The following is a 71,549-nucleotide window of genomic DNA, read 5'->3' on the forward strand; positions in this document are numbered from 1 at the left end:
AAGGAGGGAGGTCTGCGTCCGTGCATTAATTATAGAGGTCTAAATGTCATCACGGTGGGGTTTAGTTACCGCTATGGCGGTGGAATCATTTCACGGAGCACGTTTTTTTCACAAAACTGGACCTCAGGAGCGCGTATAATCTGGTGCGTATTCGGGATGGAGAGGAGTGGAAAACCGTGTTTAGTACCACATCGGGTGGTACTTATGAGTACCTCGTCATGCCATATGGGTTAAAGAATGCTCCAGCTGTCTTTCAATCCTTTGTAGCCGAGATTCTCAGAGACCTGCAAGGGCAGGGAGTGGTTGTCTGTATTGATGATATTCTGATCTATTCCGCCACCCGAGCCGCGCATGTGTCTCTGGTGCGCAGGGTGCTTGGTAGACTGCTGGAGCATAACCTATATGTCAAGGCTGAGAAGTGTGTGTTCTCCAAACGAGCCATCTCCTTCCTGGGTTATTGCATTTCCACCTCGGGGGTGGTGATTGAGTGTGACCGTGTTAAGGCCGTGCGTAATTTCATACTCCAACCACGGTGAAGGAAGTGCAGCGGTTCTTAAGGTTTGCCAATTACTACCAGAGGTTTATCCAGGGTTGGCCAGGTAGAGGCCCCCATTACCTCACTGCTGAAGCGGGAGCCGGTGCATTTGCGGTGGTCGGCAGAGGTTGACAGAGCCTTCAATAGGTTGAAGGCGCTATTCACCGATGCACCCGTGTTGGCGCACCCGGATTCCTCTTATCATTCATAGTGGAGGTGGACACGTCCGAGGCTGGGGTGGGTGCCGTGCTATCACAGCGCTCGGGAGTTGTTAGCGGTGGTAAAGGCCCTGAAGGTGTGGAGACACTGGCTTGAGGGGGCTAGGCACCCTTTTCTCATCTGGACCGACCACCAGAGTGTGGTCGGTCTGGACCACACTCTGGAGTATATCTGGGAAGCTAGGAGACTGAATCTGCGTCAGGCACGGTGTGCCATGTTCTTCACCCGAGTCAGGTTCACCATTTCTTATAGACCAGGCTCCCTGAACACGAAGGCCGACGCGCTGTCCCGTCTCTATGACACGGAGGATCGGCCCATCGATCCTACTCCCATCCTTCCAGCTTCGAGGCTGGTGGCACAGGTGGTATGGGAGGTAGACTCAGACATCGAGCGTGCGTTACGGGTGGAACCTGCGCCTCCTCAGTGTCCGACAGGTCGCAAGTACGTGCCGCTTGGTGTTCGTGATCAATTGATTCGGTGGGCTCACACACTACCCTCTTCCGGTCATCCTGGTGTGGCGAGGACAGTGCGGGGGCCCACCTTGGCTAGGGACGTTAGGTTCTATGTCTCTTCCTAGGCACCTTCCGAGAGGGAAGTTTACAGCCCCTCCCCTTTCCACAACGGCCATGGTCTCACCTGTCGGTGGATTTCCTGACCGATCTCCCCCTGTCTCAGGGGAACACTACGGTCCTGGTTGTTGTGGATCGGTTTTCTAAGTCCTGCCGTCTCCTCCCGTTGCCCGTTCTCCCTACATACAGCCCTACAGACTGCTAAGGTGCGATTTACCCACGTCTTCCGGCACTACGGGGTGCCGGAGGACATTGTCTCTGATCGAGGTTTCCAGTTCACGTCCCGGGTTTGGAGGGCAATTATGGAGCGTTTGGGGATCTTGGTCAGCTTGACCTCCGGTTATCACCCCGAGAGTAATGGGCAGGTGGAGAGAGTGAACCAGGAGGTGGGTAGGTTTCTGCGGTCTAATTGCCAGGTCCGGCCAGGGGAGTGGTCTAGGTACGTCCCATGGGCGGAGTTGCCCCAGAACTCACTCCATCACTCCTTTACAAACCTATCACCATTTCAGTGTGTGTTGGGCTACCAGCCGGTCCTGGCACCATGGCATCAGAGCACCATGGCACCATGGCATGCTTGCCTGAATAATCGACCGGAAAATGCTACCACTACAATGCCAAATTAGCTCCATAATATTGACAGAAACACGGCAAACGTTGTTTAGGATCAATCCTCAAGGTGTTTTTAACATATATATTCGATAATATATCCGTCGAGGCAATTGGTTTCTCATAAGAAGCGATTGGAAAAATGGCTACCTCAGTATTTTACGCAAGATTTTCTGCGGGAGACACCATGTGACCACTTGCTAAATATGGTCCCTTACGGCTATTCGTCAACGGAAATGCGTACAATGATGTAGACACCTTGGGGAATACGTAGAAAATGTAAGCTCATTCGTAGCTCATTCACAGCCATATAAGGAGTCATTGGCATGAGGCGTTTTCAAAAAATGCGGCACTTCCTGATTGGATTTTATCTGGGTTTCGCCCGTAACATCAGTTCTGTTGCACTCACAGACAATATCTTTGCAGTTTTGGAAACGTCAGAGTGTTTTCTATCCAAAGCTGTCAATTATATGCATAGTCGAGCATCTTTTCGTGAGCGCCCCCTATATCCAAGAAGTTAAGAAGGAAGTTAAGAAGGAAAGAAATTCCACAAATTCACTTTTAACAAGGCACAACTGTTAATTGAAATGCATTCCAGGTGACTACCTCATGAAGCTGGTTGAGAGAATACAAAGAGTGTGCATAGTTGTCATCAATGCAAAGGGTGGCTACTTTAAAGAATGTCAAATATAAAATATATTTTTTGGTTGCAACATGATTCCATATGTGTTATTTCAGAGTTTTGACATCTTCACCATTATTCTGCAATGTTGAAAATAGTACAAATAAATAAAAACCCGTGAATGAGTAGGTGTGTCCACACCTTTGACTGGTACTGTGTATATATAATTATTTGTTTTATACCTACAGGGGTCCTAAAATTCTAAATCAAATAGCTAAATGATACTTGGTATGACCATCTTAAAATAATTCCATATGTTAGCTTAGTAAAAACCCAGCCCTGGACCCTTAGACACTATTAACACAGAAAAACCTCAGCAGACATGTTTTGTGTGAACACAGCAAAGCAAAACAGTAGATGAACTAATGTGTACGTGATAGGGCTATGTGATGGTAGAGGCGGACCAGTAGCCGGAAGGGTGCTGGTACAAGTCTCAGGCCTGGCAATAAAGTGGAAACTGAACTGTCAACCGTAAGGGCTGCTGGTCTCTACCCCACTTGCCATTTCCTGTCATTGTAGCCTAGCCTTGAGAAAGGCACTTAAACCCTGCAATTGCTCCAGCAGTGCTGTTCTACCGCTGTTCTCTCTGTCTGTCTGTGTGTGTCTCTCTCTCTCTGTGTGTGTGTGTCTCTCTCTCTCTGTGTGTGTGTGTCTCTCTCTCTGTGTGTGTGTGTGTGTGTGTGTGTGTGTGTGTGTGTGTGTGTGTGTGTGTGTGTGTGTGGTCCACATTTCTGTTGAAATGGGGACTATAAAGGATCTGTTTTATTTCTATGCACTATGTATACTGTACATGCATTTATCATGACTTCTTTGTTTACCTTGTGTGACTTCTCCTGCACAGCAATGCATGGTGTCCAACTTGTCAAAAACAGTTCACACAAACCCACAGCGAAAGCCAGACAGAAGATGGGGACATAGACAGTCGGTGGAGTCGGTAGCACCCACAGGCGCATGTCTGAGTGCTGGAAGGCACTGTAGCTGCACCATCTCTACATGGGGTTCATTCATCAGTTGAACATGCATCCAATCAATTCGGCTGAGTGGTATATTTCATTGTCTTACAATGTAATGGGCTGGTAGACAAACAATGGCTGTCGTTTGATGTAGATAATATAACCTTGTGCTACAAGATTAAATTATGGTACAACCACTGCACCTTTTACGCTTGGTTTTGACCACATGAGTACCAAAAGTAGAGGTCCCCACCAGGGTTGTGCTCAATTAAGAATTTTGGATTGAATCCCATTCAACTCATGAGTTGAAATTTGAATTGAATTGGCCACAACCTACATGATGTAGAATTTGAGTTTGAGTGAAAGGAAGTAGAATTTTAGTCAGTGCAATTCAAATAAATTCCACTGTCATAGAAATATGACACTTTCATTGAATCAGATACCAAAGGATATATGATTTTTCTCTGGAAACAACCTTCATATACTCTTTGACCTTAGTTGTCACGCCCTGACCTTAGTTATCTTTGTTTTCTTTATTATTTTGGTTAGGTCAGGGTGTGACGAGGGTGGTTTGTTTAGTTTTTATATTGTCTAGGGGTTTTTGTATTGTCTAGTTTTTTTTGTATGTCTAGCTTTTTTGTATGTCTAGGGTTTTTTGTATGTCTAGGGGTTTTGTAAGTCTAGGTGTTTATATGTCTATGGTGGCCTTGATTGGTTCTCAGAGGCAGCTGTTTATCATTGTCTCTGATTGGGGACCATATTTCGGTAGCCATATTCCTTGGGTAGTTTGTGGGTTCTTATTCGATGTTAAGTTGCCTGTCTACACTAGCCATATTAGTGTCATGGTTTGTGTAGTTTGTTCAGTATTCTTTCTTTCATTAAAAAGAAGTATGTACGCTTACCACACTGCGCCTTGCTCTCCTCCATATGACGACTGTGACATTAGTGCTTAGAATAGCCCTTTTATTTGTTTGGTTTCTTTTTGAAGGCTTTAGGATCAACTTGATATTAAACTAACCTAATTAAAATTTGATTTAATAGATTTTTTTCAATCATCTACACAAAATACTCTGTCCACAAGTGGAAGAAAAATTATAATATTTGTAAAACATTTATGAAAAATAAAACTAATATATCTTGATTAGATTACATGTTAGAATAACCTTTGGCAGCGATTACAGCTGTGAGTCTTTCTGGGTAAGTCTTTACGAGCTTTCCACATCTGGATTGTGCAACATTTGCCCATTATTATTTTCAAAATTCTTCAAGCTCTGTCAAATTGGTTGTTGATTAATTGCTAGACAACCATTTTCAGGTCATGCCATAGATTTTCAAGCAGATTTAACTAAAAACTGTAACTCGGCCACTCAGGAACATTCACTGTCTTCTTGGTAAGCAACTCCAGTGTAGATTTGGCCTTGTGTTTCAGGTTATTATCCTGCTGAAAGGTGAAATTATCTTCCAGTGTCTTGTGGAAAGCAAACTGAACCAGGTCTTCCTCTATGATTTTGCCTATGCTGAGCTTCATTCTGTATCTTTTATATCTTGAAAACCTCCCCAGTCCTTAACGATTACAAGCATACCCATAATATGATGCAGCCAGCGCTATGGTTGAAAATATGGAGGATTGTACTTAGTTATGTATTGGATTTGCCGCAAACATAACACATAGTAAGGAAAAAATGTGAATTGCTTTGCCATATTTTTTGCAGTATTACTTTATTGCCTTGTTGCAAATAGGATGCAAGTTTTGAAATATTTGTTATTATGTACAGGCTTCCTTCTTTTCACTCTGTCAAAGAGGTTAGTATTGGGGAGTAACTACAATGTTGTTGATCCCATCCTCAGTTTTCTGCTATCACAGCCATTAAACTCTGTGACTGTTTTAGTCACCATAACTTCACCATACTCAACGAGATATTCAATGTCTGCTTTTTTCATTTTTAACCATCTACAAATAGGTGCCTTTCTCGAGGCATTTTACCGCCCTAGTCTTTGTGTTTGAATATGTGTCTGAAATTCACTGCTCGACTGAGGGACCTTGTATGTGTGGTGTGTAAACATCATGTTAAACACTATTACTGCACACAGTGTTCTTTCTTTTTTCATTTCACTGAATAATACAAAATGTTCTGGGCTAAGTGTAAGAAATAACACACATAAAATACTGCAATGTTGCTTAGGAGCTAGAAGCAGAGCTGCTATGTATGTCGGCACCATCTTACTACCATCAGGAAAGTGAGTCCGCAACTTATGTGACTTGTTAAGCAGATTTTTACTCCTGAACTTATTTAGGCTTGCCCTAAGAAAGGTGTTGAATACTTATTGACTCAAGACGTTTCAGCTTTTCATTTTTTAAATAATTTTAAAAAATTATGTACAAAAAACCTAATTCCACTTTGACAATATGGGTTATTGGGTGTAGGGCAGTAACACATCTCAATTTAATCCATTTTAAATTCAGGCTGTAACACATCAAAATGGCGAAAAAGGGATGTCAATACTTTTTGAAGGCACTGTATACAATGACATGTTTGATGTTTTATGTACAAGATGTATATTTGTATAGACTATACCGAATATACTGTAAAATAGAAGAGGCATTTTAATTTCACTGAATTCAATTCTATTTCCTTTCATTCAAATTCAAATTATAATTCTGTATCCTGTTCACCATTTCAATTCAAATTCAATTCAAGTATTGAATGGAATTTATGAGGCATTGTCAATTAATTTCTGAATTAAGCACAACCATGTTGACCAAAAATCATGGACGTTGATCATAAACATCTATGTTTGGTTCAGATTTGGTCAGGTTCGAACCGGCCTTGATTTGTACAGTACATTACAATAAAGTAGAGCACAGTAGAGTAGAGTACAGTAAATCATAGTTCAGTACAGTACAGCGCAGTAAGTATAATACAGTGTAATGTACTGTAGTGTACCCTACTTAACTCTAATGTACTCTACACTGCTGAACTAAACGGTTTTGTACTCTAATGAGTTAAACTCTAGTGAACTGTACTGTACACTACTGTACTGAATTCAAATCTACTGTACTGTACTGTACTAAATAAAACTTGGCTGTACCATACTCTGCTCTACTGTACTGAATTGTGCCATACTGTACTGTGCTGTTCAAACTTGTGAACGATAGCCTAGATGTCTATGATTCGTTCAGATTTGGTTTGGTCCAGACCTACCAAATGTGTATTTGTTTGGAGGCGGGCTCATTAGAATAATACCCAGCATGCTTGGCAAGTGTTTCTTTTAACATTTATAATTTGATCATTCAGCCAACGGTCTTATCCAGATCGACCTACACCGCATTCAACTAAGGTAGATAAACAACAACTTATCACAGTCATAGCAAGTGAATCCAGGTGAAAGCTATGATCCCTTATTGATGTCACTTGTTAAATCAACTTCAATCAGCATAGATGTAGGAGTAGGAGACAGGTTAAAGAAGGTTGTTTAAGCATTAAGACATGGATTGTGTATGTGTGCCATTTAGAGGGTGAATGGTCAAGACAAAATATTTAAGTGCCTTTGAACAGGGTATGGTAGTAGATGCCAGGCACACTGGTTTGTGTCAAGAACAGCAACTCTTTTTATTCCCCCCCTCTTTTCATGGTATGCAATTGTCCCATCGCTGCAACTCCTGTATGGACTTGGGAGAGGTGATGTTCGAGAGCCATGCGTCCTCTAAAACACAACCTCGCCAAGCCGCACTGCTTCTTGACACAATGGCCGCTTAACCCGGAAGCCAGCCGCACCAATGTGTAGGAGGAAACACAGTGCATGCGCCCAGCCTGCCACAGGAGTCGCTAGAGTGAGATGGGACAAGGACATTCCTGCCGGCCAAAAACCACTTATGGGAAATTGGTTCAGCTACTTGGAAGCTAGCTATCATTATTTATTACTTCCAATAAAGCAAAAATTATGTAGGCCTACTAAAATGAAAGTGCAATTGTAAACTATAATGTATAAACCCACCATATCTTAATTTATGAATGAGCTCCCATACAGAGTGTTGCTGGTTGAATGGCATCAACCATCTACTTAAAGTCAGTTTCCGCAGAATTGTGGCTTTTGAATCCATAAAAAAATTATAATGGGTAAAAGCTTATACAGACCCTACATTACCTGATATTGTCTGTGATTTTATCTTTAAATTGGTCCCCATTTGTCCTGTCAAATTAAATAACATGACATACCATCATTGGATCCAGGAGCACAAGAGGAGCATGTCAATACATTATGTTAATTAGACAGGACAGATTTGGAGGCATGTTAGCAGACTGTAATATTGAAAGGGAGCATGCTCTACTCTTTGCGAAAATATTTGCCATTCAAGTGCGGTTTCTGTTCTCACAGTTTTAGTTTTCATGGTTTGACTGCCAGAAGCCTAGGGTGGCGATAATTATTTTCTCCAGCAGAGCAATAAGTTTGTAGGAGTTGCTTCAACCGTGAAATCAGTCACAGGTTGCACTGTTTTGCAACGCCTAGAGCGAGGATCTTTGGAAAGAGAGGCGCGCCACTGTCGCTGTAGGACCGGCTAACATTGTGCGTTGACGTCACGTCGTCAGAAACGTAGACATAATAATAGAGCTTGAGTGCCTGAATTTCAATTATTCTTGACTGACTGTACATGCAGATTGTGTTTAGTGTTCCATAGTCACGAAATAGTCATGAAGGTTGCAGAGACCAGGGGAGCACATAAGTGCGCTGAAAAAATGGAGAGAGAAGCGACATCTTTGAAGCTGCGATATTGCTGCACAACAGTCATGAACATTATCTCGTCTTTATTATCTGTGGCGTCCCTTGCCTTTTGTATATTATTAAGTCTGCAAACATCCGAGATCAAGGACAGGGTCCTGGATTTGGAAACTGGACATGGCGAGCACGTCTTTCACCAGATCCCCGGCTTTTCAGGGAATCAGTTTAATTCATTGATTCAAGAGAGAGAGGATGAGCTCCTGTCACAAGTAAGCATCACGAGCACTTGACGAAACGATTGTATATTTATATATTTAACAATATGAGTGTATTCTCTTATCAGTTTTAATCATGTTGAATGAAAAACATTAGTTTTGAATTTACAGCGCTCGTATGAACATTTTGCCAAGATACGGATTGCCCGACAAGTTAGCCCTAGTCCTGATTGCAACTGTCCCCCAGGTAAGAACGCATTTAATAATGCACTTACCCGTCACAATGTTTTATTGACTTTGTATAACAATACTGATAAAGTAACCTATCGCAAGGCTATCCTATTGGCCTATCTAAATATTGTTTAGAACATTGTGCTCACCAAATCGCTTTAGGCTAGGCCTAATGTTTTCAACTGCATTGATATAACATGAATATCCAATTGCCGTGGCCCTTGAGGTAACAATGTGGTGGTTTACAAAGTCTATTGGTGTAATGACAATGAATTAGTTAGACTAATATGAAGCTCCCAACGATGTTATTTTGTGATAGGCTACAATTGCCTTTGCCAAATCTATGTAAGTGCTATGCATTTCAATGATGGGATGTGCAAAATTAGTAGAAGTCAAGTCAATATGCAGTATATTTCCAGTGCACAAAGGAGAGACTGGTTACTAGCCCAATGTGACACTATTACTATCTTTCTGTTGAGGGGGAGTATAAAGGATGTGGATATCTGTATCACCACTAAACCAAACATAAAGAGGGGTATTTAACAGCTATAGAAGTGCTGAGTAGTTGAATGAAGAGTGGGTGGTGTCTCAAACGCTGCATAGGCTATATAGCCTAGGGTAATGCACATGTGCTGATAGTACATGAGCACAGAGCAAGGATGCAGACAACAAACTATCTTCATGTGTACCATTACTATCCTGACTCATTATAGCAGTTTGTGTTAGATCTATACAGGCATATGCAGTTAAAATACAGAAGTACAACATATTCTAAAACCCTCACATATTCCTCAAAATTACCTACTTTAACTATGGTATACCCCACTAAACTCTGTTTTTTTGGATAGTTTTTTCAAGGTATTTAATACACTGTAGGCTGTAAGCCTGCTTGATAAATCCACTGAAATTCCCAGTTTTCAACAGCAGATGGAAACACTTAAACTTGTAATGAGTAATCTTATTTAACAAAGCAGTTAACAATTAAAAACAAATCCTTATTTATAATGATGGCCTATCAGGGAACAGTGGGTTAACTGCCTTGTTCAGAATGACAGATTTTTACCTGGTTACTGGCCCAATGGTCTAACCACTAAGCTACCTGCCGCCCCGTTTTTTTGCAATTATGTTCGTCTCTGTTCTAAATCCCAAACATCTGCATGCCATTCATTTTTGCCCGCTGTGTTTCTGTTATGAGCAACAATTTTTTTTTAAATCCAATTTTTTTTTTGCCTCTCTCTGCCTCTGAGGGCATACGAGTATGTATAGAGGAAAACAAACAGTGTCGTCATTATAATATAAAGACATCAGTGGATATATTTTAATGGGTTGTTAGAGTATGGTATGGTGCATTCCATAGCAAGTCCAGCTTTCACCACACTATTGCCAATGCTTGCTTGGAAAGCCTCATTTTTAGGCCAAGTGTAGCTAATTTCTCTCTCTGAACAGATTCACTCAATGCAATCCTTGCTGTGGTCACAGCCTGTGGCTCAGGCACAGGCTTCTTCAGGGCGACCGTAATGTCTTTTTCATAGTCTTAATTTTATTACCACCAGAATTGATGGAGCAGAAGCTAAGACGGAGAGATGGGCCATAGCTTCAGGGTATTCTCCAGGTCGGCATCCCAGTAAGGTGTTCAACAGCCAGCCCATTGATGTGCCATGAAACCCCTTGTAATCAGGATAGCTTTGCTTTTCAGTAGGCCTAATCTTTCCTTTTTTTCTTAAAAAGAAAAGTGAGTGTAAATCCAGTCTGCTTTCATATTTTTTTCCATTACTGGATAGATTCAGAGAGGAATGAGATTGTGAGACAGAGGCAAAATTGCCAGGGTGGATTTGAACCCATGCCTAGAGGGGCAATGTGTGGTTTGGAGTTGGCAGTGCTACCACTAGGCAGGCAGGCTGGCTGGCTGGCTGGCTAAAAATTAGTAGGCTGCTCCAGCCGGAGACAATATTACATACAGTGCCTTGCGAAAGTATTCGGCCCCTGGACCTCTGAGACTATCACAGTGCAGGTGCATTTATACGGAGACTTGATTACACACAGGTGGATTGTATTTATCATCATTAGTCATTTAGGCCAACATTGGATCATTCAGAGATCCTCACTGAACTTCTGGAGAGAGTTTGCTGCACTGAAAGTAAAGGGGCTGAATAATCTGTTTTTGATTTGTTAATTTTTTTTTAAATATCCAATAAATGTCGTTCCACTTCATGATTGTGTCCCACTTGTTGTTGATTCTTCACAAAAAAATACAGTTTTATATCTTTATGTTTGAAGCCTGAAATGTGGCAAAAGGTCGCAAAGTTCAAGGGGGCTGAATACTTTCGCAAGGCACTGTATGTTAAAAAGCATTACTTTGCTAACCAAATTGCGCAACAAATATATATGAACTGGTTGAATGGCTTTGATGATTCTCTCAGCATCTTTATGGTAATTCCTTTGCTATTTGTCTAGCACTTGTTAGCCTCTGTGACCAAGTCACGTTCTGGTTAGTGTGCCTTACTGCGAAGTGCCTCCCCTGCAATGGGCTTACATTTTTTCAGGATTGGCAGCTTCTTTCTTTTTGTGTGCATTCCCCTCCCAGAATCTGCATTCCAAATGAGGCCTGTTGTTTAATGGGAGCTTAAATAAAACGTGCAGTCCACAATGCTCTTGCATTCTGTATTCACCCCCCCATCTCCTTGACAACACGGGCAGTGCACCGCAGTGTGGAAGAAGGGCCAGGAGAAGTGTGATGGATTCTGGGACCACTGTGTTGGGTTGTGTGTGCTTGTTTATGTGTACGCGCGCCCACGAAATAGAGGGACATTAGTTTCAGTAAATACAACAGTTCTCCGACTCATCCAAGGACAACATGGAGTGGGAGACGGTTCAAAGTGAAAAAGTGAAGGGAACCAATTAGTTTTGCTCAGCCATTGGCCTAGAGATGTGTGCTCCCAGACTCCTCTGAGGTGCTGTGAGGTTGACCTCAATGGGAAGATGTTGAATCAGACCGTTGGCCTTTCCTGCCATCGGTCCACACATCATTAGACAGGCAGTGTGTTTGTCAGTGTAGAGGACCTCCACTGAAATTATACAGTGTATCTAAAGTCGTGCTTACACCTTGCATAACATGCAGTTGTCGCCATCCGATCAAGACGATCCGATCACAATCAGATTTTTTGCATCTACACATGGTAATAAAATGTGTCTCTTATCTGCCCCCATTGTCCATATTGTGACCAGATTTCCTGGTTCTTCCCTGTGTGCATATTATACCTGACTTGGACGCAGTGTTGCCAACTAATTTTCAGGGGAAGTTGCTAGCGGCAGGTTGATTTGTTGCTAAATTACTTTGTCATTGCGTGATGACGTCATTGCGCAATAACGTAAAACTGCGTCATTACGTAGAATACACAATGACATTTCTCAAATTGATTGTCCATCTCGGCGAAAAATATGATTTGACATTTGTTAGTTTAGATTTGTTTGTTTATCACATTTTAATTTCTAAAAGTAATTTTAACACGATTGAACACATTGAATTTTTGAACAATTACACATTATTGAACAATTACATTTAATTTATTTTATTTTTAACTAGTAAACTACACATTCTGAACAATTCTAGTTTTAAGCAGTGTATTGGTAGTTAACATGCTACCTAAACTGATCAACAATTATAGGTTCAAGCTAATAACAAGGTACTATATATGCTATCTTATTGAACAAGCAACTTAACTCAAATAATGATGTGTGTGCTAGGCATCTCTCTCCAGCACTCTCCAAGTTGTTGTGCTGCTTGGCTGGATAGCTGCTTACTGGTTTCCCCCAGATATTGCCACTGTTCTCGCTCACACTGTAGTGCACACTGCCACCATCAGCTGCGTCTCCGCCAGTTCCAGAAAGTCCACTCCTTGCATACGTACTGTAAATATGATGAATCATGGATTGGCAAGGAAATCCACTTCATATTCACTGTCCAACTGCATTGTCACAGAGCTGGAACCAGCAGAAGAGAATAGAGTGGCCTTAAAGCTGTATACTGCTGGTGCCAAACTGCTGCAGGACTTGGTAGTTTATGCTGGAAACAGGTATCACCAGCCAGCTTCAGTCTATACCGCACCAGGAGTATGGAGTTGAGAGTGTGCAGTGACATTATGTTTCTTAACTTTGACATGACCACTATGGATGCCACCTGGAGTCCGACCTGGGCGCATACCTGGCTGATCGGGGTGACTGAGGTGGAAATCGGCAATGAGGGCCGGGTCCAAGATGTCTTTAGAAGGGACTCAGGACCTTTTCTCCGGGTCATAACCCTCCCAGTCAACCAGGTACTGGAAACCCCTGCCCCGTATTCGAACCTTCAGGAGGCATCTCACCGTATACGCTGGCTGGCCATCGATAACCTGGGGGAGGGATGGGCCTGGAGACAGAAGACAAAGGACAGTGAGACACTGGCTTAATTCTGGATACATGGAAATTAGGGTGGGTACGGGGTAACACAAGATGGACAGGCTAGTGTACGATGGGACCCTGGATGACAGGTCAACCTGGAGGAATGAGTCCATTCCAGGACCTGGGAATTAGGACAGGACTGGATTAGGGACAAACAGTCGGTTAGCCGGGCCCCATTTAGGTCCAGGGTGGGAGCAAGGTGTGCCTCGGGAACCAAGGTCTCAATACCCCAATCCACAGTGGCAGCAAGGCATGAGGTAGGGAGAATGGTTTCAGAGGTCGAGGGTGTGGCAGAGGAACTGTATAGGCGGGAGAGGGCGTCAGGTTTCACATTCTTTGACATGGGGCGGAAGGAAATGGTGAAGTTAAATCTGGTGAACAGGAGAGCCCACCAGGCCTGCCTGGAGTTGAGGCGCTTGGCTGTACGGAGATATTGCAGGTTTTTATGATCGGTCCAGACCAGGAATGGCTGTTCTGCTCCTTCCAGCAGGTGCCTCCACTCTTCCAATGCCATCTTCACCGCCAGGAGTCGTCGGTTGCCAACATCGTAGTTCCTTTCAGCAGGATTGAGACGATGGGACAGGAAGGCACAGGAATGAAGCTTCTGGTCCTGGGCAGATCACTGGGACAGGATGCCCCCTCCCCCTGAGGGGAATGACATATCCCAGAAAGGTGATTGTAGAGCGGTGGAACTCACACTTCTCGGCTTTCACAAACAGTTGGTTCTCCAGGAGGTGCTGAAGGACCTGTCTGACATGAAGAACATGTTCTTGTGCAGATCAGAAAAAAAACTGGATGTCTTTAAGGTACACAAACACAAACCGGTTTAGCATGTCCTGAAGCACATCATTTACCACAGCCTGGAAAACCACAGGCTGAGTCCAAATGGCATGACCTGGCTCTCATAATGTCCACTGGCTGTCCACTCATCCCCTCGCGTATCCGAACCAGGCGGTAGGCATTTTGAAGGACCAACTTGTAAAATATGGTGGCCCCTGGAGAGTTTCAAACGCAGAGTAGAGGTAAGGGGCAACGAGGAGTATCCAACTCAACCGTCGTAGATTCCCGAGAGGCTCGTGTGGCTTCGAATCCTCTCGGAAGAGCTGCCTTCTGAAACTTTCAGATTCCCGTGGTGGTGAACGCACTATAGCAGGTGCACGAGTTCTCACTCTTGCGTTCCCTTATGCGTCCATCAATTTGAATGGTTAGGGCAATAAGGGAGTCAAGATCCATCGGCAATTCCCGAGCAGCTACCTAATCCTTTACCTCCTCAGATAATCCATGCAGAAAAGTATCAAAAAGAGACTCCGGATTCCAGGCACTCTCAGTGGCCAATGTGCGAAAATCAACCTCATAGTCTGCCACACTACGGGAACTACACTCAGTTTTTTTTCTCACAATTCCTGACATTTAATCCTAGTAACAATTCCCTGTTTTAGGATCACCACTTTATTTTAAGAATGTGAAATGTCAAAATAATAGTAGAGAATTACTTTTATTTCTTTCATCACATTCCCAGCGGATCAGAACTTTACATACACTCAATTATTATTTGGTAGCATTGCCTTTAAATTGTTTAACTTGGTTCAAACGTTTCGGGTAGCCTTCCACAAGCTTCCCACAATAAGTTGGGTGAATTTTGGCCCATTCCTCCTGACAGAGCTGGTGTAACTGAGTCAGGTTTGTAGGCCTCCTTGCTCACACATGCTTTTTCAGTTCTGCCCACACATTTTCTATGGGATTGAGGTGAGGGCTTTGTGATGGCCACTCCAATACTTTGACTTTGTTGTCCTTAAGCCATTTTGCCATAACTTTGGAAGTATGCTAAGGGTCATTGTCAATTTGGAAGACCCATTTGTGAGCATGCTTTAACTTCCTGACCTATGTCTTGAGATGTTGCTTCATGTAATTGTCTTTCCTCATGAAGCCATCTATTTTGTGAAGTGCCCCAGTCCCTCCTGCAGCAAAGCACCCCTGCAACATGATGCTGCCACCCCCTGCAACCCTTTTTTCTCCAAACATAATGATGATCATTATGACCAAACATTTCTATTTTTGTTTCATCAGACCAGAGGACATTTCTCCAAAAAGTAAGAGATTTTTCCCCATTTGCAGTTGCAAGCAGCCTTTCAGGTTATGTCGATATAGGACTCGTTTTACTGTGGAAATAGATACTTTTGTAATGGTTTCCTCCAGCACACTCCTTTGCTGTTGTTCTGGGATTGATTAGCATTTTTTGCACCAAAGTACGTTCATCTCTAGGAGACAGAACGTGTCTCCTTCATGAGGAGTATGACAGCTGTGTGGTACCATGGTGTTTATATTTGCGTATTATTGTTTGTACAGATGAACGTGGCACCTTTTAGGCGTTTGGAAATTGCTCCCAAGGGTGAACCAGACTTATGGAGGTCTACAATTTTTGTTTCTGTGGTCTTGGCTGATTTCTTTTGATTTTCCCATGATGTCAAGCAAAAGGGCACTGATTTTGAAGGTAGGCCTTGAAAGAAATCCACAGGTACACCTCCAATTGACTCAAATGATGTCAATTAACCTATCAGAAGCTTCTAAAGCCATTATATAATTTTCTGGAATTTTCCAAGCTTTTTAAAGGCACAGTCAACATAGTGTATGTAAACTTCTGACCCGCTGGAATTGTGATACAGTGAAATAATCTGTAAACAATTGTTGGAAAAACTGCTTGTCATGCACAAAGTACATGTCCTAACTTAGTTGCCAAAACTATACTTTATTACCAAGAAATGTGTTGATTGGTTGAAAAATGAGTTTGAATAACTCCAACCTAAATCCAACTTCAACTGTATCTTTGATCGGTCTGAAGGAAACGTAGATGGCTGTAGCTCAAAAATAAGCAAGCCCTGGGAAAGAAAACCCCGGCAGGTACCAGGATTCCCCGAATATCGCTTCGTACTATCTTGGCACAAGGTGAGACCCAAAATCAGACACAGGTGGCAGATGGTTGGAGTTGTACAATGTTTATTAATCTAAAGGGGTAGGCAAGAAAATGGTCGTGGACAGGCAAAAAGGTCCAAATCAGATCAGAGTCCAATAGGTACCGAAGGGCAGGCAGGATGATCAGGCAGTCAGGAAAGTATTCCAGAGTCAGTCAGGACCGGAAAGACAATAAAAAGAGAATCGAAAAGGAGTACGGGAAACACACACTGGTTGACCTGACTAAACATGGCAGGGGAGAGGCCAGGTGCGTAATTCCGCAACAGATCAATGAAGACAGATGGCCCGAGATGTAGCATATAGCCTAAATTAGAAGCGTATGCATATTAGCCCATAATTCATTAACTCAATTTGAGGCTTAATACTGCAGTGAATATATCCAGTCAATTTACACAGCGAAAAAACAAAAACTTGATCAGATAATTAAATGATAGGTAGCCTACACTATGTATGCTTCCATTCCTTTGGCAGTCAGCTCGAAAAGCTACCCTATTGATTCAATTTTTTAGGGACAGTAAATGTATCCTACAACAAGACAATGTAATGAAGAATATTATTATTGTTTTCAAGTGAGTAAAAACTCTAGTCTTGGCTGTTAACGGCAGTGAATAGCCTATGTCATTTGAATATCTGCTCAAAAGCCTGCGGTTTTGAAAGCATATTTATTTTGAAATAACTGCTTCTAGCCTGCCTGATTGGGCAACTATATGGATCAGTCATGAGTCTTCTCTCACCAGTTTAGCCGACAATGTCCAGGGACATTAGCAGGCCAGTAATAGTGTGTATTTTGTCAGGATGTATTGGCTAACAGAAACATGCTAATGCAGGGATTTCTAGTGGCTCGCATATGAATTATGATAATGCATGAGTGCGGAAGAAGTTGTATCCATAGTTTCCCCTTTTTGGCTTCCGTGTTTTAAACCCTTTCGAAAATGAGGTGGATAGCTTGTAAGGTAAAATTAAATAAAATTCTAAGTTTGAGTTTACATGTATTCTTGTCTGTGCAGTGTACAGAATTTCATTGTGTGCTCTCCAAATCGCCTCTTTCATTGATACATTTTTATGTAGCCCTTCCTGCAGTCAAATGACCAAATCACCCTCTACTGTAGTGACGTCATGAGTGGAGTGTTGATATTTATCATAATTTCATAATGAATCATTATTTACATTTTTTACTCTGAAAATCCAGTGTTTCGATGTCAAACGATTTTGTTATATTTCAATCTTCTGTGATCTATATAAAGTGTATATAAAGTGTAGAATTAGGATGTAAACTCAAAATTGAGTGCATTTCAACTCTATATCCGACATGGTATCCAACTCTATATCCTTAAGCCCATACCGTGCTTGTGAGGTGTATACTTTTGTTTCAAAGTAGATTTGTTTAAGACTACCAAGAAACACTCTGTGTCCTGATTTTAGCCCACTGCAGCAAAATGTTAATGCTTCAGTGTATCTACCATATGATATGCAAGTACAGTGACTTTGTTATTTGTGAGTAGGCCTATGAGAGATGTAAAGATGCTATCACTTGTCACCGGGGTTACCTCAAAGATGTCTGACGTTGGGTTGCAAATGTGGCAAATTACTCAGTCTAATGCAAGTGTCCTGCAACCCTCCTTTGTCAGTGTCAGACAAGGTTCAACGGTTGTGACCCCATGACCATAGAGGTGTCTCATGGTCCATGGTAGCGTGAGAGCTGCTCATGGGCCCTGCACTTGTATCTGATGGAGTAGAGGGCAAAAACAGCCGTGTAAGCTGCAGCTGGGCCAGGAAAACCCACGGCGGGAGTGACAACCCTTCGCTTTAATTTCATTGGACGGTCATTTGATATGGGCTGAGCTGGCTAGACTGCTGGTAAAATTACATTTTGATGGCTTGATAAATGTTCCAATGTTCCGTATGGTGGCCCGAAAATAGTGTCTAATTTCCAGTCTTGTATATTATGAATAATGTCACTCTAGCACTGCTTTTTATATTTTATAACAGTCAAGAAATATAAATTCATGCTTTGCTTAGAGTATCAGTGTGTGTTATATTATGGTGGTTGATGTATGGCGGTGTGATGGGTATAAAAGAGGGAGCAGACATACAAGATTATGTCAATTAATGAAGCAATCCATCTGGAAAGAAGTTTGTAGGCTATATTGTAGATACCATGGAAACATGCCATTTATTGATGCATGGTTGTAATTAATGTATTTTTCTCCCTAAGAAACATCCCATGGTATGTAAAGCTGAACAGCTCATGAATATTTTAATGTTTTGAACATTTTCCCAGCAAACATGATGAAAGGGCAAAATACATTTCAGATGGATTTTCTCAAATACATTTCAAATTGATTTTTTCCTTTTATTTTGACACGGCGTCATGTTGAGACGACGGTCTCTTTTACATCAGTATACATCAATAGACTAAAATATTAAACAAAATTCAATAAAGAGGGCAGCACAGTGCTTCCTCCTATCCATATCAGTCTAACGCAAGGCATCTAGCACATCACAAGTAGAACACTTGAAATGAAAACAAAAGATTCACTAGAAGTTAATCTTCCATCGAGCCAACTGGAGGCTGAGTCAATTAAACTACATTTTTTTTTCAAATAAAAGCCTGCCTGAGAGAGAGAATAAAGTAGATGTCACGGGTCAAAATTTTGATTGATGACCCTATGTGAACCTATGTGAACTCTATGTGAACCCTATGTAGTGATGACGTGTGCATGTCTTCTGGTCAGGCAAGCCTGGTTAGGTGGGGGCTATGGGGTGAGTAAGGGTCCATTTGACAGGCCGTTAATGATTGATGACCCAAGCCTGATTTATGACCCTATGTAATGATTTATGACCCTATGTCATGTAGAAGGGTGCATGCCCTGGGTTGAGTAAGTGACCATGTGTCAGGTCAACCTGTTACTGTTTCTCACGGTTTGGGTTGGTTAAGGCCCCTTATAAAGCCGCTGAACAATACCTGTTTAAGACTGTACATGATAACCCCCCTGAATATTAAACAAAAATGACACCTATGCCAATTTTAGGGATGTTATGCTCGGCTTGTCATGAACCCAGTGACCAAAGCCTTGAAGAAGTTCTGTGTGAAGCTCCAGAATGTTTTAAAGGATTTTTGGGTACGAGTGAGGGCCACATGTCTTACATATTCCACCCGGAGGATTCTACGGTAAAGATATTCACAGACCGTGGACCCAAACCCCTTTATCCTGCAAAACCTGGGAGTTTTCCCCCGGCTCTGGGGATGAGAGAATGGCTAAACATCAGGCTGGCTCTTTGTAAAATTGAACAGGTCCTAAGTGTTACAAATGTGCCAGGATATGCGTTGGAAGAACAGGTCTGCGGCCGCAGTGATCTCAAGGCTCTAAGAATTGCTTCAATGGACTATAGCCCTGACAACAAAGTGACAATTTTAGCCTGTGACCTTTATGATAAGGCTAATGCTACAAAGTCTGTCAATTATTTCAAAGCAAGGGCACATATTTCAGCCTTTTGGGAAAAACGGAAAGATTTGACGAAAAGCTTACAGCACTGGTATTTCCCAGGCAGTCTCCCATCCAGTACTAACCATCCCGCCCCTGCTTAGCTTACGAGATCAACGAGATCATGCGTACTCAGGACGGTGTGGTCGTAAGCGAGAAACTATCTCTTGGTGCACTATGTTAGTGAAAGTGAGTCTGATTACAGCTGTTGCATTTCACCATTTAGATAAGCATCTTTGTGTCACTCAAAAAGTGGAACAAATTGCATATACTGTAGAAATAATTTGTAGCACAGATTTTTGGATTGAAATACACACTAACCTTGCTTACTATTTCAAAGCAAGGGCACATATTTCAGCCTTGTGGGAAAAACGGACAAAGATTTGACGAAAAGCTTACAGCACCCTGGTATTCCCAGGCAGTCCCCATCCAAGTACTAACCAGGCCCGACCCTGCTTAGCTTCCGAATCAGACAGATCAGGCGTACTCAGGCCGGTGTGGTCGTAGCGAGAAACTATCTCTTGGTGCACTATGTTAAGTGAAAGTGAGTCTGATTAACAGCTGTTGCATTTTCACCATTTAGATAAGCATCTTTGGTGTCACTCAAAAAGTGGAACAAATTGCATATACTGTAGAAATAATTTGTAGCACAGATTGTTTGATGAATACAAACTAACCTTGCTTACTTATTTCAAAGCAAGGGCACATATTTCACCTTGTGGGAAAAAACGGACAAAGAGTTGACGAAAGCTTACAGCACCTGGTATTCCCAGGCGGTCTCCCTCCAAGTACTAACCAGCCTGACCCTGCTTAGCTTCCGAGTCAGACGAGATCAGGCGTACTCAGCCCGGTGTGGTCGTAAGCGAGAAACTATCTCTTGGTGCACTATGTAAGTGAAAGTGAGTCTGATTAACAGCTGTTGCATTTTCACCATTTAGATAAGCATCTTTGTGTCACTCAAAAAGTGGAAGAAATTGCATATACTGTAGAAATAATTTGTAGCACAGATTGTTGGATGAAATACAAACTAACCTTGCTTACTTATTTCAAAGCAAGGGCACATATTTCAGCCTTGTGGGAAAAAACGGACAAAGAGTTGACGAAAGCTTACAGCACCTGGTATTCCCAGGCAGTCTCCCATCCACGTACTAACCAGGCCCAACCTGCTTAGCTTCCGAGATCAGACGAGATCAGGCGTACTCAGGCACGGTGTGGTCGTAAGCGAGAAACTATCTCTTGGTGCACTATGTTAATGAAAGTGAGTCTGATTAACAGCTGTTGCATTTTCACCATTTAGATAAGCATCTTTGTGTCACTCAAAAAGTGGAACAAATTGCATATACTGTAGAAATAATTTGTAGCACAGATTGTTGGATGAAATACAACTAACTTGCTTACTTATTTCAAAGCAAGGGCACATATTTTTCAGCCTTGTGGGAAAACGGACAAAGAGTTGACGAAAATCGCAGCACCTGTATCCCAGCGGTCTCCCATCCAAGTACTAACCAGGCCCGACCCTGCTTAGCTTTCCGAGATCAGACGATCAGGCGTACTCAGGCCGGTGTGGTCGTAAGCGAGAAACTATCTCTTGGTGCACTATGTTAAGTGAAAGTGAGTCTGATTAACAGCTGTTCATTTTCAACCATTTAGATAAGCATCTTTGGTCACTCAAAAAGTGGACAATTGCATATACTGTAGAAATAATTTGTACACAGATTGTTGGATGAATACAAACTAACTAACCTTGCTTACTTATTTCAAAGCAAGGGCACATATTTCAGCCTTGTGGGAAAAAACGGACAAAGAGTTGACGAAAAGCTTACAGCACCTGGTATTCCCAGCGGTCTCCCATCCAAGTACTAACCAGGCCCGACCCTGCTTAGCTTCCGAGATCAGACGAGATCAGGCGTACTCAGGACGGTGTGGTCGTACGAGAAACTATCTCTTGGTGCACTAGTTAAGTGAAAGTGAGTCTGATTAACAGCTGTTGCATTTTCACCATTTAGATAAGCATCTTTGTGTCACTCAAAAGTGGAAGAAATTGCATATACTGTAGAAATAATTTGTAGCACAGATTGTTGGATGAAATACAAACTAACCTTGCTTACTTATTTCAAAGGCAAGGGCACATATTTCAGCCTTGTGGGAAAAACCGGACAAAGAGTTGACAAAAGCTTACAGCACCTGGTATTCCCAGGCGGTCTCCCATCCAAGTACTAACCAGGCCCCGACCCTGCTTAGCTTCCGAGATCAGCGAGATCAGGCGTACTCAGGCCGTGTGGTCGTAAGCGAGAAACTATCTCTTGGTGCACTATGTTAAGTGAAAGTGAGTCTGATTAACAGCTGTTGCATTTTCACCATTTAGATAAGCATCTTTGTGTCACTCAAAAAGTGGAAGAAATTGCATATACTGTAGAATAATTTGTAGCACAGATTGTTGGATAATACAAACTAACCTTGCTTACTTATTTCAAAGCAAGGGGCACATATTTCAGCCTTGTGGGAAAAACGGACAAGAGTTGACGAAAAGCTTACAGCACCTGGTATTCCCAGGCGGTCTCCCATCCAAGTACTAACCAGGCCCGACCCTGCTTAGCTTCCGAGATCAGAAGAGATCAGGCGTACTCAGGCCGGTGTGGTCGTAAGCGAGAAACTATCTCTTGGTGCACTATGTTAATGAAAAGTGATCTGATTAACAGCTGTTTGCAGTTTCACCATTTAGATAAGCATCTTTGTGTCACTCAAAAAGTGGAAGAAATTGCATATACTGTAGAAATAATTTGTAGCACAGATTGTTGGATGAAATACAAACTACCCTTGCTTACTTATTTCAAAGCAAGGGCAACATATTTCAGCCTTGTGGGAAAAAACGGACAAAGAGTTGACGAAAAGCTTACACAGCACCTGTATTCCCAGGCGGTCTCCCATCCAAGTACTAACCAGGCCCGACCCTGCTTAGCTTCCGAGATCAGACGAGATCAGGCGTACTCAGCGGTGGGTCGTAGCGAAAACTATCTCTTGGTGCACTATGTTAAGTGAAAGTGAGTCTGATTAACAGCTGTTGCATTTTTCACACATTTAGATAACATCTTTGTGTCACTCAAAAGTGGAACAAATTGCATATACTGTAGAAATAATTTGTAGCACAGATTGTTGGATGAAATACAAACTAACCTTGCTTACTTATTTCAAAGCAAGGCACATATTTCAGCCTTGTGGGAAAAAACGGACAAAGAGTTGACGAAAAGCTTACAACAGCACCTGGATTCCCAGGCGGTCTCCCATCCAAGTACTAACCAGGCCCGACCCTGCTTAGCTTCCGAGATCAGACGAGATCAGCGTACTCAGCCGGTGTGGTCGTAAGCGAGAAACTATCTCTTGGTTGCACTATGTTAGTGAAAGTGAGTCTGATTAACAGCTGTTGCATTTTCACCATTTAGATAATCATCTTTGTGTCACTCAAAAAGTGGAACAATTGCATATACTGTAGAAATAATTTGTAGCACAGATTGTTGGATGAAATACAAACTAACCTTGCTTACTTATTTCAAAGCAAGGGCACATATTTCAGCCTTGTGGAAAAAACGACAAAGATTTGACGAAAAGCTTACAGCACCTGGTATCCCAGCGGTCTCCCCATCCAAGTACTAACCAGGCCCGACCCTGCTTAGCTTCCGAGATCAGACGAGATCAGGCGTACTCAGGCCGGTGTGGTCGTAAGCGAGAAACTATCTCTTGGTGCACTATGTTAATGAAAGTGAGTCTGATTAACAGCTGTTGCATTTTCACCATTTAGATAAGCATCTTTGTGTCACTCAAAAAGTGGAAGAAATTGCATATACTGTAGAAATAATTTGTAGCACAGATTGTTGGATGAAATACAACTAACCTTGCTTACTTATTTCAAAGCAAGGGCACATATTTCAGCCTTGTGGGAAAAAAACGGACAAAGAGTTGACAAAAAGCTTACAGCACCTGGTATTCCCAGGCAGTCTCCCCTCCAAGTACTAACCAGGCCCGACCCTGCTTAGCTTCCGAGATCAGACAGAATCAGGCGTACTCAGGCCGGTGTGGTCGTAAGCGAGAAACTATCTCTTGGTGCACTATGTTAAGTGAAAGTGAGTCTGATTAACAGCTGTTTGCATTTTCACCATTTAGATAAGCATCTTTGTGTCACTCAAAAAGTGAAGAAATTGCATATACTGTAGAATAATTTGTAGCACAGATTGTTGGATGAAATACAAACTAACCTTGCTTACTTATTTCAACAAGGGCACATATTTCAGCCTTGTGGGAAAAACGGACAAAGAGTTGACGAAAAGCTTACAGCACCTGGTATTCCCAGGCGGTCTCCCATCCAGTACTAACCAGGCCCGACCCTGCTTAGCTTCCGAGATCAGACGAGATCAGGCGTACTCAGGCCGGTGTGGTCGTAAGCGAGAAACTATCTCTTGGTGCACTATGTAAGTGAAGTGAGTCTGATTAACAGCTGTTTGCATTTTCACCATTTAGATAAGCATCTTTGTGTCACTCAAAAAGTGGAAGAAATTGCATATACTGTAGAATAATTTGTAGCACAGATTGTGGATGAAACAACTAACCTTGCTTACTTATTTTCAAAGCAGGGCACTATTTCAGCCTTGTGGGAAAAAACGGACAAAGAGTTGACGAAATTTACAGCACCTGGTATTCCCAGGCGTCTCCCATCCAGTACTAACCAGGCCGACCCTGCTTAGCTTCCGAGATCAGACGAGATCAGGCGTACTCAGGCCGGTGTGGTCGTAAGCGAGAACTATCTCTTGGTGCACTATGTTAGTGAAAGTGAGTCTGATTAACAGCTGTTGCATTTTCACCATTTAGATAAGCATCTTTGTGTCACTCAAAAGTGGAAGAAATTGCATATACTGTAGAAATAATTTGTAGCACAGATTGTTGGATGAAATACAAACTAACCTTGCTTACTTATTTCAAAGCAAGGGCACATATTTCAGCCTTGTTGGAAAAAACGGACAAAGAGTTGACGAAAAGCTTACAGCACCTGGTATTCCCAGGCGGTCTCCCATCCAAGTACTAACCAGGCCCGACCCTGCTTAGCTTCCGAGATCAGACGAGATCAGGCGTACTCAGGCCGGTGTGGTCGTAAGCGAGAAACTATCTCTTGGTGCACTATGTTAAGTGAAGTGAGTCTGATTAACAGCTGTTTGCATTTTCACCATTTAGATAAGCATCTTTGTGTCACTCAAAAAGTGGAACAAATTGCATATACTGTAGAATAATTGTAGCACAGATTGTTGGATGAAATACAAACTAACCTTGCTTACTTATTTCAAAGCAAGGGCACATATTTCAGCCTTGTGGGAAAAACGGACAAAGAGTTGACGAAAAGCTTACAGCACCTGGTATTCCCAGGCGGTCTCCTCCCATCAAGTACTACCAGGGCCGACCCTGCTTAGCTTCCGAGATCAGACGAGATCAGGTTACTCAGCCGGTGTGGTCGTAAGCGAGAAACTATCTCTTGGTGCACTATGTTATGAAAGTGAGTCTGATTAACAGCTGTTGCATTTTCACACCATTTAGATAAGCATCTTTGTGTCACTCAAAAGTGGAAAAAATTGCATATACTGTAGAAATAATTTGTAGCACAGATGTTGGATGAAATACAAACTAACCTTGCTTACTTATTCAAAGCAAGGGCACATATTTCAGCCTTGTGGGAAAAAACGGACAAAGAGTTGACGAAAAGCTTACAGCACCTGGTATTCCCAGGCGGTCTCCCATCCAAGTACTAACCAGCCCGACCCTGCTTAGCTTCCGAGATCAGACGAGATCAGGCGTACTCAGGCCGGTGTGGTCGTAAGCGAGAAACTATCTCTTGGTGCACTATGTTAAGTGAAAGTGAGTCTGATTAACAGCTGTTGCATTTTCACCATTTAGATAAGCATCTTGTGTCACTCAAAAAGTGGAAGAAATTGCATATACTGTAGAAATTTGGTAGCACAGATTGTTGGATGAAATACAAACTAACCTTGCTTACTTATTTCAAAGCAAGGGCACATATTTCAGCCTTGTGGGAAAAACGGACAAAGAGTGACGAAAAGCTTACAGCACCTGGTATTCCCAGGCGGTCTCCCATCCAAGTACTAACCAGCCCGACCCTGCTTAGCTTCCGAGATCAGACGAGATCAGCGTACTCAGGCCGGTGTGGTCGTAAGCGAAAAACTATCTCTTGGTGCACTATGTTAAGTGAAAGTGAGTCTGATTAACAGCTGTTTGCATTTTCACCATTTAGATAAGCATCTTTGTGTCACTCAAAAAGTGGAAGAAATTGCATATACTGTAGAAATATTTTGTAGCACAGATTGTTGGATGAAATACAAACTAACCTTGCTTACTTATTTCAAAGCAAGGGCACATATTTCAGCCTTGTGGGAAAAAACGGACAAAGAGTTGACGAAAAGCTTACAGCACCTGGTATTCCCAGCGGTCTCCCATCCAAGTACTAACCAGGGCCCGACCCTGCTTAGCTTCCGAGATCAGACGAGATCAGGCGTACTCAGGCCGGTGTGGTCGTAAGCGAGAAACTATCTCTTGGTGCACTATGTTAAGTGAAAGTGAGTCTGATTAACAGCTGTTGCATTTTCACCATTTAGATAAGCATCTTGTGTCACTCAAAAAGTGGAAGAAATTGCATATACTGTAGAATAATTTGTAGCACAGATTGTTGGATGAAATACAAACTAACCTTGCTTACTTATTTCAAAGCAAGGGCACATATTTCAGCCTTGTGGGAAAAAACGGACAAAGAGTTGACAAAAGCTTACAGCACCTGGTATTCCCAGGCGGTCTCCCATCCAAGTACTAACCAGGGCCGACCCTGCTTAGCTTCCGAGATCAGACGAGATCAGGCGTACTCAGGCCGGTGTGGTCGTAAGCGAGAAACTATCTCTTGGTGCACTATGTTAGTGAAAGTGAGTCTGATTAACAGCTGTTGCATTTTCACCATTTAGATAAGCATCTTTGTGTCACTCAAAAGTGGAACAAATTGCATATACTGTAGAAAATTTTAGCACAGATTGTTGGATGAAATACAACTAACCTTGCTTACTTATTTCAAAGCAAGGGCACATATTTCAGCCTTGTGGGAAAAAACGGACAAAGAGTTGACGAAAGCTTACAGCACCTGGTATTCCAGGCGTTCTCCCATCCAAGTACTAACCAGGCCCGACCCTGCTTAGCTTCCGAGATCAGACGAGATCAGGCGTACTCAGGCCGGTGTGGTCGTAAGCGAGAAACTATCTCTTGGTGCACTATGTTAAGTGAAAGTGAGTCTGATTAACACTGTTGCATTTTCACCATTTAGATAAGCATCTTTGTGTCACTCAAAGTGGAAGAAATTGCATATACTGTAGAAATAATTTGTAGCACAGATTGTTGGATGAAATACAAACTAACCTTGCTACTTATTTCAAAGCAAGGGCACATATTTCAGCCTTGTGGGAAAAAACGCAAGAGTTGACAAAGTTTACACAAAGCTTACAGCACCTGGTATTCCCAGCGGTCTCCATCCAAGTACTAACCAGGGCCGACCCTGCTTAGCTTCCGAGATCAGACGAGATCAGGCGTACTCAGGCCGGTGGGTCGTAAGCGAGAAACTATCTCTTGGTGCACTATGTTAAGTGAAAGTGAGTCTGATTAACAGCTGTTGCATTTCACCATTTAGATAAGCATCTTTGTGTCACTCAAAAGTGGAAGAAATTGCATATACTGTAGAAATAATTTGTAGCACAGATTGTTGGATGAAATACAAACTAACCTTGCTTACTTATTTCAAAGCAAGGGCACATATTTCAGCCTTGTGGGAAAAAACGGACAAAGAGTTGACGAAAAGCTTACAGCACCTGGTATTCCCAGGCGGTCTCCCATCCAAGTACTAACCAGCCCGACCCTGCTTAGCTTCCGAGATCAGACGAGATCAGGCGTACTCAGGCCGGTGTGGTCGTAAGCGAGAAACTATCTCTTGTGCACTATGTTAAGTGAAAGTGAGTCTGATTAACAGCTGTTGCATTTTCACCATTTAGATAAGCATCTTGTGTCACTCAAAAAGTGGAACATTGCATATACTGTAGAAATATTTGTAGCACAGATTGTTGGATGAAATACAAACTAACCTTGCTTACTTATTTCAAAGCAAGGGCACATATTTCAGCCTTGTGGAAAAAACGGACAAAGAGTTGACAAAAAGCTTACAGCACCTGGTATTCCCAGGGGTCTCCCATCCAAGTACTAACCAGGCCGACCCTGCTTAGCTTCCGAGATCAGACGAGATCAGGCGTACTCAGGCCGGTGTGGTCGTAAGCGAGAAACTATCTCTCTTGGTGCACTATGTTAAGTGAAAGTGAGTCTGATTAACAGCTGTTGCATTTTCACCATTTAGATAAGCATTTGTGTCACTCAAAAAGTGGAAGAAATTGCATATACTGTAGAAATAATTTGTAGCACAGATTGTTGGATGAAATACAAACTAACCTTGCTTACTTATTTCAAAGCAAGGGCACATATTTCAGCCTTGTGGGAAAAAACGGACAAAGAGTTGACGAAAAGCTTACAGCACCTGGTATTCCAGGCGGTCTCCCATCCAAGTACTAACCAGGCCCGACCCTGCTTAGCTTCCGAGATCAGACGAGATCAGGCGTACTCAGGCCGGTGTGGTCGTAAGCGAGAAACTATCTCTTGGTGCACTATGTTAAGTGAAAGTGAGTCTGATTAACAGCTGTTGCATTTTCACCCATTTAGATAAGCATCTTTGTGTCACTCAAAAAGTGGAAGAAATTGCATATACTGTAGAAATAATTTGTAGCACAGATTGTTGGATGAAATACAACTAACCTTGCTTACTTATTTCAAAGCAAGCACATATTTCAGCCTTGTGGGAAAAAACGGACAAGAGTTGACGAAAAGCTTACAGCACCTGGTATTCCCAGGCGTCTCCCATCCAAGTAAACCAGGCCGACCCTGCTTAGCTTCCGAGATCAGACGAGATCAGGCGTACTCAGGCGGTGTGGTCGTAAGCGAGAACTATCTCTTGGTGCACTATGTTAAGTGAAAGTGAGTCTGATTAACAGCTGTTGCATTTTCACCATTTAGATAAGCATCTTTGTGTCACTCAAAAAGTGGAAGAAATTGCATATACTGTAGAAATAATTTGTAGCACAGATTGTTGGATGACAAAAACTAACCTTGCTTACTTATTTCAAAGCAAGGGCACATATTTCAGCCTTGTGGGAAAAACGGACAAAGAGTTGACAAAAAGCTTACAGCACCTGGTATTCCCAGGCGGTCTCCCTCCAAGTACTAACCAGGCCGACCCTGCTTAGCTTCCGAGATCAGACGAGATCAGGCGTACTCAGGCCGTGTGGTCGTAAGCGAGAAACTATCTCTGGTGCACTATGTTAAGTGAAAGTGAGTCTGATTAACAGCTGTTGCATTTTCACCATTTAGATAAGCATCTTTGTGTCACTCAAAAAGTGGAAGAAATTGCATATACTGTAGAAATAATTTGTAGCACAGACAGATTGTTGGATGAAATACAAACTAACCTTGCTTACTTATTTCAAAGCAAGGGCACATATTTCAGCCTTGTGGGAAAAAACGGACAAAGAGTTGACAAAAAGCTTACAGCACCTGGTATTCCCCAGGCGGTCTCCCATCCAAGTACTAACCAGGCCGACCCTGCTTAGCTTCCGAGATCAGACGAGATCAGGCGTACTCAGGCCGTTGTGGTCGTAAGCGAGAAACTATCTCTGGTGCACTATGTTAAGTGAAAGTGAGTCTGATTAACAGCTGTTGCATTTTCACCATTTAGATAAGCTCTTTGTGTCACTCAAAAGTGGAAGAAATTGCATATACTGTAGAAATAATTTGTAGCACATTGTTTGATGAAATACAAACTAACCTTGCTTACTTATTTCAAAGCAAGGGCACATATTTCAGCCTTGTGGGGAAAAAACGACAAAGAGTTGACGAAAAGCTTACAGCACCTGGTATTCCCAGGCGGTCTCCCATCCAAGTACTAACCAGGCACCCGACCCTGCTTAGCTTCCGATCAGACGAGATCAGGCGTACTCAGGCCGGTGTGGTCGTAAGCGAGAAACTATCTCTTGGTGCACTATGTTAAGTGAAAGTGAGTCTGATTAACAGCTGTTGCATTTTCACCATTTAGATAAGCATCTTTGTGTCACTCAAAAAGTGGAACAAATTGCATATACTGTAGAAATAATTTGTAGCACAGATTGTTGGATGAAATACAAACTAACCTTGCTTACTTATTTCAAAGCAAGGGCACATATTTCAGCCTTGTGGGAAAAAACGGACAAAGAGTTTGACGAAAAGCTTACAGCACCTGGTATTCCCCGGCAGTCTCCCATCCAAGTACTAACCAGGCCCGACCCTGCTTAGCTTCCGAGATCAGACGAGATCAGGCGTACTCAGCCGGTGTGGTCGTAAGCGAGAAACTATCTCTTGGTGCACTATGTTAAGTGAAAGTGAGTCTGATTAACAGCTGTTGCATTTTCACCATTTAGATAAGCATCTTTGTGTCACTCAAAAAGTGAAGAAATTGCATATACTGTAGAAATAATTTGTAGCACAGATTGTTGGATGAAATACAAACTAACCTTGCTTACTTATTTCAAAGCAAGGGCACATATTTCAGCCTTGTGGGAAAAAACGGACAAAGAGTTGACGAAAAGCTTACAGCACCTGGTATTCCCAGGCGGGTCTCCCATCCAGTACTAACCAGCCCGACCCTGCTTAGCTTCCTTCCGATCAGACGAATCAGGCGTACTCAGGCCGGTGTGGTCGTAAGCGAGAAACTATCTCTTGGTGCACTATGTTAAGTGAAAGTGAGTCTGATTAACAGCTGTTGCATTTTCACCATTTAGATAGCATCTTGTGTCACTCAAAAAGTGGAACAAATTGCATATACTGTAGAAATAATTTGTAGCACAGATTGTTGGATGAAATACAAACTAACTTGCTTACTTATTTCAAAGCAAGGGCACATATTTCAGCCTTGTGGGAAAAAAACGGACAAAGAGTTACGAAAAGCTTACAGCACCTGGTATTCCCAGGCGGTCTCCCATCCAAGTACTAACCAGGCCCACCCTGCTTAGCTTCCGAGATCAGACGATCAGGCGTACTCAGGCCGGTGTGGTCGTAAGCGAGAAACTATCTCTTGGTGCACTATGTTAAGTGAAAGTGAGTCTGATTAACAGCTGTTGCATTTTCACCATTTAGATAAGCATCTTTGTGTCACTCAAAAAGTGGAACAAATTGCATATACTGTAAATAATTTGTAGCACATTGTTGGATGAATACAAACTAACCTTGCTTACTTATTTCAAAGCAAGGCACATATTTCAGCCGTTGGGGGAAAAACAGACAAAGAGTTGACAAAACTCTTACAGCACCTGGTATTCCCAGGCGGTCTCCCATCCAAGTACTAACCAGGCCTGACCCGCTTAGCTTCGAGATCAGACGAGATCAGGCGTACTCAGGCCGGTGTGGTCGTAAGCGAGAAAACTATCTCTTGGTGCACTATGTTAAGTGAAAGTGAGTCTGATTAACAGCTGTTGCATTTTCACCATTTAGATAAGCATCTTTGTGTCACTCAAAAAGTGGAAGAAATTGCATATACTGTAGAAATAATTTGTAGCACAGATTGTTGGATGAAATACAACTAACCTTGCTTACTTATTTCAAAGCAAGGGCACATATTTCAGCCTTGTGGGAAAAAACGGACAAGAGTTGACAAAAATCTTACAGCACCTGGTATTCCCAGGCGTCTCCCATCCAGTACGAACCAGGCCCGACCTGCAGCCTCGCCTGCTTAGCTTCCGAGATCAGACGAGATCAGGCGTACTCAGGCCGGTGTGGTCGTAAGAGAGAACTATCTCTTGGTGCCTATGTTAAGTGAAGTGGAGTCTGATTAACAGCTGTTGCATTTTCACCATTTAGATAAGCATCTTTGTGTCACTCAAAAAGTGGAAGAAATTGCATATACTGTAAAATAATTTGTAGCACAGATTGTTGGATGAAATACAAACTACCTTGCTTACTTATTTCAAAGCAAGGGCACATATTTCAGCCTTGTGGGAAAAACGACAAAGAGTTGACGAAAAGCTTACAGCACCTGGTATTCCCCCAGCGGTCTCCCATCCAAGTACTACCAGGCCGACCCTGCTTAGCTTCCGAGATCAGAGGAGATCAGCCGTACTCAGGCGGTGTGGTCGTAAGCGAGAAACTATCTCTTGGTGCACTATGTTAAGTGAAAGTGAGTCTGATTAACAGCTGTTGCATTTTCACCATTTAGATAGCATCTTTGTGTCACTCCAAAAGTGGAAGAAATTGCATATACTACTGTAGAAATAATTTGTAGCACAGATTGTTGTGAAATACAAACTAACCTTGCTTACTTATTTCAAAGCAAGGCACATATTTCAGCCTTGTGGGAAAAACGGACAAAGAGTTGACGAAAAGCTTACAGCACCTGGTATTCCCAGGCGGTCTCCTCCCATCCAAGTACTAACCAGGCCCGACCCTGCTTAGCTTCCGAGATCAGACGAGATCAGGCGTACTCAGGCCGGTGTGGTCGTAAGCATAAAACTATCTCTTGGTGCACTATGTTAAGTGAAAGTGAGTCTGATTAACAGCTGTTGCATTTTCACCATTAGATAAGCATCTTTTGTCACTCAAAAGTGGAACAAATGGCATATACTGTAGAATAATTTGTAGCACAGATTGTTGGATGAAATACAAACTAACCTTGCTTACTTATTTCAAAGCAAGGGCACATATTTCAGCCTTGTGGAAAAAACGGACAAAGAGTTGACAAAAAGCTTACAGCACCTGGTATCCCAGGCGGTCTCCCATCCAGTACTAACCAGGCCCGACCCTGCTTAGCTCCGAGATCAGACGAGATCAGGCGTACTCAGGCCGGTGTGGTCGTAAGCGAGAAACTATCTCTTGGTGCACTATGTAAGTGAAAGTGAGTCTGATTACCAGCTGTTGCATTTTCACCATTTAGATAAGCATCTTTGTGTCACTCAAAAAGTGGAAGAATTGCATATACTGTAGAAATAATTTGTAGCACAGATTGTTGGATGAAATACAACCTAACCTTGCTTACTTTTTCAAAGCAAGGGCACTATTTCAGCCTTGTGGGAAAAACGACAAAGAGTTGACGAAAAGCTTACAGCACCTGGTATTCCCAGGCGGTCTCCCAAATAGGTTTTCTTGACTGCAGATTCTACTGCCCACAGGTATGCTAAAGGTTTTCATGGTAATTCTTTGGAGAGGGTAAAGGGCATTTCCTTTCATCAAAGCATGTGAGTGACCCAGGCGCACGGCCGGAGATACAGATACTTTTTTAATAAAAAGGGTTGCCCCCAACACTTTCAAACTAAAATCCCCGTCTTGGGGAGACATCAGGCAAAAATCATCCTTGGCCCTGGTTAATTTTAATCTTAAATCAACCGAATTTAAGAGTAACCGTTCTTGAAAGAAAATGTCAGAGTGTATAGGGCCTAGCAAATGAAACTCTCGAGATTCGGCGCAGTAGCGAGCTCGTGCCGCTAGTCCTTTGTTTGCACCGGTGGAAGGGTCTGTCGATTCCATAGAGGCTCCTGCAGTATCCTTGCTAAACAGCCCGGCGCTAAATTGGGTTTTGAGAGTGTCTTCGGAGTAGTTTAGTAAACACTCCATGATGGCTCTATAAGGGTATGTAGCGCTGCTTTGACTGATTAGGCGTTCACCCAAAGTCACATCAACTTGGGAGAAAATGGTGGCCAAGGGGTAATTAATGAGACTCACTTTGGCATCGTCTGCAATATTAGACCCATCTCTTTTGGTCACTTTTAGACGTAAATGCACCAAGGTGTTGTTGAGGTCCAGATAGTTGTCACCATGGCCTGGTATGAAAAATTCGATAGGCCCGTTATCGGTAATAGCAGAGAGAGGGGCTATCTCCACATAACTGGATCTATCTATTGAATGCTGCGTTAACGGTGCCGTGAAAAGATCAAGTTCTGTCTTTATAGCTTCAGAGGACATTCGATGTAAAAGAGCCATGTCACTTATTCTTTTAGAAAATACTTCCTAGTATTCTTTTAGCCTGTTTTGGTACAGACCTCCTCACTTTACCCCGTCTTTGACTTACTGAGGTTCTTTTAACAGTTAACCGCCGCTTTTTAGGTGCAGGTCTACGCCTTAAACCAGGGGGTCTCTTTTTTGGCCTTCGAGACAATATCATAAGCCCCGAGCCTTCTTGATGCTCCACCTCTGGTGACGCCCTTCGGGTCATAGCATTGGCTACAACCTCACTTACTATATTTTTAGCCGCTGATTTTAAATGTGGTTTGGCTATGCTGAAGCCTCTCTTCATAAACGGTAAAACCATCCTGAAGAGGTTACGGAATATACCTCCTATCCCCGAACCATACATTGTCGGCGCTCCATGATATCCTGGTAGTCCATTACCCACTTGATCCACATAGTATGAAACATAACGGTTAGGGTCGAGCTGATGGTGCTCCATAACACTTTTATTTGTATTATGTTTATAAATATAATACAGCTATTATATATGTAGAGAGGTTTTGGTGGGTCTAAAGTGGAGTTTTACAATCGTTTTACCATAAGTAAATTCAATGTTTTCGTTCTGATCCGTTTTAAGCTCAACCAGAATGTTTTCAATATAGTTCTTGCTGACATGTACGTAGTGCGGCTTGTCATAATTGACAGTGACGATGTCCCCATCCTTGCCGTCTATATGAACTGTTCGCAGGAGGGGCACACAGCTGTCTCCGACCCTTTGATAGGTTATGATGTCGGTATAGACAAATATGTTGTAAAAGCCTGCATGTATATCCGCAGGGAATGGGAATAATTTATCGTTCACATACGTCCATTTATTGGGACCCATCCCCAACATGTAGGATAAATTACCGCTGGTCTTTATACCTCCGTTAGCAGGCCCTGAGATTTGTATCCTTTTATGGATTGGATTGTAGAATAGGAATATTTCCATCTTGTTCAGGGTTAGGTGTTCATTCAACTCTGAGACGATCCTGTCGACGGTTCTATAGAAACCTTTTTTAAGCTTAATAAGTTTCGCAGGTTCCGAGAACCTTTTGCAATAAAAATCACGGTCCTTAGCTTTGATATTATACCAACTATGGGGGTATGTAATCTCGCTGAGACCTACTTCCCAAGCCTCTGATAACTCTATAGGCTTTGGAAAATTGGTTGTATACTTCGAACTCTGATTATTACGATATATCTGTGCCGACGCATTACTGGGGAGAGTCAGGTAGAAGCCGCTGTGTTCCATGATGCCCAACTGTGTACACGCGAATGATGCGCTAGTTATCATGACTAGGGGTTTAAATTAACCCCCGTTGCCTCCACCACATCCTGCTCCAATACCCAACTGTTGAACTTTTGAGGCCAGTTTTTCCAGCGGACCAGCAACCATTTTTTACCCTTTTCTCTCTTCTGATCTAGAATCTCCTCCACGTGAAAGACTTTGTCTTTACCCAACTGGACCTTCTGTAATTCCTTCTCATAAAAAGATCCCTCTATAAGATCCCCGTCATAATCTTTTAATTTGTAGACCGGCGGAATGCGTGGCAGACATTCGGTAACGGTAAACAACTCCGAGCTAAAGCCTTGTTCGTATTTTTTGTCGAAAACACCCCTCAACTTTGATATACGCACCAAGTCACCCACTAGGAATTTAAAAGTCATTTTTTTCTTACGGCGAAGTGGGAACAAACCATACATATTTTTAAAGACTTTGAAAAGAGTTTTCCGAAGAGACCTCCGAGGGCTTCATACGTATAGTCTTATGGTAGCTGTGGTTGTAACCGTTTACTAAATCCTGAACTATGTCTGTATATCGGTTGGTGTTGTGAGCTGTAAAATAGCGCCACATCCGCTCTTTCAAAGTCCTATTAAAGCGTTCCACAACCGAAGCTTTCAAATCAGAGCCTGTAGCAAAATGTACTATATTATACTTATTCATTAGCTTCTGAAATGTTTGATTAAAAAATTCTTTTCCGCCATCCGTCTGCACTTTCTTGGGGGCGCCTCCTGCCTTCAAGATCGATTCAAAGGCCCTGGTCACCTCTGCCCCGCTCTTATTTTTTAACACCCTTACATAGGCTAATTTAGAGAAAATATCTATAACCGTTAGCATGTAGCGATTTCCATCATTTTTATCGGCAAGGGACTGCATGTCACATAGATCCGCCTGAAATTGGGATAATGGATGCGTAGAAAAAACTCTATTTCTTGGAAAATGTTTTCTTACAGGTTTATGTAGAGTGTAGGCATCTTGCTCTGATAACCATTCATTCACTTTAGCATCGCTTAACAGACTACCTGTTTCTTCGACTATAGCTCTCTGTAAACGCTCTTTACCCCCATAAGACCCGGGGTTAGAGGGATTATAATATATGTTTTTCAACAGCTGCTCAGCCATCCTTCTTGCCTCTCTGAGGTACAATAACTGTAATGAGCCACTTTCATATAACGACAACATTTCAGTTTGTGAATTTTTATTTTAAGAATGCAACAATTATTACGTATACAGACAATTCAGGATTTGTTGCAAGATACAAGTCCCCGTTTTCTCAACAATCACAGCATGCAACACCCTGTATATATTGTTTAGATTTACAGGTTTGTTTCGCTGAATTTTTAAAACACACACGTCTGATATATAAGTATATAAACAACAAATATGATACACATTCACATTAAAGGGTGGTTCAAACAAATAATGTAAAATCTTAGCCAAAGTTATTTCTAGTTCTTCAGAATCCTCAACAAGCCTTGATACCATATGTGACCATTGTAAACTCTCGCCCGTATGTCGGACATGTTTCATGATTTGCTCCATTTTTAACACACGCTCTACAATAACCCCTGTATTGTGGGTTGTGTAGAACTTTACATTGTTCACTTTATTTTCAATAATCTGATGCATAACATTTGTAAGGTCTCTCAAAAGAAAAAATGTATTTATTCGCTCAAACATCGTAGACACATAGTTACCCATAGCTCTAAATAAACAAAATGTCACTCGGTCTCTTGGGATTTATTGAGCCAGAAAAGCATCACATCAGCCATCACAGCTTCCCTGTATTTGTTGTCGTCCACCAGGGTGTGTCGGATTTCTTTGAGTTTCTCATGGATGAAGAGGGCCTCCTTCAGTTCATGTAGGAAGGCTTCGGTTACCCCGTAAACTCTAGGGATAGACGGCGCAATACCCATAGACTCCAGGGCGATGACCAGCGCTGGTATAAAACGGCAGGACCACAGTCTTTTCACCAGCTCCTCAAAATGATTGAAAAAGTAGTATCTAGGAGGGTCGTAGAGGCAAGGATGACGACGCTGGCTGGGATGATTGATCTCACAGCCGATGCATTTTTCTCGTATATATTCGCCAATCACCACGTTTAAAAGTGTAGCTACAGAGGCCTTGATTGTATCCACAAAAATAGTACTGGCCACCCCATCAAACACATCCTCAGGCTGGGTAAATGTCGGGGGTGTCACGGGTCTTGCCAGGGGTGCGTAGAGTGTAGGGCTTCGTGGCATAGAGTCTTTAGTGTCGGGCCCCCATGACGTAGTGGCTTCCTCGTAGATGGTCTGGAGATCCATGGTGTATGCTGAAATGAAGAACTGGCTGCTTTTTTTCTTTTTATTGTAGAACAAGGCCCTTGGGTATCTGGGGGGGCGGGGTTAAAGCATCCGCTTACTTAGTTTTCTTCTGACGCTGTATCTTCTTGAGGCTCTTTTGCATCGTAATCTTTACGATTCGTATATATTATGCACTTCTTTAAATGAACAAGGCTCTGACGCTGTTGGCTCTGTACAAAGAGAGCATCCAACGGTTGCAACATTTTCAATTCCAGTACATCCCAACTGTTAAAAGGAATAAGCAGACGCAGTCGGGTATCCCCAGTCAGGCCACCACCCCTAAGTTTGTGGTTTCGGATTGCCTCGGTGCCGATATAGAACTCCACGCTGCCGCACGGTCGGCCATTCTTTCTTCGTATTTTCACCCTGTGAAATATTTGTCCTGAGGAGTCAGGGGTACCTTCCCAACGGGTCTCGTGGCCCGTGAACACACTATACCCCTTGGTGATAAGGCTCAGTTCAGGACACACAACCTTGCGAAAAACCGACCAGTCTTCAACACCATATTCCAAGCCTACAGTCTGGTCTGTATATTCTTCTCCTTCATCTACCGTATAGAGGGTCACTCTACAGGCCAGGTAATCAAACCGATACCCCCACTGCTGGCCATTAGACATCAACACTTGATCTGTCAGAGCATTTGCTGGCGGTATTTGGGTTCTATACACATTTAAAAAACGTTTTTTTGGCGCATCATATATTGCTGGTTGATACTTTGCCCTTGCTCTATGGGCAACCCGAAGGCCTGTTTCAGTTGTTACAGTCATCACTGCTTTGGTACCGATCCCAAATTCCATGGTTATTCTTAAGATCTTGTGCACTCTTAAACAGGTATTGTTCAGCGGCTTTATAAGGGGCCTTAACCAACCCAAACCGTGAGAAACAGTAACAGGTTGACCTGACACATGGTCACTTACTCAACCCAGGGCATGCACCCTTCTACATGACATAGGGTCATAAATCATTACATAGGGTCATAAATCAGGCTTGGGTCATCAATCATTAACGGCCTGTCAAATGGACCCTTACTCACCCCATAGCCCCCACCTAACCAGGCTTGCCTGACCAGAAGACATGCACACGTCATCACTACATAGGGTTCACATAGAGTTCACATAGGTTCACATAGGGTCATCAATCAAAATTTTGACCCGTGACATCTACTTTATTCTCTCTCCTGAGATCAAATGCTGATTAAAAGCATCACTTGTCAAATTTTTCTCAGTAAAAATAAAATAAGTATTGGTCACACACCCGTTATTGCTCCTAGCTCCAACAGTGTATCAGTGTGTGTTATATTATGGTCTAACAATTCACAACAATACACACATCTAAAAGTAAAATAATGGAATTAATAAATATTAGGATGAGAAATATCGGAGTGGCATTGACTAAAACACAGTAGAATACAGAATATAAATTCAAATTTATTTATCCCTTTTAGCCCTTCGTACATCAGCTGATATCTCAAAGTGCTGTACAGAAACCCAGCCTAAAACCCCAAACACCAAGCAATGCAGGTGTAGAAGCACAGTGGCTAGGAAAAACTAGGAAGAAACCTAGGAAAAAACCTAGAGAGGAACCGGGCTATGTGGGGTGGCCAGTCCTCTTCTGGCTGTGCCGGGTGGAGATTATAACAGAACATGGCCAAGATGTTCAAATGTTCATAAATGACCAGCATGGTCAAATAATAATAATCACAGGCAGAACAGTTGAAACTGGAGCAGCAGCACGGCCAGGTGGACTGGGGACAGCAAGGAGTCATCATGCCCGGTAGTCCTGGGGCATGGTCCTAGGGCTCAGGTCCTCAGAGAGAGAGAGAGAGAGAGAGAGAGAGAGAAAGAAAGAAAGAGAGAGAGAGAGCATACTTAAATTCACACAGGACACAGGATAGGACAGGAGAAGCACTCCAGATATAACAAACTGACCCTAGTACTGAGGTGAGGATGGATGGGGTCATGTATCGCGAGATCTTGGCCAATAACCTCCTTCCCTCAGTAAGAGCATTGGAGATGGGTCGTGGCTGGGTCTTCCAGCATGACAATGACCCGAAACACACAGCCAGGGCAACTAAGGAGTGGCTCCATAAGAAGCATCTCCAGGTCCTGGAGTGACCTAGCCAGTCTCCAGACCTGAACCCAATAGAACATCTTTGGAGGGAGCTGAAAGTCCGTATTGCCCAGCGACAGCCCCGAAACCTGAAGAATCTGGAGAAGGTCTGTATGGAGGAGTGGGCCAAAATCCCTGCTGCAGTGTGTGCAAACCTGGTCAGGAACTACAGGAAACGTATGATTGCTGTAATTGCAAACAAAGGTTTGTGTACCAAATATTAAGTTCTGCTTTTCTGATGTATCAAATACTTATGTCATGCAATAAAATGCTAATGAATTACTTAAAAATCTGGATTTTGGGTTTTCTGGATTTTTGTTTTAGATTCCGTCTCTCACAGTTGAAGTGTACCTAGGATAAAAATTACAGACCTCTACATGCTTTGTAAGTAGGAAAACCTGCAAAATAAGCAGTGTTTCAAAGCATGGGTGAAGGCTAGATAGGCTGCGTTTCTACGGTAAAAAGTAATGCCATAACCAACTGTGTTTACCGCTAAAACCAGCTTTTGGTTGGCCTTAAATATCCCATCCTCCCCTCAATACGGTGCAGTCGTCCTGTCCCCTTTGCAGAAAAGCATCCCCAAAGAATGATGTTTCCACCTCCATGCTTCACGGTTGTGATGGTGTTCTTGGGGTTGTACTCATCCTTCTTCCTCCAAACACGGCGAGTGGAGTTTAGACCAAAAAGCTATATTTTTGTCTCATCAGACCACATGACCTTCTCCCATTCCTCCTCTGGATCATCCAGATGATCATTGGCAAACTTCAGACGGGCCTGGACATGCACTGGCTTGAGCAGGGACTTTTTGTGCGCTGCAGGATTTTAATCCATGATAGCGTAGTGTGTTACTAATGGTTTTCTTTGAGACTGTGGTCCCAGCTCTCTTCAGGTCATTGACAACGTCCTGCCATATAGTTCTGGGCTGATCCCTCACCTTCCTCATGATCATTGATGCCCCACGAGGTGAGATCATGCATGGAGCCCCAGACCGAGGGTGATTGACCGTCATCTTGAACTTCTTCCATTTTTTAATAATTGCGCCAACAGTTGTTGCCTTCTCACCAAGCTGCTTGCCTATTGTCCTTGTAGGCCATCCCAGCCTTGTGCAGGTCTACAATTTTATCCCTGATGTCCTTACACAGCTGTCTGGTCTTGGCCATTGTGGAGACGTTGGAGTCTGTTTGATTGTGTGTGGACAGGTGTCTTTTATATAGGTAACGAGTGGAGAACAGGAGGGATTCTTTAAAGAAAAACTAACAGGTCTGTGAGAGCTGGAATTCTTACTGGTTGGTAGGTGATCAAATACTTATGTCATGCAGTAAAATGCTAATTAATTACTTAAAAATCATACAATGAAATTTTCTGGATTTTTGTTTTAGATTCCGTCTCTCAGAGTTGAGGTGTACCTATGATAAAAATTATAGACCTCTAAATGCTTTGTAAGTAGGAAACACTGCCGATTTTGCAGGTTATCAAATACTTGTTCTCCCCACTGTAAGTTGTTGGGGAATAATCAGAATTGGTTGGTAACATAGGTAAGATGTTTTATATTCATATGTTTGTAAGTTACTTCTCATCAGAATGTTATTTTTGTATAATACTGTGGCGGGGTTGCAGTATCTGTTCTATGTCAAGACTAAGTTGTTTGGGCCAGAGAGAGGGGAGAGGTCAAGCGTGTATCTCTTGGCTCCACAATGTCTGTGTGCCAGTCAGTGTGCCTCTGTGATCTTGTCAAGATAGGATGGATTTGATATATGCCTGTTGATATGGAGGATTGATTTATGGTTCTGAGTTTGAGAAAATAACATGTTTTAGGAGACAAAGCTGAACGATGAATTATGCCGATGCTGTCTTATCCTGTGTGTGTCTTTGCTATAAAGGATTTCAGTTGAAATGTGGAAGGGACTCTCAGAGAATTCATTGATAGACACTGAATTGATCTGAGAGTCACAGGGTTGTGATATAGCTTATATAATTAAAAATTGACTTTGTGATATCTAACTCTGACTTGTGTGTAGTGCTCTCATGATTTGGTAAATAGAGGAAATTTCCACGACATTTGGCGACAAGGAGGGGATCCCCTAAACTTGGGATCTCAGGGAAACCACACTTCGGGAACGAAGCAGATGGACCAACCTTTGATCTAAGAGGAAGTGAGCCGAGTGGATACCACATCTCGAACTGAGTTTTTTTTAAAGAAAAAGGTGAGCGAACCACACACAGATTTGAAGTCGAGTTTTTAAATTATGCCTGTTACGTATACTCTGAGCGTGAATTCCTTTGTAAGGAAGGCACCTTGGCGGCGTAAGCAGGGCCGAGTCAGAGGAGAGTAATATGGGGGTTTTGTGGACTCAAAAGATACGCTGCTAGGTCTACTGAGGAAAAGGGCTCGGTTCACTTCATATGCCACCTCAAGCTTGCAAAAATAATTTACCAGCTACTGACCACAAACTGTATCTCTAACACTTGGTCCAAATTTGTTTGTTCAGTTTAAAGGGATGGTTCACTCAAAATGCAAACATCTATATTATTCTTCACTTCCCAAGGCTGTTGTCAATCAACACAGGCAGCCTGAAAATATTATATTTTCTTGACAGGTTGTGTTGTGGTTTGGTTTTTAGAGCATACAAATAAGTATACACTGTTCAATAATAATATATGGCATTTAGCATATACTTCGGTTCTAAATCCAGCCTGAGGCATCCAGCCCGCTCTGAGGCATCCACATGAGAGGTCGACCGATTATGATTTTTCAACACCGATACCGATTATTGGAGGCCCAAAACAGCTGATACCGATTAATCGGCCGATTAATAAATATATAAATATTTAAAAAAATATATAATAAAATAAATAAAATATAAATAATAATAATGATACAAAAATTAAATAATAATAATAATAATACAAAAAAATGTATTTGTAATAATTACAATTACAGCAATACTGAATTAACACTTATTTTAACTTAATATAATACTTCAATAAAATCAATTTAGCCTCAAGTAGATAATGAAACATGTTCAATTTGGTTTAAATAATGCAAAAACAAAGTGTTAAGTGCAATATGTGCTATGTAAGAAAGTTTCAGTTCCTTGCTCAGAACATGAGAACGTATGTAAGCTGTTGGTTCCTTTTAACATGAGTCTTCAATATTCCCGGGTAAGAAGATTTAGGTTGTAGTTATTATAGGACTATTTCCCTCTATACCATTTGTATTTCATTAACCTTTGACTATTGGATGTTCTTATAGGCACTTTAGTATTGCCAATGTAACAGTATAGCTTCCATCCCTCTCCTCGCTCCTCCCACCAGCAACACAACGACAACAGCCACCACATCGAAGCAGTGTTACCCATGCAGAGCAAGGGAAACAACCACCCCAAGGCTCAGAGCGAGTGCAGTTTGAAACGCAATCAGCGCGCGCTAACTAGCCAGCCATTTCACACCAGCCTCATCTCGGGAGTTGATAGGTTTGAAGTCATAAACAGCAGCAACGCTCTATGAAGAGCTGCTGGCAAAACTTACGATAGTGCTGTTTTAATGAATGTTTCCGCTTCTGCCTACCACCGCTCAGTCAGATACTTAGATACTTGTATGCTCAGTCAGATTATGTGCAACACAGGACACACTAGATAAAAAAAATGAAAATCTGTCTTTCTGCCCCTGAACGAGGCAGTTAACCCACCGTTCCTAGGCCATCATTGAAAATAAGAATGTGTTCTTAACTGACTTGCCTAGTTAGATAAAGATTAAATAAAGGGGTAAAAAAAGAAAGAAAAAAAAGAAAAAGATTGTGAAATCGGCGTCCAAAAATACCGATTTCCGATTGTTATGAACACTTTAAATCGGCCCTAATTAATCGGCCATTCCGATTAATCGGTCGACCTCTAATCCACATAGTCCTAAAACACACCGATAGCGCTTTTTTTTGTATGACAGTGCAATGATTAAACTGGGGGTTGACAAAAATGAATGTGTGGGGAGGTGTCAAGTCCCCCCAGTCCCCAGTGAAGGTTCCTACTCATCCAATTTTCTTTGATATCTGCATATACCATGCTCCAAACTGGTCACTATACCTTGAATTAAGATTGGCACAACGGTGAAGGCTTTCACTGTTATACCATCAAGTGCAGGAAAATTAACAGGGGTGGCAGGTGGTTAGAGTGATGGACTAGTAACCGAAAGGTTGCAAGATCGAATCCCCGAGCTGACAAGGTAAAAATCTGTCATTCTGCCCCTGAACAAGGCAGGTAACCCAGGCCGTCATTGTAAATAAGAATTTGTTCTTAACTGACTTGCCTAGTTAAATAAAGGTAAAAAAGAAATGAAAAGACTAACCTTCTGCAAATTGGTCCTAGAGTGTTTCTGGTATGTGTTTCTGGTATATTTCTGGTATATTTGAGATGATATGCCAGACACTAAAGGACAAGACAACATTTAGCAATTATGTAATGTAGGATTAACATGTCTGATGCATCTGGGCCTCAGCCAAGATGGTGGGTTAACACCCATACCTTCTGATGTGGTGAATAAGAGATTGATGTACAGCATGACTGAGCAGGCTTAGGGCTGGAATGAAGTCTAGTTGAATGGAAACGGGTGTTTCAGCAGGCTGACCTTTTTTATATTGTTGAAGTGAGATGGTGTAGCCTAAACTGGTATCTACTATCAGGTCTGATATGGAGAAGTAGCAAATACTTTTAGACTAGTTCATTCCATTCTTGAGAACATTTGAGAATCATTTTATATATACAGTTGAAGTCGGAAGTTTACATACACCTTAGCCAAATATATTTAAACTCAGTTTTTCACAATTCCTGACATTTAATCATAGTAAAGCATATTTTAAATCGGACACTGTGGTGGGATTAACAACAAGATTACCTTTAAAATGGTATAAAATACATGTCTGTTTGAGGAATTTTAATTATGTTGTTTTGAATTTGGCGCCCTGCACTTTCACTGGCTGTTGTCACATCATCCCGTTAACGGGATTGCAGCCCTAAGAAGTTTTAAGAACCAATTCTTATATTTAATGATGGCCTAGGAACAGTGGGTTAACTGTCTTGTTCAGGGGCAGTATGACAGATTTGAATGTGACAACAGTTAAAAAGGAAACGAAATCATTTATATAAAATATTAATGCATAACGAAGACAATTATGGTCTTCTGCGAATAGCTATAGTTCAGAAGAATTCATGTAAATATTAGAAAGCCGGGTTTAACCGTTGGCGTTGTATGAGCTACAGTACAGTAACGTTAGCTAGCTATCTAACATTATGTCCTAAACCAGGCAGAACTAGGTTTGTAATTATTTCTGAGCTCTCTTAACAACAAGGAACTTTGGTCCCAAATGAGGACCCAGCCGAGAAGAGATCAACATCCGACGAGCTTCTCCTTCACGTCTCTATGGATTAAAAATTCTGTCCCATATATTGTATATCGTTTCCATAAAGCCAACATGGCTTTACACTCATTAACGTAAGTTTCCAATCTAGAGCAGTTCTCACTTTTGTGAGAATGAACTAGCTAATGTTAGCTTCGTTGACATGGCACTGCAATTGCAGTGCACACACACCCGCCATTACCATGACAACTAATGTAGTCATGTCAGCCCGTGATTTCAGTCTTACAATGATGCGGTTGGGCAGTAAGTATTCTAAAATGGATTTGAAAAACACAACTGATTTTTGCATTAGGGCCTGCAGTGTTTACAAAGCTTAAGAACTTTGCGCACCTGGATTGTGCAATATTTGCCCACTTATTTATTTTCAAAATTATTCAGGTATTGGTAACCATGGCTAGACAACAATTTTCAAGTCTTGCCATAGATTTTTTTTAAATCACAACTGTATCTTGGCCATACAGGAACATTCACTGTCTTCTTGGTAAGCAACTTCAATATAGAGTTGGCCTTGTTGTAGGTTATTCTCCTGCTAAAAGGTCAATTCCTTTCCCAGTGTCTGACCTGAAGCAGGATTTCCTCTAGGATTTTGCCTGTGCTTAGCTCCCGCTCATTTATTTTATGAATCCCTGCTTAGTTATTTGATGTTAGCTCATTTTAGCTAAATTGGTAGCTAGCCTAAAGTTAGCTAGATAGCAAATAATTGAAATTTACAGCAAACGTTAGATGTTTAGAAATTAGACCTACTGTATAAATTGGTCCCTTACCTTGGCTCTTCATTGAAATAGTTTGTCGACTTTGTTGAAAGTCTTCTTGTTGAAGTCTTCTTGTTGAAATCAAGTCACAGCTTGTGGAGAGGTTTGAATAGATTGAGCTTTAAGTTTGAGTTTTTCACAATTACTGACATTTAATGCTAGTAAAAGTTCCCTGTTTTAGGTTAGTTAGGATCATCACTTTATTTTAGGAATATGAAATGTCAGAATAATATAGTAGAGAATGATTTATTTCAGCTTTTATTTCTTTCATCACATTCCCAGTGGGTCAGAAGTTTACATACACTCAATGTTGTTTAACTTGAGTCAAACGTTTTGGCTAGCCTTCCACAAGCTTCCCACAATAAGTTGAGTGAATTTTGGCCCATTCCTCCTGGCAGAACTGGTGTAACTTAGTCAGGTTTGTAGGCCTCCTTGCTCGCACACGCTTTTTCAGTTCTGCCCACAAATTTTCTATTGGATTGAGGTCAGGGCTTTTTGATGGCCACTCCATTACCTTGACTTTGTTGTCCTTAAGTTATTTGCCACGATTTTGGAAGAATGCTTGGGTCATTATCCATGTGGAAGACCCATTTGTGAGCAAGCTTTAACTGATGTCTTGAGATGTTGCTTCAATATATCCACATCATTTTCTTTCCTCATGATGCCATCTATTTTGTGAAGTCCACCAGTCCCTCCTGCAGCAAAGCACCCCCATGATGCTACCATCCCTGTGCTTCACGGTTGGGATGGTTTTCTTCGGGCTTGCAAGCCTCTCCCTTTTTCCTCCAAACATAACAATGGTCATTATGGCCAAACAGTTCTAGAGGACATCAGACCAGAGGACATTTCTTCAAAAGTACAATCTTTGTCCCTATGTGCAGTTGCAAACCGTAGTCTGGCTTTTTTATGGTAGTTTTGGAGCAGTGGCTTCTTCCTTGCTGAGCAGCCTTTCAGGTTATGTTGATATATGACTTGTTTTACTGTGGATATAGATACTTCTGTACTTGTTTCCGCCATCATCTTCAGAAGGTCCTTTACTGATGTTCTGGGATTGATTTGCACTTTTCTCACCAAGTACGTTCATCTCTAGGAGACAGAACGCGTCTCCTTCCTGAGCGGTGTGACTGCTGCGTGTTCCCATGGTGTTTATACTTGTGTATTATTGTTTGTACAAATAAACGTGGTACCTTCAGGCGTTTGTAAATTGCTCCCAAGGATGACCCAGACTTGTGGAGGTCCACATTTTTTTTCTGATGTCTTGGCGGACTTCTTGTGATTTTCCCATGATGTCAAGAAGAGAGGCACTGAGTTTGAAGGTCGGCCTTGAAATACATCCACAGGTACTCCTCCAATTTACTCAAATAATATCAATTAGCCCATCAGAAGCTTCTGAAGCCATGACATCATGTTCTGGAATTTTCCAAGCTGTTTAAAGGCACAGTCATCTTAGTGTATGTAAACCTCTGACACTCTGGAATTGTGATACAGTGAATTAGAAGTGAAATAATCGGTCTCTAAACAATTTTTGGAAAAATTACTTGTCATGCACAAAATACATGTCCTTACCGACTTGCTAAAACAAAACATTTGTGGAGTGGTTGAAAAACGAGTTTTAATGACTCCAACCTAAGTGTAAGTACATTTCCGACTGTCAAGATGCATCTAAGCACCTGGAGTCATTGTGTCAAACAGTGCCACTATACACTGAGTGTACAAAACATTGTGAATACCTAATATTTCTATGACAGACTGACCAGGTGAATCCAGGTGAAAGCTATAATCCCTTATTGATGTCACTTGTTAAATCTACTTCAATCATTGTAGATGAAGGTGAGGAGACAGGTTCAAGAAGGATTTTTAATTCTTGAGACAATTGAGACATGGATTGTTTATATGTGCCATTCAGGGGGTGAATGGGCAAGACAATGATTTAAGTGGTTTTGAATGGGGTAGTAGGTGTCAGCGCTCCGGTTTGAGTATGTCAAGAACTGCCATGGTGCTGGGGTTTTCACGCTCAACAGTTTTCCGTGTATATCACGAATGGGCCACAACCCAAAGGTCATCCAGCCAACTTGGAACGCTTTCAACACCTTGTAGAGTCCATGACCTTACGAATTGAGGCTGTTCTGTGGGCAAAAGTGGGTGCAACTTAGGAAGGTGTCCCTAATGTTTTGTACACTCAGTGTATATCAGAATCTGATACATTTCAAGCTGATGCATTTGGAACTCCACTATTCAGATCTGAAACATTTGATGTTAAGACAAAATGACACTGTGATACAGGTAATTTTAGGCAGTGACTAAGTCTTGACTTGTCAATTTTGGTACATGTATTTGTTGTCTGGTTTGGCTTCTTTCTATATTTTCTATATTTTCTATTGTGAAATAAAATCAAAAATATGTCATCGTGAATTGTCACATTGATTGGACTCCTTAATACAGGATGAGACTTTGAGCTGTTTACCATGAGGCTGCTATCATCATCACGAGGCAGTTAACCCAATGTTCCTATGCCGTCATTGAAAATAAGAATGTGTTTTTAACTTGTTCGATTTAGGGGGCGCTGTTTTAATTTTTGGATTAAAAAAAACGTTCTCGTTTTAAACAAGATATTTTGTCACGAAAAGATGCTCAACTATGCATATAATTGACAGTTTTGGAAAGAAAACAGTCTGACGTTTCCAAAACTGCAAAGATATTATCTGTGAGTGCCACAGAACTGATTCTACAGGTGAAACCAAAATGAAATTTCAAACAGGAAATGCCCCAGATTTTGAAGGCGCTGTGTTCCAATGTCCCCTTATATGGCTGTTAATGCGCCAGGAATGAGCTTACACTTTCTGTCGTTTCCCCAAGGTGTCTGCAGCATTGTGACGTATTTGTAGGCATATCATTGGAAGATTGACCATAAGAGACTACATTTACCAGGTGCTCGCTTGGTATCCTCCGTCGAATCTCTAGCTGCGTGTATTTTTCCATTTGCTTCAGAGGAGAAACCAAACAGCCACGAATGATTTATCATCGAATAGATATGTGAAAAACACCTTGAGGATTGATTCTAAACAACTTTTGCCATGTTTCTGTCGATATTATGGAGTTAATTTGGAAAAAAGTTATTTGCAGTTTTGGAAACGTCAGAGTGTTTTCTATCCAAAGCTGTCAATTATATGCATAGTCGAGCATGTTTTCGTGCCAAAATATCTTGTTTAAACGGGAATGTTTTTTATCCAAAAATTAAAATACTGCCCCCTAGTCGTAAAAGGTTATTAATTCAGGATGAGACCTTGAGCTGTTGACCATGAGGCTGCTATCATCATCACGAGGCAGTTAACCCAATGTTCCTATGCCATCATTGAAAATAAGAATGTGTTTTTAACTTACTTGCCTTGTTAAATAAAGGTAAAAAAAAAATCCCACTTTCCCCTAAAAATCACTGGAAGGATGCCCTCCTTTTCACTAGATTGCTCCCTCCTAAAAAGTGGTTTCCTGAGGCATGAGTCTGTGTGGCTGTTCATCAGTTCAGTAGCAGGGCACAGGGACATTTGTGACTTAATGTCTGTCAAAGATCAGCCTTTTAACGAGCATCTGGTGGCTTGCTCTCTTTTGACTTTTGAATGTTAAACTTTCAAATCATGCTTCGCGGGTAAACAACAGCAGTATCATATTTTGACATTAATTCCACGTGTGCCAAGACAGTTAGAGGAATGATTTACACAAGACTTAAAGTGACCCAAGTGAAAAAATATAGTCAAATCTGAAGAATTTATGGGCCGGTCAGTGATTGTACTGTTTAATGATAAGGCTTATGTTAAATGATGACAAGCAACTATGGTATAGCAAGATTTTTTGCCATTTATCTCTTGAATGGAAACACTGATTTACAACGTCAGCTAACTGTGAAAACAGTAAAACGCCATATTGGCATTGTTGTGTCAACTGGCAGGAAAGAAAAATGTGGAACTCCTAAAAATGGCAAAATTTATCGAGTAGCTCAAAGTCTGAGAATTAGTTTATTACAGAGAATGAAATAATGTTAGTTAGGTAGCCAATAAACCTACTGAAGCCGTTCATGTTTGAGCCGATTGTTTTCCCAGATCAAAGAGTTCGTTGGCGCGATGGTAAGACATTTACCTTTCGATTAGACGACCAGAGTTTGAATCGCAGACAGCATCATGACTGATGAAATCTCATTCTAACCAATAATGTAGCAATCTCATTATAAATACATTGTGATTTGGTTTCGGTATCAGACTACATTTTTTTATGATTTTGTTTGCAGAGCCAGTTTACCCTATGGGCACAATTGGACAATGTGGACGGCATCTCATCTCTGCGCGTGTTGTATCTTCCATAAAGCGAGCATACCCAAAAGCAAAGGCAAAGTTAATTTAGTAAATCTAGCATGCAGTAATTTTTTTCAAAGGACCTAATGTCTGCGCCTTGTGTAAAAATAGTGTTAGTTAGCTTGTCCACTATAACAACAGGTTCAAGCTTAACCAGATAAACTTGCTTTGAAGATAATACTACTTTCAACATGCACTAATCCCATGTTTATGGAGTAGTGACTTCAACTAACTTTGGGTGCCATCTATTGGAAAGGAATGTTAACTACATTGTGTTTACTTGATAGCTACCTACACAAATAGCTAGCTAGAACAAAGTGTTAATAAGATAAATTCATTAAAAAGATTAAAAGCAATACAAATAAGTTCTCCGGTAGGCATCTACTGAGGGAGCTAAGAGCTGTGTTGTCAGTCATTTCCCAGCAACTTCAGTTAAAAGGCAGATCCCCAGGAGGTTAGCATAGACACGTTGCCAAACTTTGGCAGAGTCAAAAGTAGACTTTAATAATATATGCCATTTAGCAGACGCATTTATCCAAAGTGAACTGGGTACATGGTAGTGGAAACAGATCACAGAAACAGGATTAAAATGTTGATATCATGGATGGTCAGTCCTTTCATCTATAGCTCTGTCTATGAATTTGAGAGTCGTTACATTTTTCCAGCCCCATCACTCAGCTTTTTACAGAGAGAGGAGTAGGGAGACACTGTTATTGTTTCTACTGCTGATTGCCACTTTAATAAATGAAGATGCAGATTAAATACACACAGTTATGTTACAGATACTATAAAAATGTCCCATCCCTCAGACAGTTAGTGAATACACAGCATCCAGCACAGCAAACAATCAATCAAATGTTTTTCAAAAGCCCTTTTTACACCAAAATAATCACCACAGTGGTTAAAGAGGGGGCAACAGTTCAACACCTCAGAAGCAAATGTCACTTGGGGTTTCATAGCTGAGCATTCATAGGTTGAGAGAGAGTCGAAACAACAGGATCGGGACAAGGTAACACATCCGTTGAAACGGTTTTCAAAAATCTGTGGAAAAACAATTCCACTCCGATTCCCTTTATGGATGGGTGTATCTTTGCATTCGCTGTTGAATGGCCTGCTCTTTCTACATTTTCGGAACACCAGCCCACTCCCTCAAAGTGATCGATAGTACATATTGGCTCTCACTGTGATGATTGTGATTCTGAGCTCTCAGGTTCATACAGTGAGTTATGGTCTTCACTGATCTCACTCTCAGTCAGCTACATATTTGGTGTATAGGGGCAGGACGTGGTTGTATACTGATGGTCGTGAGCGCAATCTAGCTAGGTCCCTGAGCTCTTTAGTGATGGTCCTGGTGGACTTCTTCTCCACTGCAGCACAGGAACACTCTGGCACCCAGGGGTTAGTTTGGCATGCTGTACTAACCATTCTTTCCTGTGGGTAGAAAACAATTAAGGCATCTATGGAAAACAATTAAAGCATCTGTTACACTATACTTCTATTCAATAATCACTGCATATACTTGAAATAAACAGTAGCCTTAGAAATAACATGGATTAGCATGTGCCTCCTCTGCCTTCTGCACAGTCTCCAGAATTAAAATATTTTCAGGGATGAAAACGGGGCGGCAGGTAGACGAGTGTAACCGGAAGGTTGCTAGATCGAATCCCTGAGCTGACAAGGTAAAAATCTGTTGTTCTGCCCCTGAACAAGGCAGTTAGCCCACTATATAGGCCGTCATTGTAAATAAGAATGAGTTCTTAATGGTTAACTTTTTTTTTTTATGAAGATGTCATCCTGAAAACAAACAAACATTGTGTTAAGACAACAGATCCCAAAGATATGTTGGCATTAACAAGCTTCCTGTCTTGTACACACATACAGGGCCATTAATTTTTCAGTAACTATGTCAACTTCAGTTTAACCTAACCTTTAAGAAAACATCACAAAAACAAATCTGTCAACAAAATGTATTATAGTAACGTTACTTGACTATCTGAGGTGGAAGCTAGCCACAGTAATTACCTAATAACAGGGGTACACGGAGAAACTGTGTTGCAATTTTAGTTGTGTTGCTTGCTAACGTTATTTGCTGGGGGGTGTAACACAAAACACTTTAGACTCAATTAGCTAGTTACCTTCAACAAAGTTGTCCAGTGTCTATCGCTAGCCTAGTCAACAACAGTCATGTCCGGTTAACATTACCTCTGGCTCCATTGCATTGACTCGTGTTGCCTCCTCCATTCAGTCACTTTTGCTTGACTCCAAAGTCAGTGATGTTGATGATGGTCGGTAACCCCTACACCATAACCCTCAATGTCAAATGGAGGTGCAAGCAGAGGGCTTCAATGTAGGCCTATTACTCCTTTCCATTCGGAAACTCACGGTTACCGCATCAAAAGTGCCATTCATCGGGAAGTCTGCCTCCACGAAATGCTGTCTGCAGATCCTGCTAGCTCGGGCTGGCTCGTCCTTCCTCTTCAGAACATGGAGACACTTCTTCAAAAGTTGTGAGTCCTTCGGCAGCCGATGGTAGTTTACCTAGGGATTTTTTCGGAGACAAATCATACAGCCTGGCATCACTGACTTTGGAGTTCATGTTTGAATTACTACTTGTTGTTGCCGTCTTCATTGTGTGCACCTCACCTCTCTCTTTGATTCACTCGCCACACGAAAACTCAATACCACAGACAATTTGCTGATTCCTGCCAGTGACACACTGGCGTCACTTGTTACTATGGCAATTTAAAATGCCGCTGACCACCGTTGATTGAATTCACCTCTTTGCTTAGATTTACTTCCTAAAATGTTTCCATTCTCCTTTAAGTGTCTATCATAGTCCATTTACGCTTTAGTCAACCACCCACACCACATGCCTTTTTGATTGGACAACACTCCTAATCTAAAATTCTGAAATCATTTTATATTGTTTTTTAAATATTTTTTTGACATTTTACCCCCTTTTTCTCCCCAATTTCGTAGTATCCAATTGTTAGTAGCTACTATCTTGTCTCATCGCTACAACTCCTGTACGGGCTCGGGAGAGACGAAGGTTGAAAGTCATGCGTCCTCCGATACACAACCCAACCAGTGCTTCTTAACACAGCACACATCCAACCGGAAGCCAGCTACACCAATGTGTTGGAGGAAACACCGTGCACCTGGCGTCCTTGGTTAGCGCGCACTGCACCCGGCCCGCCACGGGAGTCGCTGGTGCGCGATGAGACAAGGATATCCCTATACCGGCCAAGCCCTCCCTAACCCGGACGATGCGTCACCCCACGGACCTCCCGGTCGCGGCCGGTTACGACAGAGCCTGGGCACAAACCCAGAGTCTCTGGTGGCACAGCTGGTGCTGCAGTACAGCACCCTTAACCACAGCACCACCCGGGAGGCCCTTATAATTTTATATTGTTGTCTAGGTAAGGTAAGCTATTTTCTGTCAGCCCGATTTTCCTTTACCTTGACATTTGAGAGGTTTTGAATGTTTGTAACTTCTGCAATTATCTTTTGTAGAGGTTCTTTATATAAAACAAGTTATGTAAAAGGTGAAATATTGTTAGGTTTGTGACATGTCTGCTTTGTACAGGTTTTCTGAAATAAAAAGCAATAACATATTCACCCACTCCTTCACACTTCTGAATACATTCAAGATGCAATGTGACCTTGGTGAAAAGGATGAGCTTTCTTTGAAATGGCAACTTAAAAACTGTCATTGTTAAACCCTTCATGCTACCAACCATCTGTTTCACTAATACCTGGGAATTTATAGAAAAACAATTTTATAGCAGAAACTGGCCCATATTTATATCAAATCACTGGTGTGGCTTGTAAAAGTTGCAAATGTTACCCTTTGGCCTTTGTGGTGGAACAGTCATGTTTTCATTAAAATGGAAACAAGGGGGATTCATGCCAGAAGCATCACAGAACCACAGCAAAATGTGTAACTCTATCTGCATTGTCGGAGGTCTTGTATAAAGCTGATCCCGCATATGCCTGAAACGCAAGGAATGAGTCTTACTAATACCAGATAAAATGACCTTTGTTATATGAGCCACTATGTCCATTCCATGTTCTTCAGGTCCCTTCTCTATGAACCAACTATTTGAGAAACCAGTTTACAGTCAAGTGATATATTCTTTGGTATCTGTAACTGTGACCTGTCAGAGTCAATGAAACTCTCATGTTCTATTACTGAGTGAAATTAATTTGATTTAATGTTCTTCTCAGAAAATGTTTACGTTCTCCCTCACCACTCATTAGTTGTCCCGCATGGATGGGGCCTTTGTCCGAGGCCCTTAGATGAAAGGTCCACAGTGAAGCGGCAAACCGCAGGGAACAAAATGGTTTGTTTTCCTGGGCTCACACAGGGGCACAATCTCTCAGACAGCTGTTCCCCTCCCGGGTGTCCCCACTAACTCTCTTTCTCTCGATTCTGCCCCACTCGCCATATTTTGGGACTGATTTATGAAAATATTAAAAGTGAGTTGGGTGGCCCTCTTAACCTCATAAATTCCAATTCAATTCTTGAATTTTAATTGAATTTTAATATAAGTAGTAAACAGGATACAGAATTGCAATTCTAATTTGAATCAAAGGAAATAGAATTCATTCAATTAAATGAAAATGCCTCTTCTATTCTATATTCGGTGTAGTCTATACAAATATACATTTTGTACACAAAACATCAAGCATGTTATATACATGGAAATACAATATTGATGCAACAATTGATTTCCAGGACAAACTCTTAAAATTAATGATCAACAAAAACAAAACCTGTATGCAAATATTCAAAGTTATTATATTTCATTAATCACTTACATTTTGTCAAATATGGGGGAAATACTACACTGAACAAAAATATAAGCGCAACATGGTTCCATGTTTCATCAACTGACATAAAAGATCCCAGAAATGTTCCGTACTCACAAAAAGTGTATCTCTCTCAAATGTTATCCACAAATGTTGTTTACATCCCTGTTAGTGAGCATTTCTCCTTTGCCAAGATAATCCATCCACCTGACCGGTGTGGCATATCAAGAACTGTATCGGGCAGATGGCAGACAGTGGTGTATGGCGTTGTGTCATTGAGCGGCTTGCTGATGTCAACTTTGCGAACAGAGTGCCCCATGGTGGTGATGATGGGCAGGCATAACCTATGGATAACGAACACAATAGCATTTATTGATGGCAATTGGAATGCACAAAGATACCGTGATGAGATCCTGAGACCCATAGTCGTGCCACTCATCCGCCGCCATGATAATGCACGGCCCCATGTCGCAAGGATCTGTACACAATTCATGGAAGCTGAAAATGTCCCAGTTCTTCCGTGGCCTGCATACTCACCAGACATGTCACCCACTGAACATGTTTGGGATGCTCTGGATTGCTGTGTACGACAGCGTTTTCCAGTTCCCGCCCAGTATCCAGCAACTTTGCACAGCGGAATGGGATAACATACCACAGGCCACAATCAACCGCCTGATCAACTCTACGTGACGGAGATGTCGCTCTGCATGAAGCAAATGGTGGATACTAACTAGTTTTCGGATCCATGCCCCTACATTTTTTTAAGGTATCTGTGACCAACGGCCTAATGAATGTATTTCAATTGACTGATTTCCTTATATGAACTGTAACTCGATAACATCTTTGACATTTTTGCTTGTTTATATTTTTGTTCAGTGTACATTTCCCAGAATGCATTAGTTTGACCCTCAAGTTGACCTTAAAGTCTTCAAAAAGAAGACAAACAAATGAAATGGTGTCAGAATCAATTTACTTCATGTTCCATGATTGAGTGGAATTTCTTTGAATTGCACTAAATTAAATTCTACTTCCTGTCACTCAAACTCAAAGTCTACATCCTGTGGGGTGAGGCCAATTCAAATTTCCAGAATGGGACCTAAAGCCACACAGTTTAGCCTTCAGCTGTTGGGATTTGTCACCTAGTTTATGTAACTTGATTCTGACCACCAGGAGGGTGTCTTTTGTTTTATTCCCACCCTTGCCTCTAGGGATGACTTTACAGGCCCTCACCAATGGAGGGTGTGCTGTCAGGGAATGTAGGAAGAATGGGATGTAACTCAAAGCTGTGCATATTTATTTTGAACATTTCACTTGTAAGTGATGTGATCAAGTGATACTTGATGTAAGAAGGGTTTTATAAATAGATTTGATTGATTGATAGTATGGCAACTGCTTGGCATCTGACCACACGGCACTATAGAGGGTAGTGCGTACGGCCAAGTACATCACTGGAACCAAGCTCCCTGCCTACCAGGACCTCTATACCAGATGGTTTCAGAAGAAGGCAAGAAAAATACAATAGTAAAGTGAGAGGCAAACTTCTCCACTGTAGCTATAGATCCTAAGCCTGCCACCCAAATGAGTAGAATCCGGGCCATCTTCAAACAGTGGCAACATGTTGAGAATCAAAAATCATACAGTGAAGCAACATAAGCCTGAATTTTACACTCAAGTATATTACATCTGGGATGTCATTCATCTCCAGCTATTCAATAAATGATTTTTTATTCCCTCACTTAAACAGCAAAAGACTGCAGAGTAGTTGGCAAATACAGTATGGATTGCTGATTAGACAAAGCAGCTGACACATTCAAATACAAGGGGGGTTAGTGGTTTGGATTAGCAATTACCATGGTGTTATAGCATTTTAGCCTACCCAAGTCTCTAACTGCTTTTACTACAGTTGCTGCTCCCAGAGTCGATTGAGGCATTGCTTGGAGGCTGTGTGCTGAGAGTAATTTAGAACATGACACCTACGCAAATTAATGCCAAACTTCGGTGTCTAAAACCTCTTTGCACAAGCCACAACTTTGCAACCCCATTCTTACTTTAATTATTGTTAACTTAACAAAAATATTAAAACCCAATGTTTGTCAGAACAGTGGTCAAAATGAGTTTACAATTATGTTTCACACTGTTGCTGACTGAAACTAGATCTGGATAAAATCTGTGTTAAAAACCAAGAAGTGAGGTTTGTCTCACTTGGTTGGTTTGGATTGGACCTCCCCTCAGATGATGATGGAATATGGCAGGCCCATTTTAGGTATGTGCTTACCTTAGCTTCACTCTGTGCTTAAGTTAATGGTGAAAAGTAAATTAAAATTGCCAGAGTTTTTAGTATTGGGACCAGTCTATCAAGACATGTATTTATATACTGTAACAACCATAAGCCATGCAGAGTATCCCTGACACTTATGAAACCGGGGTTTGAGCACCAGCCCCCGTAGCAAAGCATGCTAATTTCCCCCATGAAGGAGCAACACTTTTGGAAAGCGACACTTACATTCCCAGAGGTCGTCCGGACAACACTGAGGATAAAAAATGTGTGTAATTGTTTTACTCTTCCGGCTGAGAATTAATTGAGCTGTTCACAGAGGGTGCAAGAGGAGAGGCAAACTGAAAATGACTGTTATAAAAAAATCACGGCATCCAAGCTGGAAAGAATAACACCAAGAAAAGAAAGAGAGTATGCGCCCCTTTTCCAGTTGATTTTGCATCTAAATTGTGTGGAAGGACCACCAGAGGGCAGGCTGGGCTCATGGATAGTAGCCCAACAAGGCATGGGAGACAAAGTAACCAGAGGCAATTAAGCACAGCTGACGGTACTAATGACATACTCTCCTTCCCCTATAAGAGAGAGAATGCAACCAGCAGGGATGGGGGAAAAACTATCTCTGGAAGATGGCCACAGAGAGAGAGGAGCTATCCAGGAAGAACCACTAAGACGGTGACAATCCCGTGACTTTTTGTTGTAGTTTAAAGATAAGCCTATTGTGTTCCGGTTTCATCCGGAGAAGAAGAGGTATGTTTTTCCTTGGAAGATTTTCATTGATTATGTTGGACTATTTGTGTTGACCAAATGCCCTCAATAGAGAACTGTGTTCAACCAAGAAAACCCACTCCTGACTCGTTTATTCCACCTTCCCGCTTTAGAGTGACGCCCAATTACTTGGTCCGCTCCCATTGGTGGAGAATGCGGGCATTAGGTGGACGAGTGACACAAGGATAAGTGAGTAAATCAAGATTCTTCCAGTAGACCCGGAGGAACATTCAAGAACGATGGATAACGCCCTACTACAACAATTGATCACGGCACAGCAGACAACCATAGAACTCCTGCAACAACAGCTGAGCCGACTAGAAGAACCTAGAGTTAAGCCAAGAGCGGCTGCTCACGCCATCTTACCTCGTCTCTCCAAGGAGGATGATATTGAGGCCTTCCTCATGACCTTCGAAAGGACGGCCACCTTGGAAGAGTGGCCGCCCACAGAATGGGCGAGCGCATTAGCCCCTCTTTTGACCGGGGTGGCTCAGGAAGCCTATTTTGACCTGGATTCCCGCGAAGCTGCGGACTATGGGCGACTAAAAACCGAGATCCTGTCCCGGTACCAGCTGACTGCCAGAGATAGGGCTGTAAAGTTCCATCAATGGACCTATACAGCTGATCAACCCGTCCGCGCCCAGATCTTCGCCTTAATACGACTGACGAAACAGTGGCTAGAACCTGGAAAGGGAGTAGGACATGTGATAGAGACTCTCGTAGTGGACAAGATATTGAGAGAATTACCCAGTGACTTAAAAAGGGTTGTGGGGCAAGCCAACCCGTTGTCAGCCGACGACATAGCCCAGGCGGTGGAAACATATCGGTCTACAGGGGAGTTGTTAAAAAGTGACAAGGAGGAACGGAAGGAGTCTTCCAATCCCGTACCACGACTCACCCCAGCGAGCTCGCCACCGAAACGTCCAAGCCCCCCCCGGAGGTGGGAGAAGTCAGCCACCACACAGCAGGGTCGGTGTTATAAATGTCAGTCTCCCAACCATTATGCCCCACAATGTCCTAGCAAGGATGAGCCCATGGTCACGGAGTCATCACTGCCTACCCCCACACATCCCGTTTTGAGGGGGCAGGATCAACACTGTTGGTTAGCAGAGATAGCCCCAGCCTCAGAGATTCCGGTGCGAGTCGAAGGACAAGATGTGGTAGCTATTCTCGACTCGGGAAGTATGGTTACGTTAGTAGAGGAGACAAAGTAGCCGTATCCTGTATCCATGGAGACACCCACTATTACCCCACTGTGAATCTGCCTATTCTCACTCCAAAAGGAAGGTGTACAGTCAGGGCCGGGAAAGTGCCGCAGCTGAAGGTGCCATTATTGATCGGGAGAGACTGTCCCCTATATAAAGAGCTTCGACAGATGACGTTATGCACGGGAAGAAGGGGGACAGGAAAGAAGAGAAAATCCAAGCCCGAGGTAGTAGTCCTACAAGGAGACGTAGCCGCATCTTCGTCCTCTGCAGCAGAGGAAGAAATAGCGACCCAACGTTTACGACAGATATTCCAGGAAACCACCGATGAAGACACATGTGAAGGGCTATACACAACGCAGGAAGGAAGGAGCAACCAGGCGCTAAGGGATATATTTGAAGCTCCATCCGAGGAGGGAACCTGGAAGGGATTCTCCTCGGTCACCCCTGATACCGAGGTCGACCTGCCCCAGGAATTAAAGGGACAGTTCGGCACCTCGCAGCATAGAGACCCAGACCTAAGGGAGGCCATGAGGAAGGTGAATGTGATCGACGGGAGGAACGTCGACGGATCAGGTGAGCCCCCTCTTCCTTACTATGCAATCAGGCGGGTCTCTTATACTGGGTCGTACGACGAAGGGGGGAAAACCAAGAATTACTAATGGTGCCTAGGCCATACAGGGATACAGTTCTACAGTTAGCCCATTCCCACGTCCTAGGAGGACACCTGGCACGAGACAAGACTATTGACAGAATCATGCAGAGATTCTATTGGCCTCGGGTCACCCGGGATGTGGCCAGGTATTGTAGGACATGTGATCAATGTCAACGTACAGCTCCACGGCCACACCTACGTAACCCTTTGATTCCTCTCCCCATCATAGAGACTCCCTTTGAACGCATAGCTATGGACCTCGTAGGACCCCTCCCAAAATCCACCAGAGGACACGAGTACATCCTAGTGGTTATAGATTACGCTACCAAGTTCCCGGAGGCCATACCCCTGCGTAACATGTCGTCAAAGGGAATTGCCAAGGAGTTATTCCTGATGTTCTCTCGTGTGGGCCTCCCCAAGACTATCTTAACTGATCAAGGAACCCCGTTCATGTCCCGGTTGATGAAGGACTTGTGTCGGTTATATCAGGTTCAACAGATACGTACAAGCATATTCCACCCTCAAACAGACGGGTTGTGTGAACGCTTGAACAAAATGATTAAAAGCATGTTGAGAAGAGTGGTGTCCCGAGACGGGAAAAACTGGGACATGCTTCTCCCACACTTAATGTTTGCCTTGCGAGAAGTACCCCAGGCATCCACTGGATTCTCTCCGTTCGAATTGCTCTATGGCAGACCCTGTCGAGGAATCCTCGACTTAGCCAAGGAGACCTGGGAGACCCAACCATGCCCCTTTCGATCCACAATAGAACACGTTACCCTGATGAGAGACCGCCTGTCAGCAGTGTGGCCCATAGTCAAGGAGCATATGGAGAAGGCCCAAAGGACCCAAAGCCGGGCCTATGATAAGTCTGCGACCCCCCGTGAGTTCACCGTGGGAGAGAAAGTGATGGTGCTTGTGCCCACGGCCGAACATCGCTTGCTGGCGCAGTGGAGGGGGCCCTACGAGGTAATGAAAAGGGTCTCACCGGTCAATTACCTCATCAAGCAACCTGACAGGAGGAAGAAGGTCCAACTCTATCACATAAACCTGCTGAAGACGTACCATGGACGAGAGGAGGAGGTGGCTTTGATGGCCCTGGAGGGCAAAGGAAAAGAGGAGGCTCTACCACAGGTGCGCCGTGGCCAAACTCTCCTACCAGAGCAGTCAAGACAGCTAGACAAGCTGATTATGAACTTCGGTCGAATATTCTCTCCATTCCCAGGACAAACAGATGTCCTGTTCCACCATATCCACACTGAACCCGGCAAGAAGGTGCATATCCGCCCTTACAGGATTCCTGAGGCTCGCAGAGTCATCGCTAAGAAAGAGGTGAGGGAGATGTTGAGGATGGGCGTGATCGAGCCCTCGACGAGTGAGTGGTCCAGTCCCATAGTCCTGGTCCCCAAATCCGATGGTAGTATGAGACTCTCTACATTCGATGCGTATCCCATGCCCCGCGTGGATGAACTCTTGGAGCGCTTAGGAAAGGCCAAGTTCATCACTACCCTGGATTTGACGAAGGGATATTGGCAAGTGCCGGTGGCTCCGGAGGATCGCCCAAAGACTGCCTTCGCCACCCCAGAGGGGCTTTTCCAGTATGTGAGGATGCCCTTCGGACTGCACGGTGCCGCTGCAACCTTCCAACGCCTCATGGATGCCATTCTACGGCCCCATCAAGAGTATGCAGCGGCGTACATAGACGATGTGGTCATCCACAGCGAGGACTGGGATAGTCACCTCCTGCGATTACGGGCGGTGCTCGTGAGTTTGGAAGCCACAGGGTTGACAGCCAATCCAAATAAATGCTGCCTGGGTTTGTCCGAAGCGGAATACCTGGGGTACACCGTGGGGAATGGGAAAATACGCCCACAGGCAGAGAAGACCAGGGCAATTCGTGACTGTCCTCGACCCCGGACCAAGCGAGACGTTCGGGCCTTCTTAGGGATAACAGGATATTATCGCCGTTTTATCCCAGGATATGCAACCATTGCCAACCCCCTCACAAACCTCATCAGGAAAAACCTGCCAAACCAGGTAGAGTGGAAAGACGAGATGGAAGAGGCCTTTCAATTGCTAAAAGATGGCCTGTGTTCTGATCCCGTTCTACAGGCTCCGGACTTCTCACAAGAGTTCATTGTGCAGGTCGACGCCTCGGATACAGGGCTCGGGGCCGTACTAGCTCAGGGTAAAGGTGAAGCAGAGAAGCCGATTCTCTTCATTAGTAGGAAGCTCAGCGATCGGGAACAGAGGTATGCGACCGTAGAGAAAGAGGCCTTAGCCATCAAGTGGGCCCTCGATTATCTCCGGTACTACCTACTGGGTCGGAGGTTCGCATTAGTTACTGACCATGCACCCCTCACGTGGATGGCTGGTAAGAGAAACAATAACAACAGAATAGCCAGATGGTTTTTGTCTTTACAACCGTTCTCTTTCCCATGTCATCCACAGGGCCGGATCGAGGAACGGGAATGCAGACGCGCTGTCCCGACGCGACCAAGATGGTGCGTCTGGCGCCCGACCCTCCGGTTCGGTCCTGGGGGGGAAGGTATGTGGAAGGACCACCAGAGGGCAGGCTGGGCTCATGGATAGTAGCCCAACAAGGCATGGGAGACAAAGTAACCAGAGGCAATTAAGCACAGCTGACGGTACTAATGACATACTCTCCTTCCCCTATAAGAGAGAGAATGCAACCAGCAGGGATGGGGGAAAAACTATCTCTGGAAGATGGCCACAGAGAGAGAGGAGCTATCCAGGAAGAACCACTAAGACGGTGACAATCCCGTGACTTTTTGTTGTAGTTTAAAGATAAGCCTATTGTGTTCCGGTTTCATCCGGAGAAGAAGAGGTATGTTTTTCCTTGGAAGATTTTCATTGATTATGTTGGACTATTTGTGTTGACCAAATGCCCTCAATAGAGAACTGTGTTCAACCAAGAAAACCCACTCCTGACTCGTTTATTCCACCTTCCCGCTTTAGAGTGACGCCCAATTACTTGGTCCGCTCACAATTGTCTCTAAATACTTAATGAACCTTGAGTTGTGGCAGATCCAAAGGCAATATTTTGGCACAGCTCGGATTTAGGGTGGTTTGAACCCGAGGGCATATAAATGAAAAAAGCTAATTGTAGAATACAAAACTGAAGAATGAAAGCCCTGACCAGAAATGTTTTGTCCTTCTCTCTATGCAGGCTCGCCAGGAAAGCGGGGAAGAAGAGGGCGGAATGGTGAACCTGGTAAGTGTACTCACTCACAGATCACTCGTTCCAGTGAAGTTTTACCCTACACCAGAGTACGAATTAAAGGACACCTTTAAAAGTTGCAGCGTACTGCGGCGCAGCTTGCATAGTGCCGCAGAATTCTATGGCATATTATTTAAGTGTGAACCACTGGTACCATGAATGCTAGTTAGTGCTAGTTTGACCACCAGAGGGCATCTTTGAGAAGCATTTAGTAGCCTTCAATAATGGCTGTACTAGAGATTGCGGGCACGCCGGGTTCAATTCCCCGACGGGGAGAAAGGAGTAGGCTGTCCTTGTAAATAAGAATGTGTTCTTAACTGACTTGCCTTGTTAAATAAAGGTTACACTAAGATCATAACATTTCAACACCCTAATTTTCTAATTGTAATGCCTAAACGGAGATTGACTGAAAATCAAAAATCTCATTGATTTATCAAGACCAGTCCCCATGTTTGTCTCAGAGAAGCGCAAAATGGTGCTTTTGCTTCAAAATCTATTGCTTCTAACTTCAATATGCTCTTTGAATAAATAAGACCTACACCACTTTTAACAGCACATTACTCAACACTAGTGAGACTCATGTCGCCTACGGTAGGCCTACGGTATATTGAAAAACATGTGACTCTCCGCCAATAATTACATATAGAAGATTCTAAATTAAAACCAAAAGCCACCTCAAGGGACTCCCGGTGGCTGCTGGCTCGGGTATTGAACCTGCATCTGTAGCAACGCATTTTGCACTGCCCTCATCCACAGGGTATCAAAATAAAGAGAGGTGTTGGTAAAGGTATATTGTCCTGCTAATAGCCCATAATGGCATATTATAGTAAAGTACATGGTGTCCAGGTCAGGATATGGCTGGGGGGCAGTATTGAGTAGCTTGGATGAATAAGGTACCCAGAGTAAACTGCTTGCTACTCAGGCCCAGAAGCTAAGATATGCATAGTATCAGTGGATTAGGATAGAAAACACTCAGAAGTTTCTAAAACTGTTTGAATGATGTCGGTGAGTATAACAGAACTCATATGGTAGGCAAGTACCTGAGAAAAACCAGGAAGTGGGAAATCTGAGGTTTGTAGTTTTTCAAGTCTTTGCCTATCCAAGATCGTGTAAATTTGGTCCGATTGCACTTCCTAAGGCGTCCACTAGATGTCAACAATCTTTAGAACCTAGTTTCAGGCTTCTATTGTGAAGAGGGAGCGAATAAGAGCTGTTTCAATCAGGTGTCTGGCAGAAGGCCATGAGCTGGTCACTCGTGTGGCTGTGAGAGCGACCTGCTTTCCATTGCATTTCTAAAGACAAAGGAATTGTCCGGTTGGAACGTTATTGAAGATTTATGTTAAAAACATCTTAAAGATTGATTCTATACATCGTTTGACATGTTTCTACAAACTGTAACGGAACTTTTTGACTTTTTGTCTGGACCTAGTGCTCGCGCCTCATGAATTTGTATTTGTGAACTAAACGCGCAAACAAAAAGGAGGTATTTGGACATAAATGATGGACTTTATCGAACAAAACAAACATTTATTGTGGAACTGGGATTTCTGGGAGTGCATTCTGATGATCATCAAAGGTAAGTGAATATTTATAATGCTATTTCTGACTTCTGTTGACTCCACAACATGGCGAGTATGACAAGTATGACTTGTTTTGGTTCCTGAGCGCTGTACTAAGATTGCAATCTGACACAGCGGTTGCATTAAGGAGAAGTTTATCTATAATTCCAATTCAATTCCACTTGTATCTTTTATCTGTTACAGTTTTCTTGTGTTGAAAGAGGAGGACCAAAATGCAGCGTGGTTATCTTCATACATCTTTAATAAAGATAATGACGAACAATACAAAAACACTAAACGTAACGTGAAAACCCGAAACAGCCCTATCTGGTGCAAACAAACACAGAGACAGGAACAATCACCCACGAAACACTCAAAGAATATGGCTGACTAAATATGGTTCCCAATCAGAGACAACAATAAACAACTGCCTCTGATTGAGAACCACTCTAGGCAACCATAGACTACCTAGACAACTCTACTATACCACAATCCCATAACCTACAAAAACCCCAAGACAAAACACACCACATAAATAACCTGTCACACCCTGGCCTGACCAAAATAATAAAGAAAACACAAGGGGAAGGGAAGGGAAGCTCGGGACTGAGGGGAAGCTCGGGACTGAGGGGAAGCTCGGGACAGAGGGGAAGCTCGGGACTGAGGGGAAGCTCGGGACTGAGGGGAAGCTCGGGACTGAGAGGAAGCTCAGGCAGGTTGATGGCTCTGGCAGATCCTGGCTTCTACACCTGCATTGCTGGCTGTTTGAGGTTTTAGGCTGGGTTTCTGTACAGCACTTTGAGATATCAGCTGATGTACGAAGGGCTATAAAAATACATTTAATTTTGGCTGGCTGGTGGTTCTGGCAGATCCTGTCTGACTGGTGGTTCCGGCAGATCCTGGCTGACTGGCAGCTCTGGCAGATCCTGGCTGAATGGCGGATCCTGGCTAAATGGCGGATCCTGGCTGACTGGCGGATCTGGAAGATCCTGGCTGACTGGCGGATCCTGGCAGACTTGGCGGCTCTGGCTGCTCCACGCTGACTGGCGGCTCTGGCTGCTCCACGCTGACTGGCGGCTCTGGCTGCTCCACGCTGACTGGCGGCTCTGGCTGCTCCACGCTGACTGGCGGCTCTGGCTGCTCCACGCTGACTGGCGGCTCTGGCTGCTCCACGCTGACTGGCGGCTCTGGCTGCTCCGCGCTGACTGGCGGCTCTGGCGGCTCCATGCAGACTGGCGGCTCTGGCGGCTCCTTGCAGACTGGCAGCTCTGGCAGCTCCTTGCAGACTGGCAGCTCTGGCAGCTCCTTGCAGACTGGCAGCTCCTTGCAGACTGGCAGCTCTGGCAGCTCCTTGCAGACTGGCAGCTCTGGCAGCTCCTTGCAGACTGGCAGTTCCTTGCAGACTGACAGCTCCTTGCAGACTGACAGCTCTGGCGGCTCCTTGCAGACTGACAGGCGGGAGACTCTGGCAGCGCTGTAGAGGAGGAAGGCTCTGGCAGCGCTGGACAGGCGAGGCGCACTGTAGGCCTGATGCGTGGTGCTTGCACTGGTGGTACTGGGCCGAGGACACGCACAGGAAGCCTGCTGCGGGGAGCTGCCACCGGAGGGCTGGTGCAGAAGGTGGTACTGGATAGACCGGACCGTGCAGGCGCACTGAAGCTCTTGAGCCTGCCCAACCTTACCTGGTTGAATGCTCCCAGTCGCTCTGCCAGTGCGGTGAGGTGGAATAGCCCGCACTGGGCTATGCAGGCGAACCGGGGACACCGTGCACAAGGCTGGTGCCATGTAAGCCGGCCCAAGGAGACGCACTGGAGACCAGATGCGTAGAGCCGGCTTCATGACACTTGGCTCGATGCCCACTCTAGCCCGGCCGATACGCGGAGCTGGTATGTACCGCACCGGGCTATGCACCCGCACTGGAGACACCGTGCGCTCTACAGCATTACACGGTGCCTGCCCGGTCTCTCTAGCCCCCCGGTAGCATAGGAAGTTGGCGCAGGTCTCCTACCTGGCTTCGCCATACTCTCTGTGTGCCCCCCCCAAGACATTTTTGGGGCTGACTCTCGGGCTTCCATCCACGTCGCCGTGCTCGTCTCTCCAACTCCATTTTCCTATAACCCTCTTGGCACTGCTCCAGCGAATCCCAGGCAGGCTCCGGCACTCTCCCTGGGTTGACCGCCCACCTGTCTATTTCCTCCCAAGTCGTATATTCCATACTTCGCTGCTCCTGCTGCCGCTGCCTGTCACCACGCTGCTTTTCTTGTGTCAAGAGAGAGGAGGACCAAAATGCAGCGTGGTTATCGTCATACATCTTTAATAAAGATAATGACGAACAATACAAAAACACTAAACGTAACGTGAAAACCCGAAACAGCCCTATCTGGTGCAAACAAACACAGAGACAGAAACACTCAAAGAATATGGCTGCCTAAATATGGTTCCCAATCAGAGACAACGATAAACACCTGCCTCTGATTGAGAACCACTCTAGACAACCATAGACTTATCTAGACAACTCTACTATACCACAATCCCATAACCTACAAAACCCCTAAGACAAAACACACCACATAAATAACCCATGTCACACCCTGGCCTGACCAAAATAATAAAGAAAACACAAAATACTAAGACCAGGGCGTGACATTATCAATGTTTATTATGAGTATTTCTGTAAATTGATGTGGCTCTCTGCAAAATCACCGGATGTTTTGGAAGCAAAACATTACTGAACAAAACACGCTAATGTAAACTGAGGTTTTTGGATATAAATATGAACTTTATCGAACAAAACGTACATGTATTGTGTAACAAGTCCTATGAGTGTCATCTGATGAAGATCATCAAAGGTTAGTGATGAATTTTATCTCTATTTTTGCTATTTGTGTCTCCTCTCTTTGGCTGGAGAAATGGCTGTGTTTTTCTGTGAATCGGTGCTGACCTAACATAATCGCATGGTATACTTTCGTCATTAAGCCTTTTTGAAATTGGACACTGTGGTGGGATTAACAACGAGTTTATCTTCACAATGGTGTATAATACTTGTATGTTTGATGAATTTTATCTATGTGATTTCTGTTGTTTGAATTTGGCACCCTGCACTTTCATTGGCTGTTGTCATATCGATACCATTAATGGGATTTGAGCCGTAAGAAGTTTTAATGACTATCAGAAAGAATGTTGGTACTTATTTATCCAAATCCATGAATGAATGAGTCACTCAGCTTTATGTAGGTGCCGGCTACATGACTGTGTCATCAACTTGCTAAAATCCCAAATATTGTTATATATTATTTCATTTTCAAAAAAACTAAAGAGAGCAATTGTAATCTGAGTAAAGGCCTAAATAATATTTGTTCAGGCCAAAACATTTATTTAAGTTTTTAGAGGGAGAATATGCAGGGCCAATTGTGTGCCGCCCATAAAGGCCAAAATATAGCCCTGCTAATAGACATAAGGGAGATGTACAACGTGACCGTGTGTTTGAACGAGTATTTTCCAGTAAGCAACAATTTGTTTACCTTCATTAGACAACTTTGTTCCAATATTTCTGTAATTCAGTGATGTTTATTCCCATAGTAATTCGATGTGGATCGATAACTAAATAAACATCAACATTTTGAAGGAGTATTTTTATTGTTATTTTATTAACGAAAGCATAAAGATGTTGATGAAGAAATACTGTACTGCTGTTTCGAGTTACTTCAGAGTACATAAGCATCGAATACATTGCAGGTAGGGGGATGTGCACACATACAGTAGCCGGGCTGTAAAGAGTCTATATTGTCCTGCTAATTGGGCTACAAGTGTTTGAAAACCTGTTTTCAAAATGCCACCAGCTGTCCATCGCTACTGTAAATAAAAACACAGCATCTTGTTTACATTCTTTATTGTAATCACAATGTCACAAACAATTTGTATCTACCTTTACAATTACTTTTAGAGTTTGGGATGAATTTGATTAATATTATGGTGTTTCTATTGCAATTCCATTAGCTGTACAACGTGAAGTTCAGGAGTACAGTACTGGGCTATTTAACTAAAGAATGCGTGACTCTCTGCTAATAATTATATATGGAGGATTGGAGGATATTTCTGTAATTGAGTGATATATATTCCCATAGTAATTAGTTGTGGATACATAACTAAATAAACATCAGGATTTTGAAGTATTTGTATTGTTATTTTATTAACGAAAGCATAAAGATGTTGATGAAGAAATACTGTACTGCTGTTTTGAGTTAGAAATGTAACACTTCAGAGTACATAAACATAGAATAAATTGCAGGTAGGGGGATGTGCACATATAGAGGATTGAAGGATATTTCTGTAATTCAGTGATATTTATTCCCTTAGTAATTAGTTGTGGATACATAACTAAATAAACATCTGCATTTTGAAAGAGTATTTTTATATATTTTTTAATTAATGAAAGCATAAAGATGCCATTATTGGTTACATTGTTTTAGTTTGAACCTGCAGACAGGCACTAACAGAATGGAACAGCGGGAACGTTTCCCTAGTCAGCGTCATTATTAGTGCAATAGATAAATCAATAAAGTGTTGCCAGTGTGACGGGGGTCCACACCCTCCCCCCAGGCCTACTAACCCCAACAAAGGGCCCACCTGGACTGAGGGGTGCCTCACGACTGAGGAAGTTCAGGACCGAGGGGAAGCTCGGGACTGAGAGGAAGCTCGGGACTGAGAGGAAGCTCAGGCAGGTTGATGGATCTGGCAGATCCTGGCTGGCTGGTGGTTCCGGCAGATCCTGGCTGGCTGGCGGTTCCGACAGATCCTGGCTGACTGGCGGTTCCGACAGATCCTGGCTGACTGGCGGTTCCGACAGATCCTGGCTGACTGGCGGTTCCGACAGATCCTGGCTGACTGGCGGTTCCTGGCAGACTGGCGGATCCTGGCAGATCCTGGCTGAATGGCGGATCTGCTCTGGCAGCGCTGGACAGAGAAGCTCTGGCGCCTCTGGACTGAGGGGCTCTGGCGCCTCTGGACTGAGGGGCTCTGGCGCCTCTGGACTGAGGGGCTCTGGCGCCTCTGGACTGAGGGGCGGAAACTCCGGTAGCGCAGGACAGGCGGGAGCACCTGTGTTGATGGGACAGAGAGACAGCCTGGTGCGGGGTGCCGGCACTGGTGGTACCGGGCTGGGGACACGCACCTCAGGGCGAATGCCTTGCATACTATGCCAAACCAACAGCCTTCTCTCTACTCTGTCCAATACATCCTCAACACTCTCAGACTCAGCTTCGCCGACAGCTCCAATTCCATCCATGGCTCCTTACGGTAAACAGGGGGAGTTGGCTCAGGTCTGACTTCTGACTCTGCCACACTCTCCCTGTGCCCCCCCCCAATACATTTTTGGGGCTGCCTCTCGGGCTTCCAGCCGCTCTGCCGTGCTAGCTCCTCCTGCTGCTGCTTTTGCTGCTGTTGCTCGTGCTGCACCTGTTGCTGCTGCCTCTGTTTACCACGCCGCTTGGTCCTTGGTTGGTGGGTGATTCTGTAACGGTTTTCTTCTGGTGAAAGAGAGGCGGACCAAAATGCAGCGTGGTTAGTTTTGTACATCTTTAATAAAGATGAAAATACAACAATCTACAAAACAAGAAAGGTGAAAAAACCAAAACAGTCCTATCTGGTGCCACAAACACAAAGACAGGAACAATCACCCACAAGAGACCTAAAGAATAAGGCTGCCTAAATATGGTTCCCAATCAGAGACAACGATAAACACCTGCCTCTGATTGAGAACCACTCTAGGCAACCATAGACTTACCTAGAGTACTACTCTAACCACAATCCCATACCTACAAACAACCCCAGACAAAACAAACCACATAAATCCCCATGTCACACCCTGGCCTAACCAAAATAACAACGAAAACACAGAAAACTAAGGCCAGGGCATCACAGAAATAGCCTATTTAAAACACGTTGTTACGTTTTGTTTAGAATTTGATAATGCTTTGTTCTCTTTTTAGGCCTCATCAATAATTAATTGAATCTTTCTTATTGACAATGTTTGGCATGTCCATGCTCAGCCGTGTTGCAATTTACAGTAGGTCTAGCCACTATATCGGTTTGAATGCTATTGAAGCCATGTAATTACTTAGAACAACGTGGACTGCAAATGGGTTCAAATTAGCCCATTTAGCAAAGATAAGATACTGTAGGTCTACATTTTGTTATTTCGTTTCCATAAGTCATTTAATAAACTATAAGGGACTCACATTGGAATTGGAGTTGATTCCAAGGCAATACATAAAATATCCTGAATACACAACCACATACAATGCCTTGCGAAAGTATTCGGCCCCCTTGAACATTGCGCCCTTTAACCACATTTCAGGCTTCAAACATAAAGATATAAAACTGTATTTTTTGTGAAGAATCAACAACAAGTGGGACACAATCATGAAGTGGAACGACATTTATTGGATATTTCAAACTTTTTTAACAAATCAAAAACTGAAAAATTGGGCGTGCAAAATTATTCAGCCCCCTTAAGTTAATACTTTGTAGCGCCACCTTTTGCTGCGTTTACAGCTGTAAGTCGCTTGGGGTATGTCTCTATCAGTTTTGCACATCGAGAGACTGACATTTTTTCCCATTCCTCCTTGCAAAACAGCTCGAGCTCAGTGAGGTTGGATGGAGAGCATTTGTGAACAGCAGTTTTCAATTCTTTCCACAGATTCTCGATTGGATTCAGGTCTGGACTTTGACTTGGCCATTCTAACACCTGGATATGTTTATTTTTGAACCATTCCATTGTAGATTTTGCTTTATGTTTTGGATCATTGTCTTGTTGGAAGACAAATCTCCATCCCAGCCTCAGGTCTTTTGCAGACTCAGGTTTTCTTCCAGAATGGTCCTGTATTTGGCTCCATCCATCTTCCCATCAATTTTAACCATCTTCCCTGTCCCTGCTGAAGAAAAGCAGGCCCAAACCATGATGCTGCCACCACCATGTTTGACAGTGGGGATGGTGTGTTCAGGGTGATGAGCTGTGTTGCTTTGTTTTGCATTGTTGCCA

General features: G+C 42.9%; 2 non-coding genes and 26 pseudogenes across 2 annotated transcripts; all 28 read right to left on the reverse strand.

The window, feature by feature from the left end:
* Nucleotides 1–20,725: 20,725 nt before the first annotated feature.
* On the reverse strand, nt 20,726–20,844 carry LOC116375354 (uncharacterized; annotated as a pseudogene).
* A 593-nt stretch (nt 20,845–21,437) lies between these two features.
* Nucleotides 21,438–21,555, reverse strand: LOC116375348 (uncharacterized; annotated as a pseudogene).
* A 238-nt stretch (nt 21,556–21,793) lies between these two features.
* On the reverse strand, nt 21,794–21,911 carry LOC116375365 (uncharacterized; annotated as a pseudogene).
* Nucleotides 21,912–22,149: 238 nt separating this feature from the next.
* On the reverse strand, nt 22,150–22,268 carry LOC116375355 (5S ribosomal RNA). The gene has a single exon (XR_004211097.1). It is a non-coding gene; the product is annotated as a 5S ribosomal RNA (ribosomal RNA).
* A 243-nt stretch (nt 22,269–22,511) lies between these two features.
* Nucleotides 22,512–22,633, reverse strand: LOC116375367 (uncharacterized; annotated as a pseudogene).
* Nucleotides 22,634–22,867: 234 nt separating this feature from the next.
* On the reverse strand, nt 22,868–22,986 carry LOC116375364 (uncharacterized; annotated as a pseudogene).
* A 239-nt stretch (nt 22,987–23,225) lies between these two features.
* Nucleotides 23,226–23,343, reverse strand: LOC116375361 (uncharacterized; annotated as a pseudogene).
* A 241-nt stretch (nt 23,344–23,584) lies between these two features.
* On the reverse strand, nt 23,585–23,703 carry LOC116375349 (uncharacterized; annotated as a pseudogene).
* Nucleotides 23,704–23,941: 238 nt separating this feature from the next.
* On the reverse strand, nt 23,942–24,059 carry LOC116375370 (uncharacterized; annotated as a pseudogene).
* A 588-nt stretch (nt 24,060–24,647) lies between these two features.
* LOC116375334 (5S ribosomal RNA) lies at nt 24,648–24,766 on the reverse strand. The gene has a single exon (XR_004211086.1). It is a non-coding gene; the product is annotated as a 5S ribosomal RNA (ribosomal RNA).
* Nucleotides 24,767–25,362: 596 nt separating this feature from the next.
* LOC116375340 (uncharacterized) lies at nt 25,363–25,480 on the reverse strand (annotated as a pseudogene).
* Nucleotides 25,481–25,717: 237 nt separating this feature from the next.
* Nucleotides 25,718–25,834, reverse strand: LOC116375359 (uncharacterized; annotated as a pseudogene).
* A 243-nt stretch (nt 25,835–26,077) lies between these two features.
* Nucleotides 26,078–26,196, reverse strand: LOC116375350 (uncharacterized; annotated as a pseudogene).
* Nucleotides 26,197–26,435: 239 nt separating this feature from the next.
* LOC116375366 (uncharacterized) lies at nt 26,436–26,554 on the reverse strand (annotated as a pseudogene).
* A 235-nt stretch (nt 26,555–26,789) lies between these two features.
* On the reverse strand, nt 26,790–26,907 carry LOC116375352 (uncharacterized; annotated as a pseudogene).
* Nucleotides 26,908–27,151: 244 nt separating this feature from the next.
* Nucleotides 27,152–27,267, reverse strand: LOC116375368 (uncharacterized; annotated as a pseudogene).
* A 240-nt stretch (nt 27,268–27,507) lies between these two features.
* On the reverse strand, nt 27,508–27,625 carry LOC116375346 (uncharacterized; annotated as a pseudogene).
* A 236-nt stretch (nt 27,626–27,861) lies between these two features.
* LOC116375353 (uncharacterized) lies at nt 27,862–27,978 on the reverse strand (annotated as a pseudogene).
* A 242-nt stretch (nt 27,979–28,220) lies between these two features.
* LOC116375377 (uncharacterized) lies at nt 28,221–28,338 on the reverse strand (annotated as a pseudogene).
* Nucleotides 28,339–28,577: 239 nt separating this feature from the next.
* LOC116375369 (uncharacterized) lies at nt 28,578–28,691 on the reverse strand (annotated as a pseudogene).
* Nucleotides 28,692–28,929: 238 nt separating this feature from the next.
* LOC116375351 (uncharacterized) lies at nt 28,930–29,045 on the reverse strand (annotated as a pseudogene).
* A 245-nt stretch (nt 29,046–29,290) lies between these two features.
* Nucleotides 29,291–29,409, reverse strand: LOC116375360 (uncharacterized; annotated as a pseudogene).
* Nucleotides 29,410–29,646: 237 nt separating this feature from the next.
* On the reverse strand, nt 29,647–29,765 carry LOC116375358 (uncharacterized; annotated as a pseudogene).
* Nucleotides 29,766–30,008: 243 nt separating this feature from the next.
* Nucleotides 30,009–30,126, reverse strand: LOC116375356 (uncharacterized; annotated as a pseudogene).
* A 599-nt stretch (nt 30,127–30,725) lies between these two features.
* LOC116375357 (uncharacterized) lies at nt 30,726–30,841 on the reverse strand (annotated as a pseudogene).
* A 236-nt stretch (nt 30,842–31,077) lies between these two features.
* On the reverse strand, nt 31,078–31,194 carry LOC116375363 (uncharacterized; annotated as a pseudogene).
* A 962-nt stretch (nt 31,195–32,156) lies between these two features.
* Nucleotides 32,157–32,278, reverse strand: LOC116375347 (uncharacterized; annotated as a pseudogene).
* Nucleotides 32,279–32,515: 237 nt separating this feature from the next.
* On the reverse strand, nt 32,516–32,631 carry LOC116375362 (uncharacterized; annotated as a pseudogene).
* Between the last annotated feature and the right edge of the window lie 38,918 nt (nt 32,632–71,549).

Source organism: Oncorhynchus kisutch, linkage group LG9 (genome assembly GCF_002021735.2).
Source record: "Oncorhynchus kisutch isolate 150728-3 linkage group LG9, Okis_V2, whole genome shotgun sequence".
NCBI classification, from domain to species: domain Eukaryota; kingdom Metazoa; phylum Chordata; class Actinopteri; order Salmoniformes; family Salmonidae; genus Oncorhynchus; species Oncorhynchus kisutch.